The following is a 71,730-nucleotide window of genomic DNA, read 5'->3' as shown; positions in this document are numbered from 1 at the left end:
TTTATTAGAATGATCTAATGTATAAAATCTGCATGTAAAAAATGTATTTACAGCATATTCACAATAAGTGTAGTTTAATAAATACTGTCTAAAAGTGTATATACTGATGAAAATGCAGTAAGTAATTTCCAGCAGGTTGCTATGCAGTTGCTAAGTAGTTCCTAGAGTTTCTGTTTCTTGTGGTTTCAATGCTCTTGCTAAGTGGTTGCTAAGGTATCTCTGTTGATTGCTATGTAGATCCTAGGCAGTTCCTAGGGCGCCCAGTATGATTGCTGTGTGGTTGCTATGTGGATGCTATGTTGTTCCCTGTGGGTCCTTTGCAGCTGCTAAGATCCTTGGTGGTTGCTAGAATGTTTCTAGATGGTTGGTATGGATGGAGTGCTGCTGCCTAGTTAGAACATCCCTGATATATAATTCTTATTCTGAAGGTTCTAATTTTCAGTTCTACTTTAAATAGTCCAGAACTACGGACAGAAAAATGTAACTGTGGCGCTGTTTTAAGGTAGAATATCAGCTTCATGCTGTGAAATAAGGCAAATGCTGCAAACTTTACGTTTATATCTTTAAAATAATTATTTAAAACATTTAATTTAAGTTAGATCCAGTGAATTCATGAATCGAAGTCACGAAGTGTCACCACTTTATAAACTCAATGGCTATGATAATAAAAATAATAATAAAAAAACACCACAGTATTCATGATCTGGTTGTTACCAATCTACAGATGATGTACAGATGACAGCCAAAACTCACTTGTAAAAGGGCTAAGAAATTACAGTCTATTCATACAATTTAAAATACTGGACTGACCTGGGTTTCTTCAATGATTACTAATAAAATGTGGTCTAATCGTTTTATAAGTTACAATTATAGACAAACACAGTAAAGTAATAACACAGTACTGTACAAGTATTTTATTCAGCACAATGCAGGCTATAAAAAGAAAGGCTTTACCACGAAATATTGGAGAAGCCATTAACAGATTGGTTTAGCGATAGCTATAATGTAAAAGCAAATGTGCAGAGGTAATATTGAACATTGTGTACTTTTGAATGTGTGGAATTCAGAGGAAACACAGTTCTCAGTTAGACACACAGCTAGAGCTTTCACCCAACAGCAGACACATTACAGCACTGTTTTATAACTCACATCCTGCACTGCAGTCATAAAGAGACCTATTTTCATAGTTCAGATTTATATAAAGCTCTAGGTGCTTTTGAGACACTTCAATTAAGGTGATCACATCTTTGAGAGCTTCTGAAACTTCACTTCAGGGTGAGCCTCAGATTTTTGTTCACAATAACTGTGTTTAAATATAGTGACATAGATTAAAAAACACTGAACCTAGTCCGTCCATGTATGATTTTGTGTGTATATATACACAAATGAACAGAATTAATGTCATTAGAATGATCTAATGTATAGAATCTACATGTAAAGAATGTATTTACAGCATATTCACAATCAGTGTAGTTTAATAAATACTGTCTGAAAGTGTATATACTGATGAAAATGCAGTAATTTCCAGCAAGTTGCTAGGTGATTGCTATGCAGTTGCTAAATAGTTCCTAGAGTTTCTGTTTCTTGTGGTTTCAATGCTCTTGCTAAGTAGTTGCTAAGGTATCTCTGTTGATTGCTATGTAGATCAGCTATCTAGGCAGTTCCTAGGGCGTCCAGTATGATTGCTGTGTGGTTGCTAGGTGGATGCTATGTTGTTTCCTGTGGGTCCTTTGCAGCTGCTAAGATGCCAAGTGGTTGCTAGAATGTTTCTCGATGGTTGGTAGATGGATGGTAGAGTGCTGCTGCCTAGTTAGAACATCCCTGATATATAATCCCTATTCTGAATGTTCTAATTTTGAAAAGAATTAATGTCATGCATTAATTCATTGTTTTTAGAAAAATGGATCTTCACATATTTTACCTGTTTGGGATCATTGCAGTGACTGGATTCCTCGATGCCACTTTCATAAAAGGTAAACATCGCCACTGCATATAGTCACATACAAATCACAGGTAGGGTACAGCAGTATGTTTCTCTTGTTCTATAACACTCACAGTTCTGGACCACAGTGAGATTAACTTCTCAAAGAAGGGGAGTTTGTAAGGTTCTATTAGACAGTAGAGGGGGTTGTAAAGTTGTAAGGTTCTATCAGACAGTAGAGGGGGTTGTAAAGTTGTAAAGTTCTATCCCACAGTAGGGGAGTCGTAAAGTTCTGGACACAGTACAGGAATTTGTGAAGTTCTGGGCCAAAGCATGGCCAGAGTATGTACAGTTATTTACAGGAAAATATTAATGGGGTCAACAATAATGTCTGATGAATTTGATTATCAAATAAATTTAATGAATGATTTTGTTTCATATAAAATTATTTTTTAAGGAACATTGTTTTCATTTTTTTCTTACATTTACATTTACATTTATGGCATTTAGCAGACACTCTTATCCAGAGCGACTTACAAAAGTGCTTCACTATTTACCCAAGAAAAAACATAGCTAGTTAGAATAGACTAATAATTCAAAAGATACCTCTAAGCTTAGACATTACTAAACACAAAACAATAAGGCGACCATAGTACTCTATTCGTCCAAGTACTCTCTGAAGAGGTGGGTCTTCAGTCTGCGTTTGAAGACAGCGAGCGACTCGGCCGTTCGGACACCCAGGTTCCACCACTTTGGTGCCAGGACAGAAATAAGCCTGAACGCTTGTCTTCCGTGGATTTTGAGGGATGGCGGATCGAGACAAGCCGTACTTGAAGCTCGAAGGGCTCTAGGTGCGGATCGGCTTTTGACCATTGCCATTAAGTACGGAGGGGCTGGTCCGTTCTTGGCTTTGTAGGCCAGCGTCAGGGTTCTGAATCTGATGACCTGGGCAGCAGCTACAAGAAGCCAGTGAAGAGAACTGGCTGAATTTAGGAACATTGAAGACGACCCGTGTCGCTGCATTCTGGATGAGTTGCAGGGGCCTGATGGTGCGCAGAGGGAGACCAGCCAGGAGAGAGTTGCAGTAATCAAGTCTGGATGTGACGAGAGACCGAACAAGCACCTGGGTGGCCTCTCTAGAGAGGAAGGGTCGAATTCTCCGGATGTTGTACAAAAGAAATCTGCAGGACCGAGTTACATTTGCAACATGACTTGAGAACGATAACTGATCATCCATGACTACACCAAGGCTTCGAGCTTCTGTAGATGGAGTGACCAGTGAGTTCTCAAAGGTGATGGCAAGATAATTTTTTGGTCCAGCAGTTCCCGGGATGTACAGCAGCTCTGTCTAGCTGGGGTTAAGTTTGAGGTGGTGAGCCGCCATCCAAGAAGAGATGTCAGCGAGGCATGCTGAGATGCGGGCAGAAACCTGTGTGTCAGATGGTGGGAAAGAGAGCATAAATTGAGTGTCATCGGCAATTCTTGTCACATCAGTGTCACATTAACCACCCAGGAACAGCTTTAATTATCTAATAATCTCAGTTTATGATGAGTGCAACCCAAATAAACCAGCCAATATTATCATTATGTCATTTAAACATACCATCATCTACCGTCAAAGAACTAATGGCACTTTTGTATTTATTTAGGTTTGATTAAATCTGCACTGTTTTGTTTTTTTTTTATTCCAGGCCGAAACCTTGCTCTCAGTGGAAAAGCCACTCAGTCGTCCTTGGTTAGAGCACCTTGGAGACAACTCGGACACGCTTCTAATGCCATAGATGGAAATACCAATTTTAACTTCAATCATGGGTCTTGCTCTCACACTGCAACCCAAAACAACCCCTGGTGGAGGGTAGATCTCTTGGATGAGTACACAATAACTACCATCATCATCACTAACAGAGGAGATTCTGTACCAAAAAGGATCATTGGGGCTGAGATACATATTGGAAACTCTTTAGTCAACAATGGAAACAGCAATCAGCGGTGAGAGAAACCTAAGATGATTAATGTAATTCATTCACTTACATTATATTTAAAATTTTTGAGATGCTAGATCACAGCCACCAGAATGGAATAATAAAGGTGATCCTGGTAACGTCAAGTGTACAAAGAGCTAATACATTAATACAATAAATGTAACATGTAAATGTAGCATGACAGCGCGGAACATGTAGATTTCATTAAATGCCTGATTGTCTGAGTTTTTCAAGCAGACCTGTTTGAAGGATTTACTGAGAATCAGTAAATGTCCATGTTTGATCCTGTTTAATGTGAGTGGTACAGGCCAGGGAAGGTATTATTTTCCCTTAGGTATATTCATCTAGGTCTGAAGGCCAATGGAAGCAAAATAATCTGCTAGATAGGTGTGCCTAATGGGTGTATGGTTTGTGGGATTGTAAAATATTTGTACAGTAAAGAAATATTAAATGAACTGGCAATTTCTAATAATAAATATTGTTCCTGTCTTTAGAACTGGGTGATTCCTGAATACAGCTTTAAGACACACATCCAGTCTCCTTGTTCAAAGTTCATACTTTCTTTTTTCAGTGTTGGGGTGATTACTTCCTGTCCCCATAGAGGATCCCAAACCTTCCACTGGGATAAAGGAGTCTCAGGGCGTTATGTCAATGTGATCATACCTGGAAATAAGCGAGTCCTTACTCTCTGTGAGGTTGAAGTCTATGGGTATCCCACTCCACATGGTGAGGATAAAAGATCTTCAATTGTCTACTCACATGTTCACTCACAGCACTGATCTACTATTAGAAGATTCTTTTTACACCCAAACATAAAAGTCACTTTCACAATCTATTAATGTGGATATGAGATCCCACATAATTCATCTTACTTTGAAGAGTTAATAAATGGAGAACAGATATATCAGATACCAGTATGATACTTTTGGATCGGTCATCAAGAGGTTTCCAGTTTGATCTCTGGTGCTGATAACTTGTCTTACGGGGTGGGTAGGGTGGCCCTCCATCTCCAAGTGTGTTAAGCTCAAGTGGTATTGCATTAGCAACATTTTTGATATACACTATATTGCCAAAAGTATTCACTCACCCATACAAATAATTGAATTCAGGTGTTCCAGGTGTAAAGAACCAAGCACCCAGGCATGCAGACTGCCTCTACACACATTAGTGAAAGAATGGGTCGCTCTCAGGAGCTTAGTGAATTCGTACCATGGTACTGTGATAGGGTCGTGAAATTTTCTCGCTACTAAATGTTCAGTCAACTGTCAGTAGTATAATAACAAGGTGGAAGCAATTGGGAATGACAGCAACTCAACCAGAAAGTGGTAGGCCACACCGAGCAGGGGCAGGGGATGCTGACACATTGTAAGCAGAGGCAAAGTGTCAGATGCAGTGGTGTAAAGCACAAAGTGACGAAATTTGATGGTTGACAGGAGAATGGTGCTTGTCTGACTGCATTGTGTCAAGTGTAAAGTTTGGTGGAGGGGGATCATGGTGTGTGATTGTTTTTCAGGAGTTGAGTTCGGCCCGTTTGCTCCAGTAAAATGAACTCTTAAGAGATTTTGGTCAATTTCATGCTCCCAACTTTGCGGGAACAGTTTGGGGACGGCCCCTTTCTGTTCCAACAGGACTGCGCAGCAGTGCACAAAGCAAGGGCCATAAAGACACGAATGAGCGAGTTCAGGGTAGAAGAGTCCTGACCTCAACCCGACAGAACAGCTTTGTGATTAATGAGAGCGGAGACTGCTAGCTGGGACTTCTGTTCCAACATCTGTGTCAGACCTTACAAATGCGTTTCTGAAAGAACGGTCAAAAATTTCCATAAACACTAAACTCCTAAACCTTGTAGAAAGAATTCCCAGAAGAGTTGAAACTGTTATAGCAGCAAAGGGTGGCCCGACATCATATTAAACCCTATGGATTAAGAATGGGATGTCCCTCAATTTCATATGCATGTGAAGGCAGGCAAGTGAATACTTGGTAATTTAGTGTATGTGGTGGAGCTTCATGTGTCTTGGAGGAAGACCATGCTGCCAACAATTGTAATACATGATGGAGGGAGGTGATAAATGCTAGCATTTTCACTGGGATGTATTTAATTATACACAACAGTATAGGGTTTCAGATGTTCAAAATCAACTGTAAAATTTAATCCAGCCATTTTCTTTACAAGGAGCTGGTTTATTGAACTGCATATGACTCTCACAAATTGTACCGCTGTGTTAGATTTTAGTGACGCATTACTCCTTATTTTCTGTGTAGGACGGAATGTAGCGCTAAAAGGACGAGCTACACAGTCCAGCCTTTATCAACATTATTTTGCATTCGCTGCCATTGATGGAAACCGATATAGCCATGGTACCTGCTCACACACTAACAATGACTTCAGTCCCTGGTGGAGACTGGACCTTCTGAAACAACACAAGGTCTTCTCCATCTCCATCACCAATAGGCAGGATGTCTATGCTAAGAGGCTGCATGGGGCTGAAATCAGAATTGGTGATAGTCTGGACCATAACGGGAATGGCAATCCTAGGTAAACTGCCTTCAGAAAGACACAGTAGCTTCATTTCCAGGAACTTTCTAAAAAAAATTACTAGTGTTAATTACGTGTTAAAAGAGTTTTCCAGCATCTTTTGATGATAGAAACTCTTTGTGTAACAATGTAATTTCTTGACTGTTTTGTTTAAATGTAATCTCCTTCCTTTGTCTATAGGTGTGGTGTATTCACAACCACTTCTACTCCTACTTTGACCTTTCAGTGTAACGGGATGGAAGGCCGCTACATTAATGTTGTAATTCCAGGAAGGAAGGAGTATCTCACACTGTGTGAGGTGGAGGTGAATGGAGTTCCTCTGCTCTAAGGAACCTCTCAGCCTTTGCTTTGCTGATTTGCTGTGTCAGTTGGAAGCTGTGATTGCTCTTTAACTGAAATGTAATGTCTGAGGTCTTAGCAGGATGGATAAGATGAATATCAAATCCAGCAGACAAAATTTTGGGAATCAGTTAAATGTTAAATCATGCTACAAAAATAAATCTGGATAATAACCAGAATGATGTTAAATGTTAATTGTGGTGCAACAAAATAAACAAATTCATGAGAATGCATGAACTGAACTCATTAATGGCATTAATATATAACATGAAGGGGACAGTGGGTTCAGCCAGTACGGATATCACTCACTGCCAAATATCCAAAGCCTACCATACATATAATAACGCAACCAGCAGCAAATGAAAGTTGAATATTTTGAGAGTAGTTGGCCTGCTCTGGGCCTGCAGGTACACTCTGCATTTGTACTAGACAATTCTCACATATTCTCACAGACTGTAAACACAATCTAAATACAGTTAGTAAGCATACGACGCAGCAAATGACAACAAAATAATACAAAAACATGTGCTAGAAAGTGGAAAAGCAAGCTAAACACAGAGACAGTGATGCCTCGAACGGTTTTGCAGTACTGAGCCGTTTACTCTCGGTTAGGAGATTTCTGTATATTAAGGATCAAGTGCAACTTGAAGTTTTGACGTTCGTATAAATTTAACCAGAGCACTATGAACGTACATGGACAAAACATGAGCAAAAAGGGGCAGGAATGATAAAAATCCCACCACAGATCAATTACTTCATACCCATAATACTCACTACCCCTACATACAAATGGTTTAAACCACTGGAAAAGTAAAAAATGATGAATCTTTCTTTCAACATTGCAAAAAATAAAAACAGAATGGGGTCTCGAAAAGCCAGACTTAATTTATTTTCCAGCAAACCAAATACAGTATTTATGCACATGGATGTAAATACATACAAATCCATGGCTAGAAATAGAACAGAACTATGCTGCCCCACCTCAACAGTAGTCCCATTCCTTCCATAGTCAATCAAAAATAGATTACTGTCATAACATCCCTATCTGCTCAACTCTGACTGTCTGGTGTAAACCCAATAAAATGTTGGAGGACCAATTCTTGAAATTCCAAATACTGAAATCTATATAAAAAAATCAAATGAAATTTATCTACATTTCAGACACGAAAACAACACAAAAAAAACAACACCTCACAAAATATAATGGGAAAATTAATTTCCGCCCAATGCTAATACGTTGTTTGCTAAAGATGCAGGCTACAGAAGAAGCTGTAGTTTTCCACATTAGCATAGCAATCTTCTCTGTATCGATATAATTTTTGTATATGTGTCGACATAGCAAGCACACTCCACATTGGCCACAACGCTCCAATATGCAGTCATAACAAGCTTTCAAACACAAATAGAAAGGATGCTCAAAAGACTTGGAATTCTTTGCATACTCACATCTGCCAAGCACTTTACGAGGACAGTTTTCCAATACTTCTGAGTCAAAGCTCTTTCAGGTATGCTTGATCATTTGGTCTTATCATCTGCAAAGAGTCACAGGAGACCAAAATTAAGAGGCCTCGTCATTACCGGCCTTTGAGGTGTCAACAGGACACCAGATGTGCCTCTCAGACCTGCCCTCATGCAGAAAGCTTGTTAAGACACGGGCGGCATATGGGAACGCCGTGGGCAAGGCTGAGTGTGCTTCCTACGGCAACACATATACTAAACGTGGATCGATACAGAGAAGGTTAGCATGGCCCATGCGAAAGGTTGACATGCAAACCTGTGAAGAGCTCCATGTTTTACGCTGTCTAACTTTAAATCAGTCACATCCCTGCTTCTGCATTTTTGCTCCTTGGGGTTTATATGTGAATGCATTAAAATTGGCTGCAAGGGCTGCTAAGTAAAGAGCACTGCACCCAGGGACTCCTTATGAATCTTTCACTCAGGTTGAAGGTGGGGCTATGGTGTCCTCAAGGCCCAACCTGATCACGCCTTGCCCTGTCACCCTCTTCCTTCATTCAGCTTGGTCAAGAGGGTCGGGTCATGTACCATCTTTGAGAATTTCCCCACTGCGAGACTAATAAAGGATTATCTTATCTTATCTTATCTGCCTTCAAGTCTGCCAGAGTTGTCCCTATCCTAAAGAAGCCAACTCTCGACAGCTTGGACATCGGCAACTACAGACCCATCTCTCCTCTCTCTTTCCTCTCAAAGATTCTCGAACGTTCTGTCTACAACCAACTGTCTCTCTTTCTCAGTCTGAACAATCTACAGGACCCTAACCAGTCTGGCTTCAAATCTGCACACTCTACTGAAACTGCTCTCATTGCAGTTACAGAGAAGCTCCATGCAGCTAAAGCTGCCAAACTGTCATCGGTTCTGAACCTTCTTGACACAGTGGACCACAATACCCTCCTGTTTATCCTTGCCGGCCTTGGAATTACCGGCTTTGCATGGCGATGGTTTGCATCATACCTGCAGGGACACTCATACCAGGTAACATGGCAGGGGGACACGTCCGCTCCTTGTAATCTCTCCACTGGTGTTCCACAAGGCTCTTGGTCCTTTTCTTTTCTCACTCTACACTAGTTCTCTTGGTAAAGTGATATCCTCTCATGGATTCTCTTACCCCTGTTACGCTGATGATACTCAACTCATCCTTTCTTTCCCACCGTCTGACACACAGGTTTCTGCCCGCATCTCAGCATGCTTGCTGACGTCTCTGCTGGACGAAGAAACGATCTTGCCATCTCCTTTGAGAACTCACTGGTCACTCCTTTTACAGAAGCTCGAAGTCTTGGTGTAGTCATGGATGATCAGTTATCGTTCTCAAGTCATGTTGCAAACGTAACTCGGTCCTGCAGATTTCTCCTGTACAATATCCGGAGAATTCGACCCTTCCTCTCTAGAGAGGCCACCCAGGTGCTTGTTCAGTCTCTCGTCACTTCCAGACTTGACTACTGCAACTCTCTTCTGGCTGGTCTCCCACTGCGCACCATCAGGCCCCTGCAACTCATCCAGAATGCAGCGACATGGGTCGTCTTCAATGTCCCTAAATTCAGCCATATCACTCCACTGCTGCGTTCTCTTCACTGGCTTCCTGTAGCTGCCCACATCAGATTCAAAACCCTGATGCTGGCCTACAAAGCCAAGAACGGACCAGCTCCTCCATACTTGATGGCAATGGTCAAAAGCCGATCCGCACCAAGAGCCCTACGAGCTTCAAGTACGGCTTGTCTCGACCCGCCATCCCTCAAAATCCACGGAAGACAAGCGTCCAGGCTTTTTTCTGTCCAGGCACCGAAGTGGTGGAACGAGCTTCCCCTGAGTGTCAGAACGGCCGAGTCGCTCGCTGTCTTCAAACGCAGACTGAAGACCCACCTCTTCCGAGAGTACTTGGACGGCTTATTGTCTTGTGTTTAGTAGAGTCTAAGCTTAGAGGTATCTTTGAACTATTAGTCTATTCTAACTAGCTAAGGTTTTCTTGGGTAAATAGCAAAGCACTTTGTAAGTCGCTCTGGATAAGAGCGTCTGCTAAATGCCATGAATGTAAATGTTTCCAAGACCCCTCTGCAATTCTACTCAGGCCGTTTGCTATGCATTCAAAGTAAGTTAGTCACATCCCCACTTCTGCCCTTTATCGCCTTGAGAACAGTAGTCAAGTCATGTCAAGTCAAGTCAAATTTATTTGTATAGCACTTTTTACAACTGTTGTTGTCACAAAGCAGCTGTACATAATTAGTAATTAGAAAAAGACCTGGATAACTATTTACTTATTATTGATAAAATAACAGTGTAGAAAGATCAGAGATGTGCTTTAGCAACTTATTTGATCAACAGAGCAAAGAAGGAAACTGTTTATGTACCAAAGTGTCAACAGGACACCAGATGTACCTCTCAGACCTGCCCTCTTGCAGAAACCTTGTTGAGACACACGCTGCATATGGGAGTGTTGTGGGCAAGGCTGAGTGTTCTTCCAATGGCAGCACTTATAATAATAAAATTGGATCGATACAGAGAAGATTAGCATGGCACCTGCAAAAGGATAACTGTAAATATAGCACATCCCCGCTTCTCCCTGTAGCTCCTTAAGGATAGTATATGAATGCATGAAAATTGCCTGCGAGGGCTGCTAAGTAAAGAGCACTGCACGCAGGGACTCCACATGAATCTTTCACTCAGGTTCAAATGTAGGGCTATGGTGTCCTCATGCCTCGGCCTGTCTAAATAAATATTACTGATCATTTACATACATTAACCTTTTTCTCTCCACTGTTGGAAAGATATTAAAGAAAGTTATCTGAATACACAGAAATAAAGTCAACTTCAGCGCTCAGTAAAGGGGACTCAGAATTTGACAGGCAGTGATGCTTTTCAAGCACTTCAGTCTGTCATGGCTGGTTAGGGGATGAACACTCACAGAGATAAAGGTGCACATATTTGTCACTGTACACTGTACAGCGAAATGTGTCCTCCACATTTAACCCATCTGGTAGTGAACACACACTCACACACACACACACACACACACACACACACCCACACACACCCCCAGAGCGGTGGGCAGCCAACTCCAGTGCCCAGGGAGCAGAGAGGGTAAAGGGCCTTAGTGGCAGTGACAGTGGCAGTGACAGTGGCAGCTTGCTGAGCCCGGGAATCGACAACCCTGTTATCGATATCCCGGTGCTCTAACCACTGAGCCACCACTGCCCCATGATGGGGTCAATGCAAGTACTTTTAAAAACATAAAAGGGGGGAAATACACAGTACAAACAAAAGCAAGTAAAGCAGCAACTAAATGACTTAAATAGGAAAGCAACATAAACTTGACAACCAAACGGGCAAACACAAAGCACACCTGAGACCGGGGTGCTCTGAGAGCTGAGCTGGGTGAGCAGGATAGGGAGAATGGCAAAAATACAAACAAACCTTCCAGGCAGTGCCTGGGGAGACTAAGGGGAAAACTAAGGACACGTGTGAATCTCGCAGAGACTACTCAAAACTGGGGGGAGAGAGCTGGGGAACCGGCCGCTGAACCATAAATGGCTAGGCAGACCAAACCTGAAGATGCAATCCTCATGAGCAAACTGCTCCAGTTGTCTCAGGTTTGAAGGGTGCCTTTTCCAGACGGCATGTTTCAGCTCCATCCAAAGATGCTCAATAGGACTTAGGTCAGGGCTCATAGAAGGCCACTTCAGAATAGTCCAATGTTTTCCTCTTAGCCATTCTTGGGGGTTTTCAGCTGTGTGTTTTGAGTCATTATCCTGTTGCAAGACCCATGACCTGTGACTGAGACCAAGCTTTCTGACACTGGGCAGCACATTTCTGTCTAGAATCCCTTGATACTCTTCAGATTTCATTGTACCCTGCACAGATTCAAGACACCCTGCGCCAGATGCAGCAAAGCAGCCCCAGAACATAACAGAGCCTCCTCCATGTTTCACAGTAGGGACGGTGTTCTTTTCTTGATATGCTTCGTTTTTCCATCTGTGAACATAGAGCTGAAGTCAGTCCTTGATAAGGTTCTGCAACTTCCCTTCATCAGTATCTAATTACTGATCTGGAGTGGGATAACCATAGACCTCGACCTCACAGGGAGTCAGAAGCTGGTTATTTCCAGGGATGACCACGTTAACGTAACAACCTGAGAATCCTTTCTCAAACTTGAAGATCATGGATTTTTCTGCTGGGATGGTGCCGATCACCCTAGCACTAAAGAGAATAGACAACACAGTACATATGTAAACATACATTTCAGGAATATCTGCAAATGACAGGTCATTTTTACTACACTCTTGGCAATAATGGTTTTAAATAGTACTGAAAAGCGTTCATTTTGGAACCTCTATATTTCTATATTTTCATATTTTTATATTTTATTTTTTGACTTAAATTTAACTTAAATGTAACTTTTATTTTATTTATTTAATTTTTTTTGCACTTTAAAGGTTTAGTTTAAATTTAGATCTTATTGAATAGCTTTGATGTGGGCAGACTGTCAAAAAAGCATTTCACTGCAAGTTATACTGTGTATTACTATGGATGTGACAAATAAAATTTGATTTGAGTTTGATTTGATATAAGGCCCTACATGGCCTCGCTCCTGAGTACCTGCGGGGTCTTATTGTATACTACGAACCATCAAGACTACTTAGATCTCAGGGTGCTGGCCTCTTACTCATGCCCAAAATTCAGAAAACCTCAGCAGGGGGAAGAGCCTTTTCTTATAAAGCCCCCCAACTCTGGAATAACCTTCCAGATAATGTTCGGGACTCAGACACAGTCTCAATCTTTAAATCTAGGCTGAAACTCATATGTTTAGTTTAGCTTTTGGTAATTAATGTTTCTTAGATAAAGGTTGAAGGTCCAGGAGTTTGCGGACCCAGGGAATTGTAGTACACTGAGATGCTGGAGCTGTCGTCTCGCTGCTTACACGTGATCACTCAGGTTTCTTGACGGTGGAGCAGATAGATGCTGGTGTTTTCAGGGTGCACCCGTGTCCGTGTTACCTTCTGGCTCTCTCCTTTTAATTAGGCTGTTATAATCAGACCTGCCGGAGTCGTCAGACACACTGTGATGCGGATGCTCAACATTCTCCGCCCTCCATAAAATTCCTCTCAGAACTAACTTTCTCTTTCTGTCCCCTCTACCTGCGTCAAACCAGCTGCCACCTACCAGGTCCGGCCAGCGGTCGGAAGCTGGTCATCAAGAATTACTCCAGATGTCATGGTTGTGAGCTTGGATGCAGAGACAGATGTAAGCACAGAGGATTGCTGTTCCCATTGTCCAGTAAGGAGTTTCCGATGTGTATCTCAGCTCCATTGATTCTCTCTGGTGCAGAGTCTCCTCTGTTAGTGATGCTGATGGAGGTCACTGTGTTCTCATCCAGCAGGTCCACTCTCCACCAGGGTTTTTTCTGCCACTCAGTGGCACCCGGCGGACCCATGGTTGTAGTTTGAATCAGTGTTTCCATCTATAGCGTTGTAGGCATGACCGTATGGCGCCCAGGGGTTATTAACCAGGGTGGACTAAGTGGCTTTTGCACGTATTTGTCACTGTACAGTGTGGACTGTACAGCGAAATGTGTCCTCCGCATTTAACCCATCTGGTAGTGAACACATACTCACACACACACATGTGTTAGGGGCAGTGAGTACACACACACCCAGAGCGGTGGGCAGCCAACTCCAGCGCCCGGGGAGCAGAGAGGGTAAAGGGCGTTGCTCAAGGGCCCAACAGTGGCAGCTTGCCGAGCCCGTGAATCGAACCCACAACCCTGTTATCGATATCCTGGCGCTCTAACCGCTGAGCCACCACTGCCCCATAAAATGCAAGGTTTTTTGGCTGTGCAGTCCAGATTTGTTCTGTAAAATATAAAGAAATTAGGTAATTAGAGGTAGGTAATTATTTAGTGTGGTGGGAGGGGTGGGGAACTGAAGAGAGATTCATCCAGGGAGCCATACAAAAAAGAACCTACAACACGTATATGTAAGGGCAATGCGTACCTTTCGTGGCTGCCAATTCAGGGAAAGCACTGATGGTTACCATCACCAGCAGGTAAAACATGAGGCATCCTTATTCTCAGCCTCTAGGCTGAGGGTGTTTTTTTGTTGAATCTTGTTTGAAATTTATTGTCTATCTTTGTTTGAGTGCAGCATTTTGTGTGTCTTCTTTGTTTGCCGTTCCTGACGTTTTTCCCCACCACTTCTTGGAGTGTTTTTTTTACTTCTTTTTTGCACCTCCTCTGTAAATGCAGTGGTGACACACTGCTCTTTGGTTCAGTGGGTTGCTGGTTTTCACCTGGCTTCCAGTACACTAAGCTAAACATACCCAATCATCCTTTTCCCTCGTTTGCCTTTCTGAATATCCGTTTCTCGTTTTTTTAATTTTGCTCCCCTTATTAATATTATTATGTTTACCCAGTTAACCTTCTGAAATTGAAAGTTTAAAGACTGTGTAAGCCCAGTAAGAACAGACTGTATTTCAGAGCACGTCTGCATTGGCATCACATACATAGTTATCTAACCTACCTCCTGCTCAGACCCATACTTGACACATTACACTTATTGATACACATGTATTGTTACCCAATTCATGATTTCCAAACTACTATTGAAAAAATACTAATAATGAGGTCTTTCTACTCGTGTGTTATAATCGTGAGGAACCATCTGGTGAACTTTCAACAGCACATGCTGACATGTACAATATAGTTCCTCTTTTCATTAAGAGTTAGTCCCTGGTAGGTCCCAGCATCTTTCCCGCTTACTCAATAATCTCTTATTACACTACACATAGGAGAATTTAGAGAGCTGCTAAATGATTGCTCAACTCCCAGTAAAGCAATTAAAATCTAAACATCTGGTTTCAAACCTCTGCAGACTGAGGCCTATCAGCCACTTCTGAGGTAGTATGGTATACCTTACCATTCATAAATATCTCACCTACTTAAAAACATGAATGCCAAAGCGTTACCTCAGATCTGGTGATGTGAGAGCAGTATGAATGTCATTTATCTATTTTTGTTAAACTTTCTTAAGAATAACCAGCTCAGGGTGATGATCCTGTGCTCACCCTTGTGCTCCAGTGGTGGAAGGAGTCCAGAGCGGTCGAATGTTACACCCCATGGCCCCATCATTAAAGCTGTTCCTTATGAGGCAGTGTTATGGGCTACACTGGGAGACAACAGTTTTAGGGAGGTTGGTGTTTCAGCTTCTGGTTCCTTGCAGCCTGTGCACAAGGGTTTCCAAGACTTTCCAACGACTCCAACTGATCAGGTGCCCCAAAAGAAAAGAGTCACAGTTACACCACATTTCACCATCAGTAAAGATCCAGTCACCTTGTTAATTAACTCACAAGAGCATATAGTGATTAAATGGTTCTGGCCCTCTTTTACTGTCCCTTACTGTTCTGAATCCTGTGTTTCCTGCAATGCTGCTTTTTGACCATTGCTCTGTTTGATCTGGTTTACTGGTGTGGTCTGTTTATTTAGATTCTGAGGTTTATGATGTGTCACAGTATTAAACCCCTGCTTTTTGACAGGTGTACATCCTGCCAGGCTGAAACCGATTCCTTTTTTTAAAAGAAATTTTTAGTATCTTTTTTAGAAATATTTGAAACTGCTCTGAAGTTGAGAATGGAGGATGGAGGTTTACTGCATCAGAACCCTGAAAACAGCTGTTTGGGCAAAGAGGGCAGCTCTCAGGTGACTGGCTAAATAATAATTCTTCAAGTGCTTTAAGAAAAAGAAGGGTGTGATATAAAATAACAGTCCCATGGATCTTAAATTTCTGAATTTAAAGAAAGGCCAGGGTGGCAAAATATCTCTCTCATTTTAAAACATATAATATACAAAATACCTGTGCTTTCCTATTTTATATAAGGGATAGATAAACATTCATAGAAGACGACTTTACATGAACTAGAACCATCCAAAGCTCCCCAGAGGCATTCCTTACAGAAATACATGATAAATGAAAGAGCTTGGTCCAGTGGTCTTTGTTGTGTCCAGCACAAACAAACTTAGCTACACACCGACACACACTACACTGGCCATTACATGTGTTTCTAACTGGAATGAATGCATGTCATTCCTCAAATACAGATTTTGACATTATGATATGAAGTAATATTTTATTGCAAAATTAGACATTAATAACTACCCAGTATATGTTCCTCAAAACCATACTCATAATCATGAGTCACAACCATAACCATAAAAAGTCTTACTCTGTTTATATTGTGCAATATGTACAATAAATGCTTGTATGTAAATGTATGTTTTATTACTTTTTATGGAATAAAATCCATCAATGAAACCAGTCACTGCAATGATCCCAAACATGTAAAATATGTAATGATCCATTTTTCTAAAAAAAAACAAAAAAGAAGAAAAATGAATACACAACATGAATGTAATTTCTGTCCAATATTTTAATTGTGCATAAATATATAAATATATTGGCATGTTTATAATACTATTTTCTGACACAATTACTATGAATACATCAGAAATCTGAGAATCACCTTGATGAAGCTGCAGAAGCTCTCAGAAAAGCCCACAGAGCATTGTTTGAGCCTGACGAATGAAACAAGCTTGTATTTATGGTCACAAAATAAGTTATAAAACTATTCTGTAATAAGTTCGATAACAGAAGGGGTCTTAGAACCGTGCGTCTTTCCATTTTTTTTACTTATCTTTTCTTCCTTGTTGCTGATAACTACTGATAATTACTGATTACCCATATTTCCTCATTGTAATAAACTGTGAACATGAAAGACTCTTTAAAGAGTTCATGAATGTTTTATAAATGAGATAAATGCACCAACAGCTATTTCTATACACATGCTCTTTATCCTGCAACAACAAGCAACAAGCAGCTTTAGGGTAACTTCCTTATCAAAGCAACACTGTTGTGCATAGTCCTACTTTCACATCTACCCCTTTTAAATGTCCCCTTCCATGCAAGCATTCCCCGAAAACCTCAGTTAAACGGAGCAGTTGCTCCTCTAGGACACTATAATGAGTTGAGTCATTACAAAAGAAACATCAGATGTTCTAATCAGTACATCAGCCAATGAATGCATGTGTCAACATTAACATTAACAATTTTGTCCCAACCCCAACTATAATACTTTACACAGTCCATTCAACCTGAATTGAGCCCTTGCTTAATTTTCCTCTCACCACATTGAGAGCACTCTGACAAGTCCATCAGATTCAAAACCCTGACGCTGGCCTACAAAGCCAAGACTGGACCAGCCCCTCCGTACTTGATGGCAATGGTCAAAAGCTGGTCTGCACCAAGAGCCCTTCGAGCTTCAAGTACGGTTGATTAACCTCCTCCTGATCAGGAGGGGTATGGGTTCTCTTACTGCAATTGTTGATAAGTTCATTCTCACAAGTTATGATGATAAAATGTTGTTTATGGAGCCTGAGGCATTCTAGTGAGGTCAACCTTTAGTCTAAATTGGTGGAGTTCCCCTTTTTAAGCCTTCTATAAAGCTCTGCCTGACACAAGGTGAGCTTCAGTGAATCTGATCACATCCGAGAGACGACTCTATCTGATCTGTTTGTAGAGAAATGGATCATCACCTGTTTTACCTGCTGGGAGTGATTACAGTGGCTGCTTCCACCGATGCTTCATCTATGAAAGGTAAACCTCAGTTTTATCATATATAGTTATGCATATATAGTTATATCCATAATTTTCAACTAGTTTTGACACATTGGATGTTGAAGAGGCTAGGTTCTCTGATTATAGAGCAGTTGTGCTTAGCTCAGCTTTTACTGGGCACTTCCATGTTCCTGATTTAATGTTGTTTGTCTATGTATGTCAGTTCATGCACAGCTAGTGATTTTTTGTAAATGGTTTTGCTCATCCCAATTGTTCAGCTGTTCTTGATACTGTTGCCCTTATCAAACCTAGAGTTCAGTTAAATTCAGCCAATGAGAAAATTACTCAGGCTTGTAGAAGACTACATATAACCTTTTTTAAAAGTTGCTTAGCTACTTAACTATCTGTTAAATCCACTAGGTAAGTATACTGATTGTGCATTATAGTTAAAAACTGTGACAGACCTAAAGTTTTGTTTGGCACTTTTAATGCTCTGCTTCAACCTTCACTTGGGTTTGAATATTATCCTCATGGCAGTGTGAGAATTCTACCACTTTTTAAATGTAAGATTGAAACTATCAAATCCCATATTACATCCTTAGAGCTGGATTTTCTACCTTCCAAGCCGTGCCCAGTGGTTTAGGAGAGTTTGGGGATGCTTCAAATGTTAGAATGAACAGATATAATATTTAGAAAAAAGCCAACAACCTCACCTCTTGGTGTCATTCACCCACTGCTCTCTTTAATATTACCAAGACTTTTTCAAACAAGGAGTATTTACACCACAGCTTAACAAAAACATAACATTGGTTAAGGGAAAATGTATAATTGTCAGATGATCAGTAATATAATTCCAAGTAATCTGTAAACTGTTTTCTGATAACCTTATATATACACTATATTGTATATATAATATACCAAAATATTGGGATATTTCTAAGTCATTGAAATCAGGTGTTTCATTCAGTACCATTGCCACAGGTGAATAAAATCCAGCCTCTAGCCCTGCAGTCTGCCTTTCTTCCACACATCAGTGAAAGAACGGGAGGTTCTAAAGAGCTCACTGAACTCCAGCGTGGTTCTGTATGTAATAGGAGACACCGCTGCACCAACAAAAACAAGTGAGCTGGTGAAATTTTCTCCCTCCTAGATCTTCCTCCATCAGCTGTGAGTGGTGTTATTATTGAACAGTGGAAGAGTTTAGGAGGAACAGCTCACAGAGAGCAGCTCAGCCACCGAGTGTCTGTCAGACCACGTAAAGTTACAGAGCGGGGTCAGGGCCGAGTGCTGAGCTCAGAACAGAGGGCAGAAAAGCCTCCAACTGATGCAGAGCTTCACACCTGCTGCTGCTGGTAGAGTTTAGGACCAGCTACAGATTAATACAGCCTAGTTAGAATGGTTAGAATGGGGTATCAGAAAAGCTCCTGTAGTTTCCCAATACTCTTGCCCATACAGTGTATATCTTGACCTTATAATCTCTGTGCTTTGCATACTCTTGAGTACACTGAGTGCTAGTTAAGCAACTGCTAAGTATAAAAGTTCTTCCATATTCCAGTAACTTATGCAGTAACAGAGTTCTAGTGTATGTTATGTCTGGGTGAATGGGGAAGTACAAAGAGGCCCAGGGCGAGGATGACAAAACACAGCTCTTACCAAAGATGCTTATCTTTGCTTATCTGTCCCAGAAAGCCCCGCCCCCTCAAATGTTATGTAGAAATGATGGATGCATGCTTCTGTCTTTTGGGCTCTCATGTCCTTGTTTTTGATGTTGTACTTCAGGTTTCTCTTTGCAAAGGTAATAAACCCATTCAGTTTATGGAATGTCAGAGTCTCCAAGACTCTTGTCTTCACAGCTGTTCCACCACAGTTGATGCTACAGTTACTCAGTAACTAAGTAATCATAACCAATTTTCAAATCGCCCTTTGTCACTAAACTATTGGGAGAGGTAGATTATTCTCAGCTTCCACCATTTATAAGCTTTATTCATATTTGTAGAGTGTATATTGTAGAGTATTTTTGTATTTTTGGTTTTAATGCTATGCACACCTCTCAACATATTTTACTACAACTACAAAATTACATTGGAATAAACTTAAAGGAAAATTACCTTAATGAACTGCTTTGATAAATGCCATATAACCCAATCTTGTCAACCTTGTTGTTTAAAAATCATGTAATGTTATTTTCTGGATTTTTTTTAGATTCTGTCTCTCACAGTTAAAGTGTATCTACGACCTCTCCATTCTTTGTAGGAGGAAAAACTTGTAAAATCTGCAGTGTTTCAGTATTTTCTTTTGTGCTACTAATTCATTACAAGATATTCTCTTTATATATCTGTATGTCCATTAAAGGGCTATCATGAACTTGAAAAAGATGACATTTATTTTATTAGTACAACATGCTAAGATGACCCAGTAGGTTTTTCTAATAATTTAATTTGTCTCTTATTCAATCCTCAGCTCACTGCAGGACTCTGCTTTTGACTGTTTATCTGCAGAACTTTATCATTCACTCACATTTTCATCTTTTGGATTTGTCAGGCCTTCGCTATTGCTCCCTCCCCTGGGGCGATCACAGGTCGCCGCCCACAGGCCCAGGACTTCCGCTTTGTTTCCTGGGAGCATTTAAATAGCTCTCTTTCTGCTACTCTCCGCCGTCCTCCACGTGATCGTGGCGTGTTCATGTTGGCTGGTATTCGGATCTGGTTTGAGTTATCTCTAAGTCTGGTTCTAGAGGCAAGCACGTTACGTTCTTTCTAGTTCACGAGGTAGTCACGGCATACTCATATTCAACGGCTTGCCCTGTTATCTGGCCAGGCAGCTGGTTCTCCGGATACCCCTTTTGTTTTCACAGAGCACAGCTCTGGTTCTCAGTTCTAGTTTTCCCTGCATCCCAAGCTAGGCTTGTGGGTTTCGGTTGTCCCCGTCCCTAGTTTACATCGCTGTTATCTCCTGCTCATCTCCTGTCACTCCCAGCTCCTCCAAGTCCCAGGTTTGCTGTTTTCACCACTTGGTTTGTCACGTTCTGTTTGATTTCCTGTTTTGGGCATTAGTTTGCTGCTCATTGTTTTCATTGCACCCTCTTTTGTTTCTCTGCTGTGTTGAAATAAAACTTTGCTTAGCTCCATCTCTCCGCACACGCCATGACAGGATTGATGCCACATTTATCATTTTATTTCTCTTAATTCAGTTCAGTTTTATTGTTGTTTTTATTCCTGTTTTGCTGTTTATTCTGATCCGGTGTCGACCTGAGGAGGACAGGTTCCTCTTTTGAGTTTTGTTTCCTCTCTAGGTTTCTTCCTCTCTGCCTGAGGGAGTTTTATCTTGCCACTGTTGCCACTCAAAAGAGGCTCGGACCTGGATCTCTGTAAAGCTGCTTTGTGACAACGTTTCTTGTAAAAAAAAACCCTCTATAAATAACATTGAATTGAATGATCTATCAATGTAATGTGGTGTTTGTTCTATTTAACAAGTTACCTGATTACCACTGATTTACCACAGATTTTATTATTAATAGAAACCCAATACATGCTACATTAAAAAAAAGTGTTTACTCAGCTCTGAAGTGATTTACAGAATTTCTAAAAAAAACAAAAAAAACAATTCAAGATCATAAATGTAGAATAAAATAACTAACCTGACCCACAGAACTCACAGATGACTGAATGATGCTGATGCTGATGAATATGTTTGTTTAAAACTGACTGAATCTGTATGCTGTATACTCTTTATTATTATTATTATTATTTTTTATGTGTTTTCTGTACTACACTTGTTGTTCATCACATTTTATGCATAATAAAGTGGTTAATATATACACTGCTCAAAAAAATAAAGGGAACACTCAAATAACACATTCTAGATCTGAAAGGTATGAAATATTCTCATTAAATACTTTGTTTTGTACAAAGTTGAATGTGCTGACAACAAAATCACACAAAAATCATCCATGTAAATCAAATTTATTAACCAATGGAGGCCTGGATTTGGAGTCACACACAAAATTAAAGTGGAAAAACACACTACAGGCTGATCCAACTTTAATGTAATGTCCTTAAAACAAGTCAAAATGAGGCTCAGTATTGTGTGTGGCCTCCACGTTCCTGTATGACCTCCCTACAATGCCTGGGCATGCTCCTGATGAGGATATATTAAATTGGTGAAGAACCTTGACAATTACTTTTTAAATCTTTAAAAGGTTCTTCACACACATCTCTTTTACAGAAATGGTTATTTATGGAACCTAAAGTGGTTCTTCTGTGGCATCACTCAAAGAACCGTTTGTAGCACCATTGTAGAGATTTGTTTCATGAGGATGTGAGAATGAACTGTTTAATCTGACTTTCAATGTTAAGTTTTTCATTTGAATTTAAAAAGACAAGTAATTCAAAAGTAACTAAAAGTAATCAGATTACGATACTTCTGGATTACATTACAATTACAGTTTTGAACAGGTATCAGTTATCTTTAATGTTACTTAATCATATAATAAGTATTTAATAAATTATTAATAAAATAACTAAATGAAAGGACAATCATATATCCTCTTTCCAGTCCAGTGCTCTTTGGAGTTCCATCTACTGGGAAATTCTTCGACCGGCCATCCTTCCAAGACAGCTCTTCAAGGCTCCCCATTTGCAATTAAATGCTTCTACCTACATTTTCAAGGGTTGTCTGACCCTAGAGCTGTGTTTCTTTCTTAAGTCCTACAGTCCTTCCTCTACACCTGCATCTCCCTGCTGACTGCTGTCCTAGCACTGATTAACCTCCCTCTGGCCAAGAGGAGGAAAGGTTTTCCTGCTGCTACTGGTAAAGAACTCGGTCTCTCACTGGATTACAGGAATTAGAACAGAGTATTGTTTGCCGTTGTAAAGAATGGAAGTATGGTATTAGGTAGGTGCTCTTGTGGAGAGGTGAATACTTAGCTCCATGAAGAGACACGCAGGGAACACGTCGTGCAGGGGTTTCAGACTCAGTTTTAATGAGCAATAAGAGCACCTAGACTTCGCTCGTCACAACTTCCCAGACAACACCAGCTGGAGAACCCAAGCTACAACCCAGCACAGTTCACCACACGCACACACTCTCCCACGTTTTTCTCCACACTCTCCATTATTCGCTCTGGTTCTCACCATGCACATGCACACTGTACCCCTCCTTAAAGTGACCGTTACATATTCCCTCCCAAACAAAAAAGGTCTGACCCCAGCCGTCTACAAACAAGCTGTGTCGTACCATACATGGTAATTGCAGGGAATACTACATATATTACAGACAGAGTACAGAAACAAAGAAACAACAATACATAACCACAAACCCCCCTTTTTACCTGGAAAACCATGCCTTAGTACGTTTAGCAGGCAACCTAAAATAAAAAAGTATAAAACTTTATTTCCTTGCCCTCACTTGGTTCCCTTTACCATTCAGACATTTAAAAAACACTTTTTTCAACTTTTTAACAATATTAAACTTTCAACATAAACATGTGATTGCAAAACATGCACACAGTATGATCTGAAAACAGACTTTTTTTTACATGGCCTAGAAAACAAAAACATGTTCAGTGTGGTCAAATAAAGAAGTTAGTCCCGATTTAAACAGTCTGTGTGGTAGCGATTAGTCCATCTACATACAGCCCAGCCCGGCTGTCACTCTCTTCATAAGAATGGGTTGTGGAAATGTCAACATCAGACACAGACAAATGACTGGCCATACCAGTAGTGGTAGTGCTTATCAAACACCCAGTGTCAGATTTGTTTGTGTCTGAGAGTCTCTCTCTGAAGTCATAGCTATGAGCAGCTGGTCCGTCAGTATCATCTACAAACATATGAGCTAGCTCTGACAGTTCAACCAAATCAGCACTAGCAGGAATTGCTCCTCCTCCTCTATAGACTTATCAAGGACTTGAGGCTCTGGCTTTACAAAGAAGTTATGACTCAAACTGTCATCACCTGCCCTACCAGAGGAATTCTCCAAACTAACCAAAGAATCTGGCTTAGGGTGCGTAGTGGTCTGAGTGTCACTTGTGGGCCAAGTGTGAAATGGCTAAAGGTTGACTACATGCACAGCACCCATGTCTGAACCATCTTCTTTAGCCAAACAGTAGTTGACCTCTGAAAGCTTCTGAGCAATGCGATAAGGCCCACTGTACATAGGAGCCAGTTTAGCTCTTAGATTGGCCACTGCATCAGAGCGTGGATGACTTTTCAGACAAACTAAATCTCCTGTATGGTAAGTGACTGAACGATGGGAGGTATTTGTCCCATGTGTTGTGTTTGTCACCAACATACGCTCTAATTGCTGTCTTAAGCATACGGTTCACCCTCTCAGTAGCGTTAGTTTGGGGGTGGTAGGCAGTAGTGAGCCGGTGTTCCGTCCCCAATGCCTACACCACACGGTTAAAGAATTCACTTATGAAAGGTGTTCCGCAATCTGAAATCAGGTACCTAGGGGCACCGTGCCTGGCAAAGACTTCACTTTGAAATTTGCTTTCTGCAACCTGTGCTGTCGCCTCTTTGACAGCAGCCCCTTCCACCCACTTACTGAAGTAGCCAACAAAGACTAGGAGGTATGCATTTCCCGCCTGTGTACGAGGTAATGGACCCACAAAGTCTACTCCCGCAACTTCCCGGGGCTCATTTGCATGAACAGGAATGAGCATACCAGCTGGCTTTCTCAGAGAAGGCTTAGTGAGTTGGTACACTGGACATGTGAGCACGTACAACTTCATTTCTTTTCTCATCTTTGGCCAAAAGAAGCGCTGTCTTAATCTGGATAGAGTCTTTGTGAACCCCAAGTGACCAGCCATTGGGTGATCATGGTAATACTTTAAGAGCAACCCTCCATCGTTCTGGGACATACAGTTTAAGGCCACTCAATGGGTGCAAGCTACAGCTCAATCCCGTGTCTTGGTAGTATACAAGCTCGTCATGAACAGCAAACTTGGCTAGCCACTCATCCTCTGAGGAAGTGAGTTTTCCACCTTTTCCCGAATGTCTGTTACAACTGGGTCTTCCCTTTGAAGTTTCTGGAGCTGGTCCTTATCTGTCAGCTCCACCAATGTCTGGGAGCGCAAATCAAGACTACTACGGCATACCCAGGCAATAGATCAGTAGGTTCCTGGTCCACCTGCTGTGGATTTCTGGACAAGGCGGCAGGAACTCTGTTTTGATAAACAGGTTTATGGACGAACCGAATATCAAAGTCTTGCAGGCGAAGACACTATCTGGCCAAGCGCCCTGAAGGAGATGGATGGGACATGAGCCATTTCAGGCTACTATGGTCGGTGTAAACGGTTATTGGAAGACCTTCAATTTATGGCCTAAAATGCTGGAGAGCCCAAATAACACCCAAACACTACTTTTCTGTTGTGGAGTAGGGCTTCTCAGACTAATGAAGTGTTCGACTGGCATAGGCTATGACACCTCTCTTCCAGCGTTGTCACGCTGCATAAGCACTGCACCCAACCCTATGTCGCAAGCATCCGTATGAAGACAAAACGGACGGTACAAATCAGGGAAGCTCAAAATTAGTGCTGAAGTGAGGCAGCTTTTCAGATAATCTATTGCCTGCTGACAGTCTGAGTACCACACAAATGGGGTGTCGTGCCGGGTCAGGGCAAACAGAGGTTCGGCATGTTCACAAACCTCCGGTGGTAACTGGTAAGACCCAGAAACTGTCTGACTTGCCTCACATCTGACGGCACAGGAAAGGCCAACACAGCAATAATCTTATCTGTATTAGGAAGGATACCTTTGGGTGTGACTTTGTAACCCAGGAATTTGAGATCATCACAAAAAAATTGACATTTCCCCAATTTTAGGGACAAACCTGCCTGCTCAAGCCTCAAGAACACTTTTCGCAAGTCAATGAGATGTTGTTCAAAGCTTGGAGAAACAATATCATCCAAGTAAACGGCACAGCATTTGTAGATAAGGCCGGCCAAGATGGTGATAACCCACTGGAATGTAGCAGGGGCATTACAAAGGCCAAAGGGCAGGACCCTGAACTGGAAAAGACCACAGTGGGATGTAAACGCAGTTTTCGGTCTAGAGCTCTCCTTCACCCCAACTTGCTAGTATCCCCGAGCTAAATCAATAGTGGAGATAAACTTCCCCCGAGCCAGGAAATTGAGAGACTCATCCACTCTTGGCAATGGATACTTGTCCTTCACAGTTACATTGTTTAGACTTCTATAATCTACACAAAATCTGGCCTCTTCTGATGGTTTAGGTACAATGACCACCGGTGCGGCCCAGGGTCCCGAGGCTGGTTCGATAATGCCCTCCTCAAGCATGGACTGAATTTGTTCTTCAATGAGCCTCTTCTTTAGAGGAGAAGTGGGGGAAGTATGGGGGAAGATGGATATGGTGCTCTGCCACTCAGGTATTTACATTTACATTTACGGCATTTAGCTGATGCTCTTATCCAGAGCAACTTACAAGGTGACTGTAGTGTTAGGAGTCTTGCCCAGGTACTCTTATTGGTGTAGTGCAGCATAGTCACCCAGACTGGGAATCGAACCCTGGTCTCCCACATGGTGTAATAGATCACGGGCAGCTAGTGGTTTTATCTGTCGCGCTACACCAACCACCAATCACCTTGATATGCCCAAGGCAATTGGTAACCAACCCACTGAAGTCTCCCAAAAGACTCTGCACAGTCAGGCGAATCGCGTGGTGGCAAAGAGTCACGCCGGTACGGCCTCCCACTTTTCGGACGGCCATGTGGCTGCCCTTTCCTTTGGGGACGTTCGTGATTGGATAACTGCCTGCTCAACCCACCACTTTGGTTGCCTGTCCCGTCCCCCTGAGTAGTTTTAGGATTGCACTCCGGGCAGGTTCGAGACGTATTACCAGGCAATGAGCACTTATAGCAGACGACTGACTTAAGGAAAATCCCACACAACAGAAGATCCGAAACAGAAGATATACAAGAGCCATACAGAGCAATAGTGTTTTTCGCTAGTGCATGCTTGCAGATCGGCTCAATCTGATCTGGTTCAGGCGGTGGATGTCTCAGCTTGGCAAACTCACTCAACATGTGTGCAACAAAAGTCGGAAAAGGTTGAAAGTAGTCCGGAATTCCCCTCCAAATTCGCTCCTGATCATCAAAAGATATAAAGGCCTTCTGGAAAAGCTGGGAGAACATACTTAACAAAAACACAATTCTGAGTAAAGTTACCTACCCTTCTTTCTCAGTCTCAGAAATGTAAACAGCTTCACTGCACCAGAGTGGAGCGACTGTCTAACTGCCTGCTTGTGAAGAGACAGGAGATTATAAGTCCTAACAATACTGCAGTCCTCCAAGGTCACAAGTCAGAAGTGAGAACAGTAAGGCCTCCCTCCATGTGATGGGGGAGTTGTGTAATCATTTACTTTAACTTTATATGGGTGTTAAAATGGGTGGAGTTTCCCTCTGTAAGCTTTATATAAAGCTCTGTCTGACCTTCAGTGGATCTGATCACATCTGGGAGGCAGTTTCATTCTGCAGCTTTCTCTTCTGGGTGAGTTGATCTGAGATGTTCTGCAGCTGCATGTTTAGACTGATGTAAAAGTCTGATCTCAGCACAGTTGATGTACAGAACCGTATCTAATCTGTTTGTAGAGAAATGGATCATCACCTGTTTTACCTGCTGGGAGTGATCACAGTGGCTGCTTTCACTGATGCTTCATCAATGAAAGGTAAACATGGGTTTATCATCTTTATGGTTACAGACAAGCAAAATCCACCACATAAACCAAGCATTAACCAGGACGCTGTGCTCCTCTATTAAATAATCCGATTATAGAGAGAAGAAATGACTGACCTGTCCTACTGAACCTACTTACCTACTGATTTGTATTATTAACAGAAAAAGCAATCTGTGTGAAATATCCTGCTGTTTGAGTTGAATTTTCTCAGCTCTGAATTAATTTTAATTGATTAGCATTAATCATTAATCATTAAATGAATAACTGTATAATGATCATTAGTGTATGATAAGAATAACCTGAAATAACTAACCTTCACAGAACTCACAGATGACTCAGTGATGCTTTTGTGTTTGTTAAAACTGTTAAAACTGACTGAATCTGCACTGCTCTGTTCATTCCAGCTAAAAATCTCGCTCTCTATGGAAAAGCCACTCAGTCCACCTTGGTCAATAACCCCTGGGCACCGTACGGTCATGCCTACAATGCTATAGATGGAAACACTGATTCACACTATGACCACGGGTCTTGCACCGCCACAGAGTGGCAGAACAACCCCTGGTGGAGGGTGGACCTGCTGGACGAGTACACAGTGACCTCCATCACCATCACTAACAGAGGAGATGCTGTACCAGAGAGGATCAACGGAGCTGAGATACACATCGGAAACTCCTTACTGGACAACGGGAACAGCAATCCCTGGTGAGAGAACTTCTGGTGATTGTAATTGTTGCCAGCATTTACTAGATGTGTCTTGAGGTTTACGGAAGATGACCCTCCACATAACACCCAGTTATTTCCTCTCCAGGGCTGGGGTGATCTCCACCATCCCTGCAGGACAATCCATGACCTTCAACTTTGAGAAAGGCCTCTCAGGTCGTTATGTTAACGTGGTGATCCCTGCAGAAAACCGGCTCCTGACTCTCTGTGAGGTTGAGATCTACGGCTATCCTACTCCAGATGGTGAAAAGAGAAAATAACCCAGGCAGTGTTGAGCACATCTAACAATGTTGTAGAAAGAGTGCTTATCTGTCCACAGTAGCTTGCTGTACCTCCAAAACCAGATTTCTGATCTTTTATTCACTGGAAACATGTTTCTAGTAAACTCTACATGAACAGAATTATTGAGCATATTGAATACACATCCACAGTGCAGGCTAGAAAAAGTAAGTGAACCTCTGCGTTAATGACTTCTCCAGAGGCTTAATGGGTAAAAGGTGCTTCCATTAAGGATGTGCAATTAGAAGTGTATGTTTACAGGTGCTTTACCCTTTTAATTAATACACCAAAAGCCTGGTTACTGACCAATCTGGTCATAATGCAAACAACTGCTAGGTTGAGAGTGGGTCCACCAGCCAAAAATACCCAGCCTACAGTGGCTCTGTGGTCAGACACTGACCCCTAATGGGCTAGAGGGTGACTTGCACACAGATGGGCTACATGTGAAGCTACAACTTTCAGAAAGGGGTTTCTGATGAAGTGGCCACAGATCATATTGTAGAAGGTCCATATAATGGCATGTATTTAATCTTAAATCAGCATGTTTCATCTTCACTGATGTTGTTTCCTATGCAGGAGAGACACATGTGGCACTGAAGGGAAAAGCTACACAGTCCAGCCTTTATGGTAATGGTTTTCCATCTAATGCCATTGATGGAAACAGAGATGGTGCGTATGGTCATGGTTCCTGCACACACACCTACGACGACCTCAGCCCCTGGTGGAGACTGGATCTGCAGAAACGACGCAAAGTGTTTTCAATCATTGTCGCCAACAGACACGATGCTGTTCCCGAAAGGCTGACTGGAGCTGAAATCAGAATCGGAGACAGTCTGGAGAACAACGGCAACAACAACCCGAAGTATAAAGCGTCTTCAGATTTTACAGAGATACTTTTTAAACTACTGTCTTTATAAACAGAAGATCCTGTTGGTAACAATCAAGTTTTATGTTTTGCCTCATCAGGTGTGCAGTGATCTCCTCCATCGATAAGCAGAACCCTGTCATGACCTTTGAGTGTAATGGGATGGAAGGGCGGTACATCAATGTCGTGATCCCAGGAAGGAAGGAGTATCTCACACTGTGTGAGGTGGAGGTGTATGGAGCTCCTCTGATCTGAGGAACCTTTGAATGATGATCAGTTTTATTCCTCTGTCACTTTTCTGTTGTCAAATCTTAACAGGCATGAATTTTGAGTTTCAAATTAAAATAAAAGCTCTAACCTCATACTTTTACACTTGATGCCTCTGGATGTGTTCATTGCTCTGTTAATGTTTTATGGATTGTTTTATAGATTTTTGAATGAGTTATTTCAATACTAATCCTATTCTGAGTCCAGACTGGGTTTAGAATATATGTATAAAAGCAGTGATAACCCAGCTAACAATGTAAGATATTTACAACATTCTCAGAATGTCTTTAAATCTTTAAACAGATACAGATATAGATGATGCAAAAAGGTGAATATTTTTAGCTATTCCACTCTATACTATATATATTGACAAACATCTTTATTTAATGAAAAACATGACTTTTTGGCCTATGCTTCAAGGCTTTCATCAGATTTACAAAACATGAGATAATTTGATAATTTCCACCTACATTAGTATTACCATACTTCTATCTCACTTATTCCTAATATGAACTAAATATGAAACATCAAATGAGTTTGTAATTGGCAGCCCGCACCGCTTTGTAGTGTGCATACTATTGCTCATCAAACTGTGATAACTGTAGTTGTGTTCAGTACATGTATGTTATATGTGTCATATATATCATATCTGTCATATGTTGCCACCCCTCAAAAAAAATCCTGCCCCCTCTCGAATGGTGTTAATCTATTATCTAACTCTAAATATGCACTTTACAAAAGTCTCAAATAACTGGATCACAATCAGACTCCCAAGTGTGTGACGGGAGGGGTGCAGGCATTAGCTGCTGTGGTGGTGATGGGAATGATATATAGGAATCAGCTGATGACACTGAATGTCTACTGGATGAACAGTGCACTTGGCAGCAGCTGGCCACAGGTTCTAACTTTATTGGCCAGCAGCCTCAAGTAGGCACTAGATGGGCACTAGATATCATGCCATCATCTCATCTAAGTACTTACAAGAGAACAATTAGCATAACACCAAAACCCATGCTGCATGAGGTTAGGACAAACATGAGAATGCCTTTAGTAAGCAAACAAAGACTCCCTGGACAGCAATGGCTACTGTTGTGATGGTAAATTTAGGCTCAGTGTAGTGTATGTACTGTACTACTGTTGTTCTTGGGTAAATAGCAAAACACTTTTGTAAGTCGTGTCTGCTAAATGCCTTAAATGTAAATGTAATGTAAAATGTAGTACATTCATGAAAGGTAATGAAGTCTTAAAAACTTCTTATATTACTACACAAATGTGACCTAAAACTTCTAATTCAGACATGCCTGACCTGAAAGTAGATAGTAAAAAATCTACAAAAAAATCTTCTAAAAAAATTACATAAAAATGTTTGACATTAGACTTTATTAGACAATTATCCAGTATTAGAGATCTGTGAGTAGCAAAAGTATGTGAACCTTGCTTACAAGGCGTGACCCCCTTATGCAGAAATAACTGCCTCTAAACATTTTTGCAACTGTTGATTTGTCCCACATATTGTTTTGGAGGAATTTTAGCCCATTCTGCCATACAGAACAGCTTCAACTTTGTTACATTGGTGGGTTTTCTCCCATGTATTGCTTGCTTCAGGTCGTGAACAGCTCACACATGCACACATTAGCATTAGTGATGATAAAAATGTACTTGTATCTTCTGAGATGTAGCGGCACAGTAAAGCCATAGTACAGCTGAGTCCAGAAGGGTCTTGCAGATTGGGTGTGGAGGCTTTTGGAATTGCTTGTCAGATAATTTTGTACACAGGGTATGCAGGTGCTTCAAAATTATCACCTACCTTTGGCCACCAATTGGTTTTGGAAATGTTCTTCAAAGTGGCAGTCAATACAAATTACAAGCAATCCCACATGTTCTTTTAATAGTTTCTGATGTGTTGGTAGGGTTCTGAATAGTTTTCTCATCAATACTACTTGTTGAACAACTACATGCTTAAGGTTCTGTCAGGGATCAATATCTGCTGCTGGTCTGCTGTTGGTTCCATCCTATCATCTCAGTACTACGAGTGCTCGGGCCTTCAATTGTTGTGCACCCAGACTGTGGACCTCTATCCCATTGTATATTCATCAGGACTCTATATCATTATACACTAGTGGACACAATTGTTGGTACCCCTTGGTTAATGAAAGAAAAACCCACAATGGTCACAGAAATAACTTGAACCTGACAAAAGTAATAATAAATTAAAAGGCTATGAAAATGATCAAATGAAAATCTGACATTGATTTTGAACCATGCTTCATTATTAAAAAAAAATAAACTAATGAAACAGGCCTGGACAGAAATGATGGTACCCTAAACTTAATATTTTGTTGCACAACCTTTTGAGGCAATCACTGCAATCAAACGATTCCTGTAACCATTCTTGGGTGTTTTTAGCTGTGTGTTTTGGGTCATTATTCTGTTGCAAGTCCCATGACCTACAACTAAGACCCAGCTTTCTGACACTGGGCAGCACATTTCTCTCTAGAATCCCTTGATAGTCTTGAGATTTCATTGTACCCTGCACAGATTAAAGACACCCTGTGCCAGCTGCAGCAAAGCAGTCCCAGAACATAACAGAGCCTCCTCCATGTTTCACAGTAGTGACAGTGTTCTTTTCTTGATATGATTCATTTTTCCGTCTGTAAACATAGAGCTGATGTGCCTTGGCAAAAAGTTCCAATTTCTGTCTCATCTGTCCAAAGGACATTCTCCCAGAAGCTTTGGGGCTTGTCAACATGTAGTTTGGCTAATTCCAGTCTGGCTTTTTTATGATTTGTTTTCAACAGTAGTGTCCTTCTTGGTCGTCTCACATGAAGTCCACTTTAGCTTAAACAATGACGGATGGTGCGATTTGATACAGATGTAAGTGGACACACCTTGATTTAACATGTCCCTTTGGTCACATTATTTTCAAGGGTATCATCATTTTTGTCCAGGCCTGTTTAATGAGTTTACTTTTTTAAATAATTCTGTTGAAGCATGGTTCAAAATCAATGTCAGATTTTCATTTGTTCATTTTCATAGAATTATTATTTATTATTACTTTCATGAGATTTAAGTGATTCAAAAACCATAGTGGGTTTTTCTTTCATTAATCGTCCACGTGTGTATGTGTCAGACCACTTACAGTACTTCAGATCAAATTATAATAGAACATAATAAGAATATAATAAGAACTTTGACAATGTGTATAGGGATATGACTTAAGCAAATACATATGAAACTTCAGAAAATAAAATTTAAAATGTCCAAATTCCAACCATTTAGTCCATCGACCTTTCCCTAAAATGTTTTCCCTAAACATTGAGCAAAAACAAAACAAAACACCCATATTATGTGGAACTGTAGTCACAGGAACATCAAGCTGCTTGAAGATGGTCTTATAACCTTTACCTTTAACATGCTTGTCTATAATTTTCTTTCTAATCTCCTGAGACAACTCTTTCCTTCGTGTCCTCTGGTCCATGTTGAGTGTGGTACACACCATGTCACCAAACAGCACAGTGACTACTTTTAGCCCTATATATAGGCCCACTGACTGATTACAAGATTGTAGACACCCGTAATGCTAATTAGTGGACACACCTTGATTTAACATGTCCCTTTGGTCACATTATTTTCAGGGGTATCATCATTTTTGTCCAGGCCTGTTTAATGAGTTTACTTTTTTAAATAATTCTGTTGAAGCATGGTTCAAAATCAATGTCAGATTTTCATTTGTAATTAATTTGATAACATGTGTAATTAAGTATCTATGAATTATTTAGTAATTCATATTTATTCAGTATTAATGATTCGTTTAGCATCTGCTAATTATTCAGTAAGTAAAATGAAATTTAAAAGCACTAATTATTCCGTACCTCATAATTATGAAATAAGTACTAATTATTCAGAGTCTACTATGAAACTAATATGTAACTTTTTATTAAAACTGACAATCCTTACCAACTGACTGTGGGTCCCCAAAAACTTCAACCTCACAGAGAATCAGGATCCGATTCTTTCCAGTTATGATCGCATTGATGAGACTCCTTGATTGACGTGAAAGGATTGAGATGAAATCACTCCAACCCTAAAGAAAACAACACAACTTCCATCAAGAATTACAGAGAGCAGTGAGGCAGACACCATGACAACACCAACAGGGAGTTGCCAAGGTGAAGACCGGATTGTGTTGGTCCAGTCTTAGTAAGGGGGAGCCAAACCGGAAGCTCCTGGGGCAGGTGCTGATGGCAGGAGGATCAGGTGGAATATAATAGAGGGAGGTTACAAAGGGCTGCAACTGAAAGGAGGTAATATCATAGGAGAGGCTGGAGTGGCCAAGAGGGAGACAGAGCTCAGCCAAAGCACACAGTCTAGCAATGTGCTGAACTTGCTGAAGTCAGGAGGGGGTGCCATTATTACATTTTATTAGTCTGCTCTTTCATACATACAGTACATTAGAGTTTCGTCTTTTGATGACGTCAGTCCTTGATAAGTTTCTGCAACTTCCCTTCTCGCTTACACAATGATTTATACCCTCACTATATGAAAGATTTAACTTAAAATCAACTAAGGGTCTGTAGACATTAGTCCTTGAAATTGAATGAATTCCTTGTGGATTTTCAACCCTCTGATGATATTTGGTGCCTGTTTAGTACATTATTGTAATGTCTCTCCCTCTGCTGGCCTCAGTGGGGCACATGCACAGGTCATGTGCTTCATTTTGCAGCAAAGCTCCGCCCTTCACCTGAGGCTCCAACTCTTCTCTTAAGTACCTCAGTTTTGAGTGTTGTTTGTGAAGTCACTGTTATCAATCTCTGAGGCAGTGGAAGTGGTGGCGGCATCGGCGGCCTTGTTGGTTATTCTGGTTTTGACCCTCTGCCTTGTTCTCTGAATACCTGGATTATGGATTTACCTGTGTTGTATCTGCCTGCCTGTTAAATTACCTCTGCCTGCCCTGATAATGAGTATTGCTGTAGCCCTAATACTGTCTCACTGCACATGTAACCCGCCTCAACCCATATGTTCTAATTATAATGCCCCAGTAAATATCTTTTTTTTTATGTTTTTTTACCAATGTAAACTGTCTGACATATATATTTCTTAGTTTGCCCCAATTACCTTTCTGTGAAATGTTTATTTTAGGTTATGGTGACGCCTCTTTGTATTGAATCCCACAGATCAATTAAACATTTATGATGGTCAGCTACATTTGATTGTTTTTGTAATACACTACATATCAATATTTGACAAACAACAGTTAACTTGCCAGGCACTGTTTGCTTGGCCAACGTGTTTGAAAGGTTACTGAACAAAACAAAAGTGGCTAGTTGTAACAATTCACACTGTTCAGGATAAGTGCAGGCTTTACTGAACCTCAAATCAGGTACCTCTGGCACTTGTACTGTGTTTATTAGCACCTTGGTATAAGTAACTTCTAAAACACGTTAGCCTACCAAACTTGTTGGTACAGTTTCTTGTTGGTTGTCAAAAATTCATATGACAGAGGTCAAACGTTTTCTTTAAGTCTTCACAAGGTTGGCACACACTGTTGCTGGTATGTTGGCCCATTCCTCCAAGCAGATCTCCTCTAGAGCAGTGATGTTTTGGGGCTGTTGGCAGGCAACACAGACTTTCAACTCCCTCCAAAGGTTTTCTATGGGGTTGAGATCCTGGCTATAGATGCTTTGACATCAACCGTGGCAAAAGAGACCTGTGGATGAGATTTTAGGACTTATCTTGTGGTCTGCTGTTGGGCTGAACTTGCAAGGACGGCCTGACCTGGCCATGATGGTCAGTTGTCCCACTTGTAAATGACTTACCGGACAGTGGAACGACTGATTGATAATTGTGATGAGTTCTTTTCAAACTCATATCAAACAAAGATCCGTATACAATGTATGTCAATGAATCCTTTGCTGCTTCAACCACATTTTTAAAGGATGTTTCAAATGGGGAATACCTGCTGACAACACCTAATGCTGGAATGATTATTGGTTTCAACAGTATGAAGTAAATAAGGACTTTTGAGGGTAAAAGTCTGAGACTAGAGCTTTTATTTTGATATTACTGTTAAATTCAACAGTTTTAGACTCAAAATTAATTTCTCTTAGGGTTTGTTGAGGTTCCTCAGATCAGAGGAGCTCCATACACCTCCACCTCACACAGTGTGAGATACTCCTTCCTTCCTGGGATCACGACATTGATGTACCGCCCTTCCATCCTGTTACACTGAAAGGACATGACAGGGTTCTGCTTATCGATGGAGGAGATCACTGCACACCTGATGAGGCAGAACATGAAACTTGATTGTTACCAACAGGATCTTCTGTTTATAAAGACAGTAGTTTAAAAAGTGTAAAATCTGAGGATGATTTATCTCGGGTTGTTGTTGCCGTTGTTCTCCAGACTGTCTCCGATTCTGATTTCAGCTCCAGTCAGCCTTTCGGGAACAGTATCGTGTCTGTTGGCGACAATGATGGAAAACACTTTGTGTCGTTTCAGAAGATCCAGTCTCCACCAGGGGCTGAGGTCGTCGTAGGTGTGTGTGCAGGAACCATGACCATACGCACCATCTCTGTTTCCATCAATGGCATTAGATGGAAAACCAGTACCATAAAGCCTGGACTGTGTAGCTCTTCCCTTCAGTGCTACGTTCTCTCCTGCACAGGAAACAACAGCAGTGGTGAAGAATAAACAGGATTAGGTCTTATGTGGACTTCCTAGAAAGTTTTACTCCTGGGCCACTTTATCAGAAACCTCTTTGGTGTAGCTCCACCTGTAGCCCAACTTTTGATGGACAGTTTGTTAGCCTCTAGCCCTTACCTAAGTAGTAGGAGTTAGACTAGGAGATAAACTTAGCCCTGGACACTTCTATCATATTTACTTGTACTGTGGCATATTAAAATGAATAAAATCCAGGTTGTCAAATTTTGATGGAGTTTGTACAAACATTATTATACAAGTATGGATGGATAGGCACTCTTAAACAACACTGCCTTATATATTTTCTCACCATCTGGAGTGGGATAACCGTAGACCTCAACCTCACAGAGAGTCAGAGGCCGGTTATTTCCAGGGATGACCACGTTAACATAACGACCTGAGAATCCTTTCTCAAACTTGAAGGTCATGGAATTTTCTTCTGGGATGGTGCCACCCCAGCACTAAAGAGAAAAGACAACACAGTACATATGTACACATTTTTACTACACTCTTGGCAATAATGGTTTTAAATAGTACTGAAAAGCACTTTTATTTTGGAACACTTTTTTTAAAAAGGTTCTATAAGAATTTATCAACAAGGAGTTATTGCACATGAATTTGTCCCCAATAAAAATCAACTAAAATTAATTCCTTAAAGGAAAGATGAGTATTAAGGAAACAATATGCAATAGCCTAGAAATGACTAACGCTTGTAGACTTGAGAAAAGAGGTCTTAACAGTCAGGAAGGGTTGTATTTATCTGAAGTTGTCAAGTACCAACATGTACTATTTGGTAGTAGACTTTATGTAATGGTAAAATGAAGCTGGTCATCAAGAATTACTCCAGATGTCATGGTTGTGAGCTTGGATGCAGAGACAGATGTAAGAACAAGTACACTCTCACCGAGGATTGCTGTTCCCATTGTCCAGAAACAGTTTCCGATGTGTATCTCAGCTCTGTTGATCCTCTCTGGTGCAGAGTCTCCTCTGTTAGTGATGGTGATAGAGGTCACTGTGTACTCGTCCAGCAGGTCCACTCTCCACCAGGGGTTTTTCTGCCACTCAGTGGTGGTGCAAGAGCCATGGTTGTAGTTTGAATCAGTGTTTCCATCTATAGCGTTGTAGGCACCGTATGGCGCCCAGGGGTTATTAACCAGGGTGGACTGAGTGGCTTTTCCATAAAGTGCAAGGTTTTTTGGCTGTGCAGTCCAGATTTGTTCTGTAAAATATAAAGAAATTAAGTAATTAGAGGTAGGTACTTATTTAGTGGGGTGGGAGGGCTGGGGAACTGAAGAGAGATTCATCAGGGAGCCATACAAACAAGAACCTACAAAACATATATGTAAGGGCAATGCATACCTTTCGTGGCTGCCAATTCAGGGAAAGCACTGATGGTTACCATCCCCAGCAGGTAGAACATGAGGCATCCCATTTTTCTGAAAAACAGCAAGTAAGAAGCCGCTTGTTGATGAGTCCAGTCCTCCAAGGTACAATTCACGTTTGTGTGAATAACCAGAGTGAAAATGTTTGAGACGGATCAGACCTTATACACATTTTTAACAGGATGTTTAACACCTTTTTATCACAGTCCGGACTGGGGTCACATGCTTTGCCCTGGGTCAAGACTTCCAGCAAATGCAAGAGAACGGGGAAGAAAGGACGATGACCCCCCTCCCTCCCCAAAACGTCCTCCATTGCTGACCGCTCAGCACGGGAAGTAAGGGTGAGTTTTGACATCATTCGGCGCGCTCAGATGGCTGGGAGGCGAAGGCCCAGCGGGGCCTGCTGGTGAACAGCCACACATAGCTATGTTACATCTTTAGCTCCGCTCTGCAGGGAATTCTCCTGAAATGCAAATTCCTTTTGATTGATTTTGGCTCAGCTTAATCTCTGTCATCATATGACGGTCTCAAATATTTACTTCACTGTGTCTTTCTGTCATTCCTGTAATCAACAGCTCAAGCAGTAGGTGAACATGACACTAGCACTCTAGTGCTGAACCCAAAGATGACGATCTGAAAATCCATGTAAAACCTTGCATTTAATAACTGTAGATCCCCCCATTAGCAGCAGCACATCGCCAGCCTTGTCCAACATTGATACGGTATTGTTAGCATCGCTACTACAGTTTTAGCGCTGCTAATACACTTCCTGCCACCCTGGCCCCTGCATCCCTACCGCAGCGTTAGTCACAAGCTATGTTAATGAGATCCTGGGCCTTTCCCATCTAAACACTAGTAAATATGAGGTCTACATCTTAATGCTCTGAGGTTAAGGCTTGAGTCCTTTACCAGGGAGGGTCACAGGAAATGCTAGAGGAAACATAATATTATTTTATACCACTTTTCACTAAGAAAAGCAGATATTTTGGTCCCAAACTTCTAATTGTTGAAATGCCTCTGACCATTCTATGCAGTTCATGGTGTCCCGGAAGAACTACCTGGTAAAAATGTGCAAGATAAATTTGATTAACCAGAGTGAGAATGTTCATGACAGACATTATACAAATTTTTAACAGGATGTTTAACACTTTCTTATCTCAGTAACATCTACTGCTCAGCTCTGCAGGGAATTCTTAAGACATTCCCCTAAAATGCAAATTTCTTAAGATTGATTTAGGCTCAGCGTATTATCTGTTATCATCTGATGGTCTCAAACATTTACTCTACTGTGTCTTTCCTGTCATTCCTGTAATCAGTAGTCCAAGCTGTTGGTGAACACAAAACTAGCACTAGTGAAACCCAGAGCTGAAGATCTGAAAGTGTAAACCCTTGAATTTAATAACTTGTAGATCCCCCATTAGCGGCAGCACTTCCACAAAACATTTCCAATTGCTGAAAATAAGATCTGTAGAATGATCAGGAGGTATTTTGGACAATTCCTGCAGACGTATTTCAGTTAATCAATATTTCTCTTCAGGGTGCTAGGCCCTCGTTCTTGTGCTCCCCTCTGGGGCGATCCCGAGCCGCCGCCCACAGGCCAAAATAAGGACCTCACTTCCGACCTCACTTCCTAGTTGTTTGTGTTTATCACTGTTCATATGTGTTCATCAGTTGCACCTGGGACTGGGAGCATTTTAAGGAGCTCTGCGACTGCTACTTCTTGCCGTGAATTGAATCTCCAGGAATCTCTGTGACTCTCCGTTGGACCTCCGTTGGTGGTGTGCTCAGGTTGGTAAGTGATCCCTTCATAGTTTAGAGTTATCATAGTCTGATTTGAGAGGCAAGTGTTACGTTCGCTTCCTGCTCATGCTCCTAGGTGACCCCAGCTTGAGGCAGTCACTACATACTCAGGTTTGGTTGGCCTCGTTATCTAGTTAGGCAGATGGCCCTCCAGCTACCCCTGTGTGTTCACAGAGCACGGCTCTGGATCTAGTTTCTAGTTAATCCTGTTTTTGTTGTACTCCTCCTTAGTTTACCCCCTCGTTATATCCCGCTCAAGATATATCCTTGTTATATGAAACATGTATTTATCTAGAATTCCCACAACCTACACTAGCATGATTCATGTGCTTTAAGGAGCCAGAGGTCTAGATGGCTCACTGAATTGTCACATTGCAGGAGTACAATTCACAACCCAGCATTGAGCTGAGAGACTTTACAGTAATATTGATGTGCTCTCCTGCCATGTATATAAATAAGAGACACACTGCATGGTCCTGAGAAACTTCTAAAAAAGTATTGACCCTTACCCTCACAGATGGTGTAAAGAAACTGAAAGACAAAAATGCTGCTCTCTCTTTCAAAGTGGAAACTTTCAACTCACATATTGCCAAGGCAGAATTATGTGGAATTTCTTGTCATATTATAAAATGTATAATATGGACCGGTCCAAGGGTCTTGTAGATTGGGTGTGGAGGACTTTTAAAAAGGAAATTTTTGAAAAAGAAAAACAAAGAAAACAATTCAAGTGAATTTGTAATTTATTTTGGAAACTACCAAGGGCTCAGCTCACTGCCCTTAAGTCTATTCATTTCTGTGAACAAGCATTTCAGTTTCAGCCTTATTCTCAGCCTCTAGGCTGAGGGTGTTTTTTCGATAATCCTGTTTGATGTTTATTGTCTATCTTTGTTTGAGTACAGCATTTTGTGTGTCTCCTTTGTTTGCCATTCCTGACGTGAAAGACTGTGTAAGCCCAGTAAGAACAGACTTTATTTCAGAGCACGTCTGCATTGGCATCACATACATAGTTATCTAACCTACCTCCTGTTCAGACCCATACTTGACACATTACACTTATTGATACACATGTATTGTTACCCAATTCATGATTCCCAAACTACTACGGAAAAAAACTTGATAATGAGGTCTTTCTACTCGTGTGTTATAATCGTGAGGAAGCATCTGGTGAACTTTCAACAGCACATGCTGACATGTACAATATAGTTCCTCTTTTCATTAAGAGTTAGTCCCTGGTAGGTCCCAGCATCTTTCCCGCTTACTCAATAATCTCTTATTACACTACACATAGGAGAATTAAGAGAGCTGCTAAATGATTGCTCAAAACTCATGATTGGTTTCAAATCTCTGCAGACTGCAGCCTATCAGTCACGTCTGAGGTAATATGGCATACCTTGACATTCATAAATATCTCACCTACTTTGTGATGTGAAATGTTGATGCATTGGCTGCATTGGAGGCATTGGCTGTTTATCAGATAACCAGCAAGAATCAATACTTTAATAAAACAGCTACTGGTTCCTTTCAGCCTCGCACAAGGGTTCTGAGGTGTTCTAAGACAGCTGTGTGTTTAGACTGATTCTGTTGTAGAAAGGTCTAATACAGACAGAAAGGTCTAATACACACATTTTAATAATTATGTTATAGACAGTAAAGGAAGCTAAAGAAAGGAGAACAAAAAGATGGATGAATTATCTTTAAATTAATTAAAATACAATTGCATTTATACATTATTATTATTATTATTATTATATTAGTAGTAGTATTATTCTGTTTAACCCCTAAAATCAGAAACTTATTTTGCACTAAGGTGACCTGCGACTAAGACCAAGCTTTCTGACACTGGGCAGACTGGACATTTCTCTCTAGAATCCTGATACTAGTTAGCCTGTCGAGCTGATCCCCCTTCGACTGTATTAGCTAGCATGATACTAGTTAGCCAGTCGAGCTGATCCCCCTTCGACTGTATTAGCTAGCATGATACTAGTTAGCCTGTCGAGCTGATCCCCCTTCGACTGTATTAGCTATCACGCTACTAGTTAGCCAGTCGAGCTGATCCTCTTCGATTGTATTAGCTAGCATGCTACTAGTTAGCCAGTCGAGCTGATCCTCTTCGACTGTATTAGCTAGCATGATACTAGTTAGCCAGTCGAGCTGATCCCCCTTCGACTGTATTAGCTAGCATGATACTAGTTAGCCTGTCGAGCTGATCCCCCTTCGACTGTATTAGCTAGCATGATACTAGTCAGCCAGTCGAGCTGATCCTCTTCGACTACATTAGCTAGCATGATACTAGTTAGCCAGTCGAGCTGATCCTCTTCGACTGTATTAGCTAGCATGATACTAGTTAGCCAGTCGAGCTGATCCTCCTTCCATTGTATTAGCTAGCATGATACTAGTTAGCCAGTCGAGCTGATCCTCCTTCCATTGTATTAGCTATCATGCTACTAGTTAGCCAGTCGAGCTGATCCTCCTTCGACTGTATTAGCTAGCATGATACTAGTTAGCCTGTCGAGCTGATCCCCCTTCGACTGTATTAGCTAGCATGATACTAGTTAGCCTGTCGAGCTGATCCCCCTTCGACTGTATTAGCTAGCATGATACTAGTTAGCCAGTCGAGCTGATCCCCCTTCGACTGTATTAGCTAGCATGATACTAGTTAGCCTGTCGAGCTGATCCCCCTTCGACTGTATTAGCTAGCATGATACTAGTTAGCCAGTCGAGCTGATCCCCCTTCGACTGTATTAGCTATCACGCTACTAGTTAGCCAGTCGAGCTGATCCTCCTTCGACTGTATTAGCTAGCATGATACTAGTTAGCCAGTCGAGCTGATCCCCCTTCGACTGTATTAGCTAGCATGATACTAGTTAGCCTGTCGAGCTGATAGTCTTAAGATTTCATTGTATCCTGCACAGGTTCAAGACACCCTGTGCCAGATGCAGCAAAGCAGCCCCAGAACATAACAGAGTCAATATGTAGTTTGGCAAACTCCAGTCTGGCATTTTATGATTTGTTTTCAACAATGGTGTCCTCCTTGGTCGTCTCCCATGAAGTCCACTTTGGCTCACACAATGACAGATGGTGCGATCTGACTATGATGTTCCTTGAACTTGAAGTTCACCTTTAATCTCTTTAGAAGTTTTTCTGGGCTCTTTTGTTACCATGCGCATTGTTTCCATTCGTCTCTTTGATTTGTCATCAATTTTCCTCCTGCGGCCACATCCAGGGAGGTTGGCTACAGTCCCATGGATCTTAAATTTCTGAATAATATGTGCAACTGTAGTCACAGAAACATTTACAAAAAATGCCTTTCAATGAAAGATCTAACATTCATTTTAAAAAATGCCACAGATCAGAATTTTTCAGGTCTAAAGTTCTTAAAAGCTGTTTTTAAGTGTGTGTTTAATCTCCAAATATTCATAAGAATTTTACATTAAATATTTAGTTTGATTTTTTTCTCATGTTCTCAAGTGAAATGTGTAAAAAAAACATTGTTCATTAATATTTGCAGAAGATATAAATATGTGGCCCATAGAAGATGTGTTAACTTACTGAAACAGAAATCAAAAAGTAATTAAAGTCTCAGGCCATCATTATCGCACCCTCCCCTGGGGTGATCCCGGGTTGATGCTCACAAGCCCATATAAGGACTTCTGGATCTTTTGTGTTCATTTCGTGTTCATGTGTTGCACCTGGGACTGGGAGCATTTAAGGAACCTCTCTACAGAGTCACTGCCGTAAATTAAGTCTCCATGTGTCCGTGGCATGTTCCTGTTGGCTGGTATTCTCATCTGGTTCGAGTTATCTCCAAGTCTGGTTCTCAAGGCAAGCCTGTAACGTCACATCCAGCTCAAGTGTGTAGGTAGCTAGCCGCTGAGCCTGCATCTTTACTCTATTATGCAATGCTGCTTTTGGGGCAGGCCTTTTATTGAGTTACATGGGAGTGGTACTATTTTGGTGAAAATCATGCTTACTCAATCATAGTCTTAGCTTTTTATTGTTTTACTGTTTGTACTGCTCTACTGTCCTGTTGGTATGGGCTTTATCATGCTACTTTTAGCCAGTAGTATGCATAGTACTACTGCACTTGGGGCAGCAGGAAAAATAAACCAATGGCATATTGTTTCCAAATAGTGAGCATTAGTGTTTTGTATGAAAGGTAATGCTGCTCTTGGGGCAGAATAATTCACCCATTAATATAGTGATGCTATAAGGTTACTATTAGCATTTTATTTACAGGGTAATCTTGATCTTGGGGAAGAAGATTTGAGCCATACGTAAAATACTTCTATATAGTTAGAGTTAGTGTTCTGTTCACAGAGCAATGCTGCTCTTGGGGCAGATGATTTCAGCCATGAGCAACAAGCTTCAATACGGTTAGAAAAATGATTTTACATAGAGGGTGATGCTGCTCTCGGAGCAGGTGGATTGAACACAGACATGTTGACTCAAAATTCATGCCTGTTAAGGTTTGACGACCGAAAACTGAAAGAGAAATAAAACTGATCCTCAGATCAGAGGAGCTCCATACACCTCCACCTCACACAGTGTGAGATACTCCTTCTTTCCTGGAATCACAACGTTGACATACCGCCCTTCCATCCCGTTACACTGAAAGGTCATGATAAGGTTCTGCTTATCGATGGAGGAGATCACTGCACACCTGATGAGGCAGAACATGAAACTTGATTGTTACCAACAGGATCTTCTGTTTATAAAGACAGTAGTTTAAAAAGTGTCTCTGTAAAATCTGAGGATGCTTTACCTCGGGTTGTTGTTGCCGTTGTTCTCCAGACTGTCCCCGATTCTGATTTCAGCTCCAGTCAGCCTTTCAGGAATACTATCCTTTGTGTTGGCGACAGTGATGGAAAGCACTTTGTGTCGTGTTAGAAGATCCAGTCTCCACCAGGGGCTGAATTCATCCTTGGTGTGGGAGCAGGAACCATGACCATACACACCATCTCGGTTTCCATCAATGACACTCGATGGAAAACCAGTACTATAAAGACTGGACTGTGTAGCTCTTCCCTTCAGTGCTACATTCTCTCCTGCACAGAAAACAACATCAGTGAAGATGAAACATGCTAATTAAAAGGTAATTAGCTCCACCTGTAGCCCACCTGTTGATGTACAGTTTGTGTAAGTCACCCTCTAGCACTCCATGAAGGGTAAGTTTCTGATCACAGGTGATTCCAAAGGGTTCACTTACTTTTCTGCTGCAACTGTAGCTAACTAAGCAACAGCAGTCCTGTGGCCAGTAACAGGAGGACCTATATACTGTGTAGCAGCAGATGGGCTAAAGTCTATAACTATGCAAGTAGAATAGCTAATGGGTGATTCTGTTCATGTAGAGTTTACTAGAAACAAGATTCCAGTGACTAAAATATCAATCTGATTTTGGAAGTACGGCAAGCTACTGTGGACAGATCAGCACTCTTTCTACAACATTGTTAGATGTGATCAACACTGCCTGGGTTGTCTTCTCTTCTCACCATCTGGAGTAGGATACCCATACACCTCGACCTCACAGAGAGTCAGGAGACGGTTTTCTCCAGGGATGACCACGTTAACAATGAAAAATCACACATGTTGAGGAACATCTTCAGAAAAGTGCTTAGAAATAGGGTGCACATTTCGTCAAACATAAGTTACAATCTCTAAAGGTTCTCTCACCAGGAATTGCTGTTCCCGTTGTCCAGTAAGGAGTTTCCGATGTGTATCTCAGCTCCGTTGATCCTCTCTGGTACAGCATCTCCTCTGTTAGTGATGGTGATGGAGGTCACTGTGTACTCGTCCAGCAGGTCCACCCTCCACCAGGGATTGTTCTGCCACTCGGTGGTGGTGCAAGACCCGTGGTCATAGTGTGAATCAGTGTTTCCATCTATAGCATTGTAGGCATGACCATACGGTGCCCAGGGGTTATTAACCAGGGTGGACTGAGTGGCTTTTCCATAGAGAGCAAGATTTTTAGCTGGAATGAACAGAGCAGTGCAGATTTGGTCAGTTTTAAACAAACACAAAAGCGTCACTGAGTCATCTGTGAGTTCTGTGAAGGGTCAGGTCAGTTATTTCAGGTTATTCTTATCATACATTTCATTTTAATGCAGACTTTATTTTTGGATTGTGAATTCTTTAAATACTTTGTTGTTTTTCAGAAATATAACAGTTCTGTAAATCAATGCAATAAGAAAACACAAATTCACACAGATTATTTTGTTGCAGCATAGATCATGTTTCCATTAATGATAAAAATATGTGGTAAATTAGTGTTCAGTTTAGTTATTTTAGGTTATTCTCATAACGCTGATTTCTGTTATTTTTTAATGAGCATTGCTGTGATGTACGATGGCACATAGCCAGTAAGTGCTTTAAAAATCTAAAAAAGACTCAAAAATATTAGTAATGCTTAGAAATGGTGGAAGCTGAGAATAAACTTCCAATAGTTTAGTGACAAATTATATGTTGGAAATTGGTTAATTAAAGTACAGTTAAGTTCTGAGTAACTGTAGCATCAAGTGTGGTGGAACAGCTGTAAAGACAGGAGACCTGAAGAATCAGCATCAAGGACAGAACCATACATCCAGCATCTATACATAACATTTGAGGGGGCGTGGCTTTCTGAGACAGATGTGCAAAGAATTTTGGTAAGCGCTGTGTTTTGTCACTCTTGCCATGGGCCTTTGTACTTCCACATTTATCCAGACGTAGCATAGACCACAAATCTGTTCCTGGAATGTTATGAACTCACATTTCATGTAGTTACTTAACAAGCACTCAGTGTACAACACAAAGTACAAAGCATACTAATCAGAAAGAGCTCATAGATTACTTGGATTTATATCACTGATCATCTGAGGCCGGTTTTTCGAAAGGTTTCTGACCATTTATTTCATAATCCAATTCAACATTTATTCAGGGTTAAGTTGCATAAACTGGGTGCATCAAATATTTAAGCTGAATTCTGAATACCACTATCTTTTAATAAAAAATAAAAGTTTTTGAATTGAAGTAGATTCAAGCTTGACTGAAGTGTTAAGGACACATTTTGTACAGAAACTACTGTTTTATAAAACCATTATTTAATCTTACAATGGATAAAAAGGGTTTTTAACTTTGTTTACAGGTTGCATTAAAATGGAGTGAATTGAGCTTTAAAGTTAAGAGAATGTATCAATATACACAACATTTTAATCTAATCTTTTTTACAGTGTAACCAAAACAATTGATTTTTGATATTTGATAATTGCTGCCATTACTCAGCCACAGCACACTGTAAATAGAGTCTATGGAAATTCCTTACACATTTCAAAGGAACCTGGTTCTATGATTCACTGCTGAACTTCAAGACTTGCATGATTTAATCTGAATTCAGTTTAGATTGGATTCCTCCTCACACTGTGAGAGATCCTCGTTTCTCCTTGGAATCACAGTGTTGATATATCTAAATTCAGCCATGTTCAGCTCCTCCTCTGCTGCGTTCTCTCTTCACTGGCTTCCTGTAGCTGCTGCCCAGGTCATCAGATTCAAACCCCTGACTGGACCAGCCAGCACCTCCGTACTTGATGGCGATGGTCAAAAGCCGATCAGCACGAAGAGCATCTTCGAGTACGGCTCGACTCGACCCACCGTCCTTTAACATCCACGGAAGACGAGCGTCCAGACTTTTATCTGTCCTGCACCGAAGTGGTGGGATGAACTTCCCCTGGGTGTCCAAACAGCAGAGTCCAACGCTCGCTGTCTGAAACCCAGACTGAAGACCCTCCTCTTCTGAGAGTACTTGGGCGAATAGTAGAGTGGTCACTTTATTGACTTGTGAGTCTAAGATTAGAGGATCTTTGAATTATTAGTCTATTTAAACTAGCTGAGGTTTTTCTTGGGTAAATATCAAAGCACTATAATGCCTTAAGGCCTTAAATGTAAATATACCACCCTTTTTATCCTGTTACACTAAAGAACTTGTGTAACACTTTGGAGGTAGTAAACTTCCACCCTAACCCAGAGAGTAGAGAGCTTTATGGCGAGTAACAGGCTGTAAGGCATGAAGCACGCAGAGAGAATGCAAATCAGTGACTCGTCCTCACGTTGGCAATATTCCACTAGTTGGACTATTTAACCGTAATAAGCCTGGTATCATAGCATATCATTTACTTGTTCATTCATACATGGACTTGTAACGTCTCTCCTGCGTATTTTAAGAGAACACTTGAAGCTATATGACAATCTATAATAATAATAGTAATAATAGTATAAGATTATCTGTATTATTTAAGCTCTAAGAGTTTCTGACTAGAGAGCTTACAAACACCCTTTAAAGGCCAGGGTGGCAAAATATCTCTCTCACTTTAAAATGTATAATATACAAAATACCCATGCTTACCTACTCTTAATGTACCCCTAAACCTATTTCGTTTATATAAAGAATAGATACACATTCATAGAAGACGACTTGACACAAACTAGAACCGTCCAAAGCTCCTCAAAGCTTCTTACAGTAATACATGATAAATGACAGACGAGCTTGGTCAAGTGGTCAGCTACACACCGACACACGCTGCACTGGTCATTACATGTGTTTCGGACTGGAATGAACAGTGGCATGTCATTCCTTGAATTTGATTTTGACATCATGATATGAAGTAATACTTTATTGCAAAATTGGACATTAATAACCACCCAGTATGAAACCATACTCATAACAATGAGTCACAACCATAACCATAAAAAGTCTTACTCTGTTTATATTGTGCAATATGTACAATAAATGCTTGTATGTAAATGTATGTTTTATTACCTTTTATGGAAGTGGCGTCAATGAAACCAGTCACTGCAATGATCCCAAACATGTAAAATATGTAATGATCCATTTTTCTAAAAAAAAATAAAAAAAAATGAATACACATGAATGTCATTTTTGTCCAATATTTTAATTGTGCATAAATAAATGGACCTTATTATTATTATTATTATTATTATTATTATTATTGTTGTTGTTTTGTTACACTTTATATTTATAATATTTTTATTATAAATATTTATAATAATTGCCAAGTTTATAAAACTATTTTCAGGCACAAGTACTATGAACACATCAGAAATCTGAGACTCACCTTTAAGTGAAGCTGCAGAAGCTCTCAGAGAAGCCCACAGAGCATTGTTTGAGCCTGACGAATGAAACAAGCTTGTATTTATGGTCACAAAATGAGTTATAAAACTATTCTGTAATAAGTTCGATAACAGGAGGGGTCTTAGAACCGTGCATCTTTCCATTTTTTTACTTATCTTTTCTTCCTTGTTGCTGATAACTACTGATAATTACTGATTACCCATATTTCCTCATTGTAATAAACTGTGAACATGAAAGACTCTTTAGAGAGTTTATGAATGTTTTATAAATGAGATAAATGCACCAACAGCTATTTCTATACACATGCTCTTTATCCTGCAACAACAAGCAACAAGCAGCTTTAGGGTAACTTCCTTATCAAAGCAACACTGTTGTGCATAGTCCTACTTTCACATCTACCCCTTTTAAATGTCCCCTTCTATGCAGGCATTCCCGAAAGACCTCAGTTAAATGGAGCAGTTGCTCCTCTAGGACACTATAATGAGTTGAGTCATTACAAAAGAAACATCAGATGTTCTAATCAGTACATCAGCCAATGAATGCATGTGTCAACATTAATTGACTTTTTTTTTCTTTTAATACAGAAATTTCTTGAGAATTTGTCCCAAGACCAACTGTAATACTTTACATAGTCCATTCAACCTGAATTGAGCCCTTTCCTCATTTTCTTCTCTCCATATTAAGAGCACTCTGATAAGTTCAGTCTCACTACTACTGTACTACCAGTACAAATACTCCACTTTAAACATACTTTTGAAAGTTGAAAGTTGAAGTTTTCTTTGCCTAAATGTACTAAAAGTAGAAAAGTAAAAGTAATACTAAAAGTCTTCTTTACTGACTTCCTGTCAAGTAAAGTACAGATATGTGCATCCTATCTCAAATAAAATAATTCAGTTCTTAATAAAAATGTGTCTGCCAGTTCAGACCATGCCTTCAGTTTATAATGATTTGGTAGAAGACTGGAGACTGGACAGTTGGGCTGGAGGTGGATCCTGCTTGTGGTGGGAAACCGGCCACCCTCTCTGATCAGTGGAACCAGGATTGAGAGATGACAGAGTTAAAAAGGAGGTGACTGGGTGGTGGAGGGTTGCGCGGACTTTGTTATTGACACGTGAACAAGATAGAGATGGTATTTATCAGTATTTAGATAGGGAGGAGGGGCTTCAAACATATTCCTCCTCCCAAAATGTAATTTCACAACAATCACTTCAAGTCGAACTGTAACTCAAAAGTCCACAGATAAGCCTCTGGCAATGACAGCTTTACTTCTTCATCGACTGACTTTTCTAAAGCTGACCATTAGAATGACCGAGTGGGCCTTTTATGAAGTGGACATGTATGGAAATGGAATGTTATGTAGTGGGCGTGTCTCACACTTGCATTGATTAACCTCCTCCTGATCAGGAAGGGTATGGGTTCTCTTACTGCAATTGTTGATAAGTTCATTCTCACAAGTTATCATGATAAAATGTTGTTTATGGAGCCTAAGGCATTCTAGTGAGGTCAACCTTTAGCCTAAATTGGTGGAGTTCCCCCTTTTAAGCCTTCTATAAAGCTCTGCCTGACACAAGGCGAGCTTCAGTGAATCTGATCACATCCGAGAAACAACTCTATTTGATCTGTTTGTAGAGAAATGGATCATTACCTGTTTTACCTGCTAGGAGTGATCACAGTGGCTGCTTTCACTGATGCTTCGTCTATGAAAGGTAAACCTCAGTTTTATCATATATGGTTACAAATATGCAATATTTGTGGGCCTACCCATGTGCACGGTTTTTGACTTGATTGGTTACTAGTTTTGATATTGACACATTGGATGTTGAAGAGGCTAGGATCTCTGATTATAGAGCAGTTGTGCTTAGCTCAGCTTTTACTGGGCACTTCCCTGTTCCTGATTTAATGTTGTTTGTCTATGTATGTCAGTTCATGCACAGCTAGTGATTTTTTGTAAATGGTTTTGCTCATCCCAATTGTTCAGCTGTTCTTGATACTGTTGCCCTTATCAAACCTAGAGTTCAGTTAAATTCAGCCAATGAGAAAATTACTCAGGCTTGTAGAAGACTACATATAACCTTTTTTAAAAGTTGCTTAGCTACTTAACTATCTGTTAAATCCACTAGGTAAGTATACTGATTGTGCATTATAGTTAAAAACTGTGACAGACCTAAAGTTTTGTTTGGCACTTTTAATGCTCTGCTTCAACCTTCACTTGGGTTTGAATATTATCCTCATGGCAGTGTGAGAATTCTACCACTTTTTAAACGTAAGATTGAAACTATCAAATCCCATATTACATCCTTAGAGCTGGATTTTCTACCTTCCAAGCCGTGCCCAGTGGTTTAGGAGAGTTTGGGGATGCTTCAAATGTTAGAATGAACAGATATAATATTTAGAAAAAAGCCAACAACCTCACCTCTTGGTGTCATTCACCCACTGCTCTCTTTAATATTACCAAGACTTTTTCAAACAAGCAGTATTTACACTACAGCTTAACAAAAACATAGCATTGGTTAAGGGAAAATGTATAATTGCCAGATGATCAGTAATATAATTCCAAGTAATCTGTAAACTGTTTTCTGATAACTTTATATATACACTATATTGTGTACATATAATAGACAAAAGTATTGGGACACCTCTTAATCACTAAATTCAGTTGTCCCATTGCCACAGGTGTATAAAATCAAGTCTGTAGCCCTGCAGTCTGCCTTTCTTCCACACATCAGTGAAAGAATGGGAGGTTCTAAAGAGCTCACTAAACTCCAGCGTGGTACTGTATGTAATAGGAGACACCGCTGCACCAACAACAACAAGTCAGCTGGTGAAATTTAGACCTTCCCTCCTAGATCTTCCTCCATCAGCTGTGAGTGGTGTTATTATTGAACAGTGGAAGAGTTTAGGAGGAACAGCTCACAGAGAGCAGCTCAGCCACCGAGTGCCTGTCAGACCACGTAAAGTTACAGAGCGGGGTCAGGGCCGAGTGCTGAGCTCAGAGCAGAGTGCAGAAAAGCCTCCAACTGACTCAATAACTGCAGAGCTCCAGACCTGCTGCTGCTGGTAGAGCTTAGAGCTAAAGAGGACCACTGAGTGCTAGTTAAGCAACTGCTAAGTATAAAAGTTCTTCCATATTCCAGGAACTTATCCAGTAACAGAGTACTGGTGTATGTTATGTCTGGGTAAATGGGGAAGTACAAAGAGGCCCAGGGCGAGGATGACAAAACACAGCTCTTACCAAAAATGCTTATTTTCCCAGAAAGCCCCACCCCCTCAAATGTTATGTAGAAATGATGGATGCATGCTTCTGTCCTTTGGGCTCTCATGTGCTTTGTTTTTGATGAATGTCAGAGTCTCCAAGACTCTTGTCTTTACAGCAGTTCCACCACACTTGATGCTACAGTTACTCAGTAACTAAGTATTCATAACCAATTTTCAAATCGCCCTTTGTCACTAAACTATTGGGAGAGGTAGTTTATTCTCAACTTCCACCAGTTATAAGCATTATTCATATTTTTAGAGACTTTTATAAGTTTTAATGCTATGCATACCTCTTAAAATATTTAAAAACTACAAAATTGCATTGGAATAAACTTAAAGGAAAATTAACTTAATGAACTGCTTTGATAAATGCCATATAACCCAATCTTGTCAACTCTTTTTAAACACTGTCAATCCTATTTTACCAATATTTACAAAAATACCTATTTACTAAACATTGATGTGGACTATTAAACCAATTGTAAGCATATTTCTTTATAAAATCCAAACAGATTTGCTATTTTCTCTGAAGAATGAGAGAGTCAGATGTGTGCTGTAAAGAATATAATAACTACAGTGGGGAAAATAAGTATTTGATACACTGCCGATTTTGTTTTTTTCCACCTACAAAGAATGTAAGAGGTCTGTCATTTTAACTATGAATATGCCCGCATTCTCCATCCTGCCTTTTGAGAATTTCCCCACTGCGGGACTAATAAAGGACTATCTCATCTTATGAGAGACAGAGCCTAAAACAATCTAGAAAGCCACATTGACCTTTTTGGTATCAATTCCACTCGCCATGTTTGGAGGAAGAAGAAGGATAAGTACAACCCCATGATTTCAAGGTCCTGGAGTGGCCTACCCAGTCGCAAGACCTGAACCCAATAGAAAATCTTTGGAGGGAGCTAAAACTCAGAAACCTGAAAGATCTGGGGAAGATCTGTATGGAGGAGTGGGTCAAAATCCCTTCGGCAGTTTGTGCAAACTTGGTCAAGAGCTACAGAAAAAGTCTGACCTCTGTAATTGCAAACAAAGCTTTCTGTACCAAATATTCAATCCTGTTTGTCTATTGTATCAAATACTTGTTTCAAGCAATAATGCATTGTTTTGTCAATGCATTGTCAAGCATTCATGCAATGTAATTATTTAAAAATCATGTCATTTAAAAATATTTTTTTAGATTCTGTCTCTCACAGTTAACATGTATCTACAACCTCTCCATTCTTTGTAGGAGGGAAAACTTGTAAAATCTGCAGTGTTTCAGTATTTTTTTGTGCTACTAATTCATTGCAAGATATTCTCTTCATATACCTGATGATTTGTGTTTGATTTATGTTCATGTGTTGCACCTGGGACTGGGAGCATTTAAATAGCTCTCTTTCTGCTACTCTCCGCCGTCCTCCACGTGATCGTGGCGTGTTCATGTTGGCTGGTATTCGGATCTGGTTTGAGTTATCTCTAAGTCTGGTTCTAGAGGCAAGCGCGTTACGTCCCTTCTAGTTCACGAGGTAGTTACGGCATACTCATACTCAACGGCTTGCCCTGTTATCTGGCCAGGCAGCTGGTTCTCCGGCAAACCCTTTTGTTTTCACAGAGCACAGCTCTGGTTCTCAGTTCTAGTTTTCCCTGCATCCCAAGCTAGGCTTGTTTCGTTTGTCCCAGTCCCTACATTGCTGTTATCTCCTGCTCATCCCCTGTCACTCCCAGCTCCTCCCAGTCCCAAGTTTGCTGTTTTCACCATTTGGTTTGTCACGTTCTGTTTGATTTCCCATTTTGGGCATTAGTTTGCTGCTCATTGTTTTCATTGCACCCTCTTTTGTTTCTCTGCTGTGTTGAAATAAAACTTTGCTTAGCTCCATCTCTGCGAGTGTTCATCCAGTCTGTGTCTGGCCGCACACGCCATGACAGGATTGATGCCACATTTATCATTTTATTTCTCTTAATTCAGTTCAGTTTTATTGTTGTTTTTATTCCTGTTTTGCTGTTTATTCTGATCCCGTGTCGACCTGAGGAGGACAGGTTCCTCTTTTGAGTGTTGGTTCCTCTCTAGGTTACTTATCTTGCCATTGTTGCCACTCAAAAGAGGCCTGGATCTTTGTGAAGCTGCTTTGTGACATTTCTTGTAAAAAAAAAAAACTCTATAAATAACATTTAATTGAATTGACTGATCTATCAGTGTAATGTTGTGTTTGTTTTGTTCTATATCATGTGTTTATTGTACTGATTCTTTATACAGCCCTTTGGTAAAAAGTCATTCTAAATGTGATTTAGAAATAAATCTTATTGACGTACTATTTAACAAGTTACCTGATTACCACTGATTTACCACAGATTTTATTATTAATGGAAACCCAGTATATGCTACATTAAAAAAGTGTTTTCTCAGCTCTGAAATTATTTACAGAATTTCTAAAACAATTCAAGATCATGATAAGTCTATAATAAAAGTAACCTTAAATAAATAACCTGACCCTTTACAGAACTCACAGATGACAGAATGATGAGAGAATGTGTTTGTTTAAAACTGACAGAATCTGCACTGCTCTGTTCATTCCAGCTAAAAATCTCGCTCTCTATGGAAAAGCCACTCAGTCCATCTTGGTTAATAACCCCTGGGCACCGTACGGTCATGCCTACAACGCTATAGATGGAAACACTGATTCAAACTACAACCATGGGTCTTGCACCGCCACTGAGTTGCAGAAAAACCCCTGGTGGAGGGTGGACCTGCTGGACGAGTACACAGTGACCTCCATCACCATCACTAACAGAGGAGATGCTGTACCAGAGAGGATCAACGGAGCTGAGATACACATCGGAAACTCCTTACTGGACAACGGGAACAGCAATCCCTGGTGAGAGAACTTCTGGTGATTGTAATTGTTGCCAGCATTTACTAGATGTTTGAATTTGTTCTACATTTCTACAAGGTTTTCTGAAGATGTTTCTCCACCTGTGTGATTTATTACATTTCTCAGTACACAACACACTCCACAAAACACCCGGTTATTTCCTCTCCAGGGCTGGGGTGATCTCCACCATCCCTGCAGGACAATCCATGACCTTCAACTTTGAGAAAGGCCTCTCAGGTCGTTACGTTAACGTGGTGATCCCTGCAGAAAACCGTCTCCTGACTCTCTGTGAGGTCGAGGTCTATGGCTATCCCACTCCAGATGGTGAGAAGGAATGACTCCCACTGCATTCATCACAAGAGTGCTTACTGACTCATTCTGACCAATTAAACCTTATACTTATACTACAGTTCTCTCAAACCAATCAAGTCTGCCATTTGTCATCTTTGTCAGCATTATCTCAGCATAGCTTCAAACCATTTGAGGACCTTTAAAAACTGTAAACGTAGTTTAGTGAACTGTAGATAGAAGAAGAAATGAAGGGCTCATGATTGAAGCATACCACATTACCCCTCAAACATGGTGGAGGCCTGGGCATGGGCATGTCTTGCTGTCAGTGGAACTGGGTCACTGGGGTTTATTGGTGATCCGGCTGCTGATGGAAGTACCATGATTAGTTTTGAAGTATATAGAGCTCTATTTCCACTGAGATTCAAGGCTCTAAGGCTGATGATCATCACTAATGACTGTGCATCAAGGTGGAGCTACAAGAGAGGGGTTTCTAATAAAGTGGATGATGAGTGTACTGCACTAGGGAAATCTACAGAACTGATCTATTATTGGATGATCTGTTTCCTGTGTAGGAGAGAATGTAGCACTGAAAGGAAGAGCCACACAGTCCAGCCTGTATGGGAATTATTTTCCATCAAATGCCATTGATGGAAACCGGGATGGTATCTACGCTCACGGTTCCTGCTCCCACACTGACAATGAGCTCAGTCCCTGGTGGAGACTGGACCAGCTGAAACGACACAAAGTGTTTTCCATCACCGTCACCAACTCCCTGAATGCTGTACCTACAAGGCTGAATGGAGCTGAAATCAGAATAGGAGACAGTCTGGAGAACAACGGCAACAACAACCCCAGGTCACTCTCGTTGTTTAGTTTTTAAAAGATCTGCACTGATGGGATAAAATACTGTTATAAAAAATCTCCCTTATTTTCTCATCAGGTGTGCAGTGATCGCGTCCATTGATGTAAACCACCCCACCATGACCTTTGAGTGTAACGGGATGGAAGGGCGATACGTCAACATTGTGATTCCAGGACGGAATGAGTATCTCATTCTGTGTGAGGTGGAGGTGAAAGGGGTTCCTCTGATCTGAGGAACATCTTGGCCTCAATCACGAAGACCAGGTTCAGTCGATCAGCCAGGACACAGAGAGATGGGAGATGCTAGGCTAACACTGCTAACAAACACTGGACGTAGATTGTCACCAAAATGTTTCTCAGAGCTCCTCCAGATCTTCATTAGCTGGTATATGGATCTGGTTTAGAAGACGGTGTGACTGACTTCAGAACACAAACAGAACCTTCTCCACAGAGCTGAGGAATGCTGGAGGAACCAGAACCACTTTCACTCCATTGGTATCACTCCACCCATTGCGCCTCTCCAGTCTGAGAGTGGAACAGCTCTGCAAAGAGGAATGTTATGAGGACGCTAATTTAAGTGTTTGTTAGAAATGTTAGCCTAACATCCCTGTTGTAAAACTAAAAGGAATATACATCAGATACCAAACATGTCTTGATTGATTGATTGAATCTGGAGTCCAAGATCAATCAGGATACTCTGTTGGAGATCAGATTTATTTGACATGAATTGTAAACACTGAATTTCAAATAAATGTGCCTATGCTTCCAACCCTGGTCACATCCTTTTCTGTGGGGGGGGCTAAGACATAGAGTGTGGTCACGCTAACTTTAGCAGTTAATGCTATTTTTATTAGTATTATTATTTTGGTCTTTCTGTGTTTTCTGTACCAAACATGTGGTTTGTCACATTTTATGCATACTAAAGTGGTGACTTTGGTTAATATATATATTATAAACAAGGTTGGGCAGTAACAGAATACATATAATGGTGTTAGACAATGAGGATGCAAAAGAAAAACACACCAGTAATTTTAATCTATTACAGTTACAGTAAAAAGGTGAGTAATGAGATTACAGGTACATTGTAACAATAGGATTATTACATCACAGATTGAACAGGATCACCTCTATAATAACACAAGGTAAATCAGGTGATTGAACTTTTACTTGTGAAATTCCACTGTTGGTGTGGTCTTGTGTAGTCTCTTAAGCTTACGGGTGCCATTTCAGCATGCTATGCAGTACAAATGCATTCACTGCTGAATGTCATGGGTGATGTTTTTTTAATAATTTCATTTTAAAGTGAAATTGAAAATAATATCACTGCCCAGTGTAAATTAGACCTTCCAGCAGTGAACAACCTCTCAGCTTCTAATGATGCCACTACAATTTAAGGAAACATTTGAAGGTAAGAAAATTGACATTTTCACGTTTCATGGTGTTTTATATATAATTATATAAATAATGTTGCTACAAAGGGTTCTTTGAGCAGTGCCATAAAATAACCACGTTTGGTTCCTGTAAGTGTAAAAAAAACATTAAATTGGTGAAGAACCTTGACAATGGCTTCTTAAATCTTTAAAAGGTTCTTCACACACACATCTCTTTTACAGAAATGGTTATTTATGGAACCTAAAGTGGTTCTTCTATGTCATCACTCACAGAACCCTTAGTAGCACCTTTATTTTTTTTAGTGTGTTAGACAAGAGATTTGTTTCATGAGGATGTGAGAATGGACTGTTTTATTTGACTTTCAATGTTAAGTTTTTCATTTGAATTTAAAAAGACAAGTAATTCAAAAGTAACTAAAAGTCATCAGATTACGATACTTCTGGATTACATCACAATTACAGTTTTGAACAGGTATCAGTTATCTTTAACTGAATACATTTTTAAAGAACTGTTAATTAAATAATTAAATGAAAGGAAGATCATATATCCTCTTTCCAGTCCAGTGCTCTTTGGATTTCCATCTACTGGGATATTCTTCAACCGACCATCCCTCCAAGACAGCTCTTCAAGGCTCCCCATCTGCAATTAAATGCTTCTACCTACATTTACAGGAGTTATCTGACCCTAGAGCTGTGTTTCTTACAGTCCTTCCTCTACACCTGCACCTCCCTGCTAATTGCTGTCCCAGCACTGATTAACCTCCCTCTGGCCAAGAGGAGGAAAGGTTCTCCTGCTGCTCCTGGTAAAGAACTAGGTTGCTCACCAGATTACAAGAATTAGAAGGACAGAGTATTGTTTGCTGTGAATGATCTCAGTAGAGAACTGAGACTCCATACTTGCGCAAAACTTGAGCAAGACCTTACGTAAGTGCAAAACCATTTTAAATGGGAAAAATATTTTGTTACTTAAAAGTGTAAACACTGTTCAAGTACAAACGGATGCAGTAACTAATTATGACTTCTTTTAATTAACCTTTTCTGGTCCAAATGTTTATTCATATTTTCTATTTCATCACAGTTTGGTCATCAATCCATACAGAGTTAGTAAACATTAGTAAATGAGATGCAGCTGAAACGGATTAAATACTGTGTAAGATTTTAGGTCTGTGGCTCTGCCCCCTCAATCTGTTTACTGTTTATTTCTATCTGCAGGTACGAACTCCCTCTATCACATGACATCCCCAAAGTGGGAAGCTTTAGACAGAGGAGTCCCCCTCATACTTAAAAAAAACACAATTCTGAGTAAAGTTACTTTCCCTTCTTTCTCAGTCTCAGAAATGTAAACAGCTTTACTGCACCAGAGTGGAGCGACTGTCTAACTGGCTGCTTATGAAGAGACAGGAGATCATAACTCCCAACAATATCACAGTCTTCCAAGGTCACAAGTCTGAGAACGGTAGGGCCTCCCTCCATGTAATAGATTAATTGTGTAATCAGTTACTTTATCTTCATATGCTGGGCTGGTCTTTACACTCTTTTACATGAAAGCACTCTCAGTACTCTGCAGAAAGACTGAAAAATGGGTGGAGTTTCCCTCCATATGCTTTATATAAAGCTCTGTCTGACCTTCAGTGGAACTGATCACATCTGGGAGGCAGTTTCATTCTGCAGCTTTCTCTTCTGGGTGAGTTGATCTGAGAGGTTCTGCAGCTGCATGTTTAGAGTGATTTAAAAGTCTGATCTCAGGAGAGTTTATGTACAGAACCGTATCTGATCTGTTTGCAGAGAAATGGATCATCACCTGTTTTACCTGCTGGGAGTGATCACAGTGGCTGCTTTCACTGATGCTTCATCTATGAAAGGTAAAAATGGGTTTATCATCTTTATGGTTACAGACAAGCAGAGTCCACCACATAAACCAGGCATTAACCAGGATGCAGTGCTTCTCTACTAAATAATCCGATTATAGAGAGTCATTAAACCTGAAGAAATGACTGACCTATCCTACTGAACAAATCACCTACTTACCACTGATTTGTATAATTAACAGAAAAAGCAATCTGTGTGAATGATTGTATTGTATTGTGAATCTGCTGTATTAGTTGTATTCTCTCAGCTCTGAATTAATTTAAATTGATTAAGCATTAATCATAAAATAAATAAGTGTATAATGATCATAAGTGTATGATAACAATAACCTGAAATAACTAACCTTCACAGAACTCACAGATGACCGAGATGTTGTTTTTTTCTGACTGAATCTGCACTGCTCTGTTCATTCCAGCTAAAAATCTCGCTCTCTATGGAAAAGCCACTCAGTCCACCCTGGTTAATAACCCCTGGGCGCCGTACGGTCATGCCTACAATGCTATAGATGGAAACACTGATTCACACTATGACCACGGGTCTTGCACCGCCACCGAGTGGCAGAACAACCCCTGGTGGAGGGTGGACCTGCTGGACGAGTACACAGTGACCTCCATCACCATCACTAACAGAGGAGATGCTGTACCAGAGAGGATCAACGGAGCTGAGATACACATCGGAAACTCCTTACTGGACAACGGGAACAGCAATCCCTGGTGAGAGAACTTCTGGTGATTGTAATTGTTGCCAGCATTTACTAGATGTGTCTTGAGGTTTACTGAAGATGACCCTCCACATAACACCCAGTTATTTCCTCTCCAGGGCTGGGGTGATCTCCACCATCCCTGCAGGAAAATCCATGACCTTCAACTTTGAGAAAGGCCTCTCAGGTCGTTATGTTAACGTGGTGATCCCTGCAGAAAACCGGCTCCTGACTCTCTGTGAGGTTGAGATCTACGGCTATCCTACTCCAGATGGTGAGAAGAGATGATAACCCAGGCAGTGTTGAGCACATCTAACAATGTTGTAGAAAGAGTGCTTATCTGTCCACAGTAGCTTGCTGTACCTCCAAAACCAGATTTCCGATCTTTTAGTCCCTGGAAACATGTTTCTAGTAAACTCTACATGAACAGAATTATTGAGCATACTGAATACACATCCACAGTGCAGGCTAGAAAAGTTAAGTGAACCTCTGCGTTAATGACTTCTCCAGAGGCTTAATGGGTAAAAGGTGCTTCCATTAAGGATGTGCAATTAGAAGTGTATGTTTACAGGTGCTTTACCCTTTTAAATAAATACACCAAAAGCCTGGTTACTGACCAATCTGGTCATAATGCAAACAACTGCTAGGTTGAGAGTGAGTCCACCAGCCGAATATACCCAGCCTACAGTGGCTCTGTGGTCAGACACTGACCCCTCATGGGCTAGAGGGTGACTTGCACACAGATAGGCTACATGTGAAACAACAACTTTCAGAAAGGGGTTTCTGATAAAGTGGCCACAGATCATATTCTAGAAGGTCCATATAAGGGCATGTATTTAACTTTTAATTAGCATGTTTTATCTTCACTGATGTTGTTTTCTGTGTAGGAGAGAACGTAGCACTGAAGGGAAAAGCTACACAGTCCAGCCTTTATAGTACTGGTTTTCCATCGACTGTCATTGATGGAAATCGAGATGGTGTGTATGTTCACGGTTCCTGCTCCCACACCAACAATGACCTCAGCCCCTGGTGGAGACTTGATCTTCTGAAACGACACAAAGTGTTTTCTATCACTGTCGCCAACACACAAGATAATATTCCTGAAAGGCTGACTGGAGCTGAAATCAGAATCGGGGACAGTCTGGAGAACAACGGCAACAACAACACGAGGTAAAGTGTCCTCAGATTTTACAGAGACACTTTTTAAACTACTGTCTTAGTAGTTATATAAACAGTAGTCTTAGTGTCTATAAACAGAAGATCCTGTTGGTAACAATCAAGTTTCATGTTCTGCCTTATCAGGTGTGCAGTGATCTCCTCCATCGATAAGCAGAACCTTATCATGACCTTTCAATGTAACGGGATGGAAGGGCGGTACGTCAACATTGTGATTCCAGGAAAAAAGGAGTATCTCACACTGTGTGAGGTGGAGGTGTATGGAGCTCCTCTGATCTGAGGAACCTTTAAGTGATGATCTGTTATATTTCTCTGTCAGTTTTCTGTTGTCTTAACAGGCGTGAATTTTGAGTTTCGCTGACTTTAACAGTCATATTAAAATAAAAGCTCTAACCTCATACTTTTACACTTGATGCCTCTGGATGTGTTTGTTGCTCTGTTAATGTTTTATGGATTGTTTTATAGATTATGAATGAGTTATTTCAATACTAATCCTATTCTGAGTCCAGACTGGGTTTAGAATATATGTATAAAAGCAGTGATAACCCAGCTAACAATTTAATTTAAGACATTCTCAGATTGTCTTTAAATCTTAAACTTTAAACAGATACAGGAATAGATGATGCAAAAAGGTGAATATTTGTTACCTATTCCACTCTATACCATCAACAAACTTTGTTTAATGAAACATGAATTTTGGCCCATGCTTCAAGGCTTACAAAACACATGATTTACAAAACCCCTCTAAAAAGCCTTCTCCATGTGGGTTAAACTTTCAGGAAATTGCAGACTAGGATTTGTGAACATTGTAGTGCCATACAGTGCGCTGATCTTAGCAAGACAGTGGCACACCATTTTAAAGACAGGGGTCATTCAACATGTGCGTTTATTCTGATATAGAACAAGTGGTAAAAGATTGGAGTAATATTGATAAACTACAAGTCTAGGAAGTAGTATCTTGGATACATCATCTAGATACATATTCTCCAAGGGGACTTAATGTGGAAATGGGCTATGATGTATTTGTTTTCAAAGTTTTGACTGGGCATCAGTGATTACTGAAGTAATATCCTTCAGTTTGCAGCTCCAGCGACCACCAGCTAACTGACGCCTGTGTGGGCCAGCATTGCTTAGGGGCAATAAGGGGAGGGGTTTTCCAGCTTGTAGTTCTCCAACATAACCTGACATGTCCTACATGTTTCTCAAGGAACTGACTGTAAATTAAAATGTCATCAAGGTACACGTATACAAACTTGTCCAGGGTTTCCCTTACCATCTCATTAATAAAACATTGGAAGACAGCTGGCACATTCATGAGTCAAAGGGCATGACTTGGTATTGATAAAACCCAGAGGGTGTAATGAATGCCATCTTCCAACTTGGTAAATATGGAAGCCTGCTGCAGTGGGCATAAAGCCTCCATCCTTTTTTCATACAAAGAAAAAGCTCACCCCTGTAGGAGAAGATGGGGGTGTTATAAAGCCTGAGAACAGAGCCTTTTGGACATAAGTATCCATAGTGGCATGCTCAGGAGGTGAGAGGGTAAACATCCTTCCCCTGGGTGGTGTGATTCCAGAAAGAAGGTTGATGGCACAATCAAACGCCAATGGGGGGTCTCAAGGGACTACCTTGAGATCCCAACCCTAACACCAACTGAAGATGAGGGGTCTGGGTGACATAAAACTCCCCTCATTTAGCATGGGGGCCTATCCAGTGTAAGGGGCTAAGTGTGTGGTTTGTAATTGGACCAGAGCACAGAGAATGGCCATCTACAGCAAGAATAGGCAATGGGCGATCCAGAAGCTCTACCGGTAGTCAAAGCAAGTTTGGGGTCTATAAAGCTCCCTGCAGCCCCAGAATCCAAATAGAGAAGTGTGCCCCCATAAAAGTGTGACTTTCAGATGGAGGCCAGATGTTTGCAGAGGAGACGGGTCTAGTTCTGGTTCCCCTGGCCGGGAGAGGCCCTAATCTAATTAAAATCCAGTAAAGCAATAGGTCTGTACATGATTTTTCATCCACACCTTTTTGACAAGGCATAAAAAAGCTGAACTGAAAAGACAAAAATCCCTAAATACTTTTTTAGGCTTAAGTTCTAACCTGCAGTTGGGAATATAGTGAACAGATTGAGAGGGCAGAGCCTCAGACTGAACATCTTAGTATCACTGTATTTAATTAATGAATGAAATGTTCTTCTCTTGAATGGAGTCCCTAAAGGGACATGATGTTTTTTTATAAAAAAGTAGTGAGCACCAGATACTATGTGGTGAGCTCCTGCTACTATTAGGTGAGCACTTTCCTGCACATGGGTGAGCACCATCTTGCAGTTATGCTGTAGCTAAATTAATTTTGGCAAGTCTGTTGACGTGTACTTTCAGCTAGCTTAAATATAAAAACACAACATTTGTTCTTGCCTGTTGTCATGGATACATTATCACTGAGAGACCATTAAAACACATCTCAAACACTGAGAACTGCAATAGCATAGACATCATAATCGTGTTGGTCGTCTCCCATGAAGTCCACTTTGGCTCAAACAATGACGGATGGCGCAATCTGACACTGATGTTCCTTGAGCTTGAAATTCACCTTTAATCTCTTTACAAGTTTTTCTGGGCTCTTTTGTTACCATTCGTATTATCCATCTCTTTGATTTGTCAGCAATTTTCCTCCTGCGGCCATGTCAGTCCCATGGATCTTACATTTCTATGTGCAACTGTAGTCACAGAAACTGTAGTCACTCCTTAATTGAAACATCTTTCACTTACTTTTTCTAGCCTGAACTCTGGATCTTTATTTAATGATCCAAATAAAAGCATGAACATGGTGTATAATTGTGATTAAGATAATAATCAGATCGCATTTTATTAGTAATCGATGCAGAATTCCATCATTTTCTTGCTATTGCATAACTGACCAATTATGAATGGGGTTGAGGAGGGCTGATGAACTGTGCAGCAGCCCAGCCAACATGCTCATGTGTGGCTCAAAGGGGTGGAACGTAAGCAAGCCAGGTTCCAGGTGGGCATGGACTTTGAGTGGGCTTGTACATGTGTTATTACAGCCCACCTTAATCTCACATTGGGGTCAATGTTGGCCCCATGCGCAGTGTACAACATTTACCCATTTACTACCAGTTGGGCTACCCATTCAGGCCCCAAATAGGCATGGTATCTGGGATTGACATGTTCAGGGAGGCTGCAACTGAAGGAGACTCTGTTAACTTGGAGGAGTATACAGCATCAGTCACTGGCTACATCACACACTACAGGACAATGCCACCGTCCTGTGACAGTGATGCCTTCCTCCCTGATGCCCTGAACAATTTTTATGCACGGTTTGAGGCACAAAACAACACGTCAGTGAGAAAGATCACGCCCAAGCCGGATGAGCAGGTGTTGTGCCTGACTGCAGTGGACGTAAGGAAAACTCTGCGCAGAGTCAACCCACAGAAAGCTGCAGGACCAGACAACATCGCCGGCAGAGTGCTCAGAGAGTGTGCAGAACACTTGACAGATGTTCTCACGGACATCTTCAATGTCTCCCTGTGCAGCTCCACTGTCCCAACGTGCCTCAGGACCACCACCATCGTCCCCATGCCGAAGAAGTCCATGGTGTCCTGCCTCAATGACTACCGTCCCGTTGCTCTCACACCCATCATCATGAAGTGCTTTGAGAGGCTAGTCATAAGGAACATCAAGACCCAACTGCCCTCTTCATTGGACCCCCTGCAATTTGCATATCGTCCTAACCGCTCCACGGACGATGCCATCACCACCACCCTTCATCTCTCCCTTACCCACCTGGAGAAGAAGGACATCTACGTCAGAATGCTGTTCATAGACTTCAGTTCAGCATTCAACACCATCATCCCACAGAATCTCACCAGGAAGTTAAGCTTGCTGGGCCTCAACACCTCCCTCTGCAACTGGATCCTGGACTTCCTGACGGGGAGGCCCAGATAGTCTGGTTCGGGGACAGCATCTTCAGCACCATCACAATGAACACTGGGGCACCCCAGGGCAGTGTACTGAGTCCTCTGCAGTTCACCCTGCTGACTCATGACTGTGTTGCAAAACAGTTCTAACAGCATCATAAAGTTCGCCGATGATACAACTGTGCTGGGTCTCATCAGCAAAGGCGATGAGTCAGCATACAGAGAGGAGGTGCAGCAGCTGACAGACTGGTGTACAGTCAACAACCTTCACTGGAATGTAGAGAAGACCAAGGAAATGGTTGTGGACATCAGGAAAACAAGACATGACCACTCTCCGCTCAGCATCAACAGCTCCTCTGTGAAGATCGTTAAGTGCACCAAGTTCCTTGGTGTCCACTTAGCGGAGAACCTCACCTGGTCCCTGAACACCAGCTCTACAGCCAAGAAAGCCCAGCAGCGTCTCTACTTCCTCCGGAAGCTGAGAAAGGCCCGTCTCCCTCCACCCATCCTCACCCTCTATAGAGGGACCATAGAGAGCATCCTGAGCAGCTGCATCACTGCCTGGTTTGGGACCTGCACAGCCTCTGACCGCAAGACCCTCCAACGCATTGTGAGGACAGCTGAGAGGATCATCAGTCTCTCTCCCCTCCATCATGGACATTTACACTGCCCGCTGCATCCGCAAAGCAACCAGCATTGTGGATGACTCCACCCACCCTTCACACAGACTGTTCTCCCTCCTGCCATCAGGAAGAAGGTACCGCAGCATCCCGTCCAACACGACGAGACTCTGCAAAAGCTTCTTCCCCCAAGCCATCAGACTCCTCAACACAACTTCTGAACTGATGTCCTTTCTGTTACATGCACACACTCTCTCTCTCTCTCCAACCATTTACCCCGGATAAAATGGGAAGCATTTTGCACAAATAACTTCACTACCTCACTGGACTCAATATTTATTACACATTGCATAATTTGCATATGTATTTTTCTCTGTCTGTACTGTGTTGTGTTGTCTGTCCGCACTTGTATTGTGTTGCACTTGTGTTCTGTATGCACTTTGTCTATGTTGCACCATGGTCCTGGAGGAACGTTGTTTTGTTTCACTGTGTACTCTGTATGTAGTAGAAATGACAATAAAACCCACTTGACTTGACAGATAGGCTACCTTTGTGGGGTTTCTGATAAAGTGGCCAGTAAATAGAGGATATGGGGTTTCTAGTATCAAGTATCTATCAAGTTTAGAGTGCCAATATTGAAGACTGTCCTATACATTGCAATTGCTTTCAGCGGCACTAACAGTAAATTCCTAGCTGAACGTTAAACAAATATATTATTTAGCCAAGAGAGAAATAATCAGCTATGGATTATTTATCAATATTATTGATTAATAATCAAAGCATTGCCAATAGAATAAGACTCTCTGAATCATGCTGCCGAATGCCAGGCGTGGGCTAGAGGGCTATAAAGCCCCCTAGCAATGAGCTGTGGAGCAGTGGAAGAACTGTGTTCTCTGGAATGATCCAGTACTTTTGTGATGAGGTTGGGGATGTTGATAGCCGTAGACCTCGATCTCGCAGAAAGTCAGGAGTCGCTTGATTCCGGGGATGACCACGTTAACATAACGACCTGAGAGGCCTTTGGTAAGGTTTAAGAAGGGGGAATTTCCTAGAGATCACTGCAGCCCTGGAGACAAAAGAAAACATGGCACAAGCAATAGAGTCTTGAGAATCATCTGGAGTAATGGTCCATCTGCCATTATGAAAACAAGACGAATTGGTGGACGTCGCGTAGGCTGTTGGCTTTAGCTCCTCACAGCAAACACAGAATCTACAGGTACGATAATTATGTTCATTAACAGAAAAAAAACATGTACGTGGTAAAACTGGTGAAACTATGTCCACTGCTCGAGCCAAATAAACCCATACTATACACCTAATCACTTAAAAGTGCCAAAGAATGCTTTTACTGACTATTCAAAGCTCTTCCCTTGATGTGTGTGACTATGGTTGAGGTGAAAATGCTCAGATACAGTTTTACAAGCCTATTTACCACCCTGTTACTTTACCTTAGAATGAAACGAATAAAAGAATAAAAGTGTTAGCTTTTAGCCTAGGGCGGATCCTCATTTGCTTTTTTGCCTCATGACGTGCCAAGTATGCGCTCCCCTTTTGTAGATACTGGCACAGGAAAAGCTGTGGTCATGAGGCCTGACTCCCGTAGCAACCTGCATTCTCGTAACTAGCAGAGTCTGGAGGTGGTGAGCTGCTCACAAGTCGCCGTCGCGTTTTACTGTTACTCCAGCTTTGACTACAGCTTTCTCTGTTAGGTGGGGTTTAAGTGGTTTTTGGGAGTGTAATATAACCAGTCAAGACTGTGATGTAACAGTTTTGAGTTTTTGTAATTGGCCTGTTTTCCATCTGCTGGATCTTTTGAAGTAGAAACAGCAGTGTTTGAGGTTTTCGATTTGCCATTTCTTAGAAGCAGCATTATAGGAGATTTGGCATCCCTCTGGGGGATCAATGTGGACCAATGTTTCAATAAGCTGCCACCATGACACGGAAATTGATGGTCGAATCCTGGGTCATGCTGCCTGCTATCAGCAGCCGGAGCCTGAGAGAGCACAACTGGCATTACTCTCTCATAGTGGGTAGATGGTGCTTTCTCTCCCCAACATCCCTCCAGTTTGATGCTGGCCGGCACGGGCATCTGCTAGCCAATACATCAGAGCTGGGTACCAGTCACTTTCCTTTGTTGGTTGCACAGCTACAGTTTTAAAAGAGGCGGTGGCTGGTGACGAGTGCATTACATGTGATGGGGGAGAGCACTGATGTGTGGGTTGGGTAATTGGTGAAGAAACTGGGTAAAAATAATTTTAAAGAATCTGAAACCTTCCGAAAACATCTCGAGGCAAGAAACTACCTATGGAGATCGTGCTAATTATGCCATGCATATCTGCCTCCTAAAGCTTGCAAGAAATGTGTGCTCTCACCAGGGATTGCTGTTCCCGTTGTTCAGTAAAGAGTTTCCGATGTGTATCTCAGCTCCGTTGATCCTCTCTGCACAGCAGTCTCCTCTGTTAGTGATGCTGATGGAGGTCACTGTGTACTCGTCCAGCAGGTCCACCCTCCACCAGGGGTCTGGCTGCCAGTCAGTGGAAGAGCAAGACCCGTGGTTGTAGATTGAATTAGCATTTCCATCTATAGCATTATGGGTGTGACCGAGTGCTGCCCAGGGGTTTCCAATTAAGGTGGACTGAGTGGCTGTTCCACGGAGGGCAACGTTTTGGGCTGGAATGAACAGAGCAGTGCAGATTTAGTCAGTTGCACACAAACACATGGGCATCATTCTGTTGTTTTAAAAGGGTCAGGGTTAGGGTTCGGGGAAAATACGGCATTTCAAAAAGCGTATCACAGTTAATAACATTCACAATGCCGATCTGACAAACTTCAAGACCTTCCAGCCTTAAGTACGGCTCGGCTCGACCCGCCATCCTTTAAGATCCACGGAAGACAAGCGTCCAGACTTTTTACTGTCCTGCACCGAAGTGGAGGAATGTGAGGATTGTGTCTCCAGACTGACTTCTGGATTTAGTAGAGCCTGAGATTAAAGGATCTTTTGGGCTCTATACTAGTCTGTATAAACGAGATGAGGGTGTTTTCTGAGTGAAAGCTCAGTGAAGCTTTAACACTTTATGGAAGTCGCTCTGGAGAAGAACGTCTGCTAAATGCCTTCAGAGTAATATAATGTACATACTGTGGACAGCAGTCTTGACCCTGACCCTTTTATTCAGTCCCACTGCCACAGGATATAAATGCAAGCACCTAGTTCATGATAGACAAATAAACTTAGGCTCTAGCATTTAGCAAAACACTCAGAAAACCGACGTTCAGAAATTGTGCAATCGATCCACAGTTCTTATGGAATTCATCTGTGTGAAAGAAACCAGTAAAAATTAGCCCCTGCCCCAAACCAGCATGGAATTGGTCCTGGGTGACGACTCATGTTCGGGACCAGTGTGAAAATGCTCTTAAAGACCATCTACCAGGATTCTTTAAATGAAAGCCACACATTTTTGGATTAATGATGTTTACCTTTTATAGATGAAACATCAGTGAAAGCAGCCACTGTGATCACTCCCAGCAGGTAAAACAGGTGAGGATCCATTTCTCTAAAAAAAAAAGAAGAAAAAACACATAAACAGAAACCGTCCAGCGTATTGACTGTGATCACCTCCACCTGTGTCCTGCAGTGCTGACAGACAGGACATAGTGGTCCTGGATATGTCTATATTCTGCACTGACAATGAGACGCCGCAATGTTGATTTAAGCATCACATAGCAAAGCAAGGTGTTTCGTGACTGCTGATGGACCGTATTTGTGAACTGGTGTCCGCTTACACGCACCCCACCCTCCCACCCACCTCTTTTGTGTCGGATGTTTTTGTTTTCGTCTCTTTCCTTAGAGACATTCCTTGCTGGATTAACGGGAATGTTCTTGGTGAGAACTGTGAGAATCTTCTTTATATAACGAACAATGCTGCAGAATAGGGTTTTCAGACAGGTGGTGACTGCGTCAGCATTTGTCGACCTAATGCCTGGACAACCACACCACCAACAACTTTGTGGCCACCAGATGTCACTGTAAACCTTACCATAACACCGTGAGTTTTGGACACAAGTTTGTGGACACTCCTTCAGTAATTATAGGTTGCACCCATTGACACAGACACACAGCTTGACTAGTCCTGTACAGAAGTGTATATATTATATCACATTTATTTATCACAAAGCAGCTTTACAGGAATCCAGTAAGAGGAGACAAGACATCAACAAATCATGAAACCCCCGAGAAAGCCAACAGTGGCAAGCAAAAACTCCCTCAGAGCTGGAGGGACACGACCCATCCTCCTCTGATCAGAACTGTTTATTAATTATTGATAAAATCACCGAACCACCTAAACTGTTCTGCTGCTCAGGTGTGCTGACATCATCACAGTATAGTATAACCAATCTAATCACAGCAGTGATGGTCAGAGTAATGACAGCAATGATAGTTAATGGTAATAATAATTCTAATAATTATTATATTTATTATATTATTATAATACTAACATTTATTTATTATAATACTAATATTATTATCATTATTATTATATTATTATATCAATAATAATAGTAATGATGATTAATGATGGTCATATTAGTGGCAGAATACAGCTGTTAGACAGGAATATAGCTGTTAGACAGGAAGCAGTGGCTGGAGGGTGGGCAGCTGGTCTGACATTGGGGTGGGGGGGTATAGATTATTAATATACAAAGCTTATTTATATAAGACACTGAATAATATATATGGTAATATATTGACTGTCCTACATGAAATAGCCCTGGATCTCTCACCCAGCTTACAGTTTCCTTTAATATAAGTACCTTAAGAAAACATTTGCAGTACTTACTCAGCAGTGTTTCCAGCTGTGTTCTTCAAGACACCCAGCTTGTGGAAATGTCTCAGCCTGAAGGATGAGCCCTTTTATATGTTTACATGAGGAAGCGTCTACATCCGAGCAGTACAGTGATCTTTTGTGTCCTTGTTTTGTTTGTTACTCAAATCCAGATATTTTTATTCACTTGGCTCTCGTTTCAGGAACTGTGAAGTCCTGCTGAATGTGTGCTACACCAACTGCCGAGTTCTGATCTGCTTTGTGTTTTCGCCTCTTTCTTGTCTATGAACCTTTTTCCGTATTTCCTTGTTGATTTCCCGTCCCTCTGTCTTACCATGAACTGGTATTACTGTTCTATCAGAAGACTCCAGAAACCTGAGTACAATAACGCATATGTGTACTCTTGGTAAACAGTGTGTAATAAAATAGGAACAGTGTAAGCGAGTTAAACCGATAGGATTTGGCATAGGCCTCATCATCTGCCCAGGTCTTTCAACATCTGGACTCTCGCAGATCCTGTCGAAATTAAAGGCAGGGGGCGGAGTCAAGTAATGTGTAAGAAGAAGTGTATTAAAAGCTCTTGCTTATGATACAGGTTAGAGCAACAGAGACTGGATCAGGACCAGAGAGAGGGTCAGGACCAGAGAGAGGGTCAGGACCAGAGATAGGGTCAGGATCAGAGAGAGGGTCAGGATCAGAGACAGGGTCAGGATCAGAGACAGGATCAGGGTTAGAGACAGGGTCAGGACCAGAGACAGGATCAGGGTTAGAGACAGGGTCAGGACCAGAGACAGGATCAGGGTTAGAGATAGGGTCAGGATCAGAGATAGGGTCAGGATCAGAGACAGGGTCAGGGTTAGAGACAGGGTCAGGACCAGAGAGAGGGTCAGGATCAGAGATAGGATCAGGACCAGAGAGAGGGTCAGGATCAGAGATAGGGTCAGGACCAGAGACAGGGTCAGAACCAGAGACAGGGTCAGGACCAGAGACAGGGTCAGGATCAGAGATAGGGTCAGGACCAGAGACAGGGTCAGGATCAGAGACAGGGTCAGGATCAGAGATAGGGTCTGGACCAGAGAGAGGGTCAGGATCAGAGATAGGGTCAGGATTAGAGACAGGGTCAGGATCAGAGATAGGGTCAGGATTAGAGACAGGGTCAGGATCAGAGATAGGGTCAGGATTAGAGACAGGGTCAGGGCCACAGATGGGGAGGGAAATAAAGAAATGTCTGTGTCTGTTTTAGA

The 71,730-nt window shown here is 41.2% G+C and overlaps 4 protein-coding genes, 2 non-coding genes and 1 pseudogene across 7 annotated transcripts; 5 read left to right on the top strand and 2 right to left on the bottom strand.

The window, feature by feature from the left end:
- The first annotated feature begins 1,900 nt into the window (after positions 1-1,900).
- Positions 1,901-6,887, top strand: LOC140569626 (fucolectin-1-like). The gene is made up of 5 exons (XM_072692556.1): positions 1,901-1,973; positions 3,613-3,910; positions 4,475-4,629; positions 6,166-6,439; positions 6,620-6,887. The coding sequence occupies exons 1-5, from the start codon at positions 1,901-1,903 to the stop codon at positions 6,765-6,767; spliced, it is 948 nt and encodes a 315-aa protein (XP_072548657.1). The 3' UTR covers positions 6,768-6,887.
- A 1,580-nt stretch (positions 6,888-8,467) lies between these two features.
- LOC140538376 (U6 spliceosomal RNA) lies at positions 8,468-8,574 on the top strand. The gene has a single exon (XR_011977748.1). It is a non-coding gene; the product is annotated as a U6 spliceosomal RNA (small nuclear RNA).
- A 2,166-nt stretch (positions 8,575-10,740) lies between these two features.
- Positions 10,741-10,848, top strand: LOC140538392 (U6 spliceosomal RNA). The gene has a single exon (XR_011977750.1). It is a non-coding gene; the product is annotated as a U6 spliceosomal RNA (small nuclear RNA).
- A 1,476-nt stretch (positions 10,849-12,324) lies between these two features.
- LOC140559571 (fucolectin-4-like) lies at positions 12,325-23,002 on the bottom strand. Its single transcript, XM_072683146.1, is given in 4 exon segments — positions 12,325-12,484; positions 13,537-13,683; positions 13,685-13,800; positions 22,961-23,002. Coding segments are annotated over 4 exon segments (465 nt in total).
- A 4,354-nt stretch (positions 23,003-27,356) lies between these two features.
- On the top strand, positions 27,357-29,807 carry LOC140569584 (fucolectin-1-like). 2 transcript variants are annotated; one of them, XM_072692553.1, is made up of 6 exons: positions 27,357-27,394; positions 27,496-27,572; positions 27,986-28,283; positions 28,390-28,544; positions 29,157-29,442; positions 29,547-29,807. In XM_072692553.1, the coding sequence occupies exons 2-6, from the start codon at positions 27,500-27,502 to the stop codon at positions 29,698-29,700; spliced, it is 966 nt and encodes a 321-aa protein (XP_072548654.1). In that variant the 5' UTR covers positions 27,357-27,394; positions 27,496-27,499; the 3' UTR covers positions 29,701-29,807. The 2 variants fall into 2 exon arrangements, with proteins under 2 accessions (XP_072548654.1, XP_072548655.1); XM_072692554.1 differs by having other exon boundaries at positions 27,366-27,394; positions 27,473-27,572.
- Positions 29,808-35,835: 6,028 nt separating this feature from the next.
- On the bottom strand, positions 35,836-69,213 carry LOC140559478 (uncharacterized; annotated as a pseudogene).
- LOC140570881 (uncharacterized) lies at positions 50,290-61,518 on the top strand. Its single transcript, XM_072692643.1, has 12 exons — positions 50,290-50,420; positions 54,530-54,827; positions 54,994-55,148; positions 55,688-55,970; positions 56,056-56,203; positions 58,697-58,823; positions 59,000-59,051; positions 59,153-59,229; positions 59,652-59,949; positions 60,056-60,210; positions 60,824-61,106; positions 61,239-61,518. The coding sequence occupies exons 1-12, from the start codon at positions 50,348-50,350 to the stop codon at positions 61,390-61,392; spliced, it is 2,103 nt and encodes a 700-aa protein (XP_072548744.1). The 5' UTR covers positions 50,290-50,347; the 3' UTR covers positions 61,393-61,518.
- Positions 69,214-71,730: the final 2,517 nt, after the last annotated feature.

This window comes from Salminus brasiliensis, chromosome 1 (assembly GCF_030463535.1).
Source record: "Salminus brasiliensis chromosome 1, fSalBra1.hap2, whole genome shotgun sequence".
NCBI lineage: Eukaryota > Metazoa > Chordata > Actinopteri > Characiformes > Bryconidae > Salminus > Salminus brasiliensis.
This window is presented reverse-complemented; position numbering and strand designations above follow the sequence as displayed.

What these genes read in the sequence shown, in the direction of transcription:
- LOC140570881 (XM_072692643.1), top strand. Translation starts at nt 50,348, where the DNA reads ATGGATCATTACCTGTTTTACCTGCTAGGAGTGATCACAGTGGCTGCT. An exon ending in TGGCTATCCCACTCCAGATG is followed by an intron (nt 55,149 to 55,687) that starts GTGAGAAGGAAT and finishes TTTCCTGTGTAG; the next exon opens with GAGAGAATGTAGCACTGAAA. An exon ending in AACGGGAACAGCAATCCCTG is followed by an intron (nt 59,950 to 60,055) that starts GTGAGAGAACTT and finishes TTTCCTCTCCAG; the next exon opens with GGCTGGGGTGATCTCCACCA.
- LOC140569626 (XM_072692556.1), top strand. Translation starts at nt 1,901, where the DNA reads ATGGATCTTCACATATTTTACCTGTTTGGGATCATTGCAGTGACTGGA. An exon ending in CGATGCCACTTTCATAAAAG is followed by an intron (nt 1,974 to 3,612) that starts GTAAACATCGCC and finishes TTTTTATTCCAG; the next exon opens with GCCGAAACCTTGCTCTCAGT. An exon ending in AATGGAAACAGCAATCAGCG is followed by an intron (nt 3,911 to 4,474) that starts GTGAGAGAAACC and finishes TTCTTTTTTCAG; the next exon opens with TGTTGGGGTGATTACTTCCT.
- LOC140569584 (XM_072692553.1), top strand. Translation starts at nt 27,500, where the DNA reads ATGGATCATCACCTGTTTTACCTGCTGGGAGTGATCACAGTGGCTGCT. An exon ending in AACGGGAACAGCAATCCCTG is followed by an intron (nt 28,284 to 28,389) that starts GTGAGAGAACTT and finishes TTTCCTCTCCAG; the next exon opens with GGCTGGGGTGATCTCCACCA. An exon ending in CGGCTATCCTACTCCAGATG is followed by an intron (nt 28,545 to 29,156) that starts GTGAAAAGAGAA and finishes TTTCCTATGCAG; the next exon opens with GAGAGACACATGTGGCACTG.